This window comes from Silene latifolia, unplaced genomic scaffold (assembly GCF_048544455.1).
Source record: "Silene latifolia isolate original U9 population unplaced genomic scaffold, ASM4854445v1 scaffold_119, whole genome shotgun sequence".
NCBI classification, from domain to species: domain Eukaryota; kingdom Viridiplantae; phylum Streptophyta; class Magnoliopsida; order Caryophyllales; family Caryophyllaceae; genus Silene; species Silene latifolia.
In genome coordinates, this window is record NW_027413127.1 from 7,154 (window position 1) to 68,101 (window position 60,948).

The 60,948-nt window shown below is 37.3% G+C and overlaps 7 protein-coding genes and 1 pseudogene across 9 annotated transcripts in view; 3 read left to right on the forward strand and 5 right to left on the reverse strand.

Moving 5' to 3' along the window:
- Window positions 1-3,095, forward strand: part of LOC141637571 (uncharacterized) — a 4,091-nt gene extending 996 nt beyond the window's left edge. Inside the window, exons 2-6 of the mRNA XM_074447075.1 lie at window positions 486-598; window positions 706-814; window positions 1,415-1,564; window positions 2,057-2,120; window positions 2,232-3,095. Coding sequence (XP_074303176.1) covers window positions 486-598; window positions 706-814; window positions 1,415-1,564; window positions 2,057-2,120; window positions 2,232-2,914 — 1,119 coding nt within the window. The 3' untranslated portion in view covers window positions 2,915-3,095. The remainder of the gene's footprint in view (window positions 1-485; window positions 599-705; window positions 815-1,414; window positions 1,565-2,056; window positions 2,121-2,231) is intronic.
- Window positions 3,096-3,580: 485 nt separating this feature from the next.
- LOC141637530 (calmodulin-binding receptor-like cytoplasmic kinase 1) lies at window positions 3,581-8,283 on the reverse strand. 3 transcript variants are annotated; one of them, XM_074447014.1, is made up of 7 exons: window positions 7,953-8,283; window positions 6,925-6,975; window positions 6,731-6,820; window positions 6,447-6,615; window positions 5,794-5,883; window positions 5,310-5,608; window positions 3,581-4,049 (listed from the first exon to the last, which is right to left on the reverse strand). In XM_074447014.1, the coding sequence occupies exons 1-7, from the start codon at window positions 8,031-8,033 to the stop codon at window positions 3,738-3,740; spliced, it is 1,092 nt and encodes a 363-aa protein (XP_074303115.1). In that variant the 5' UTR covers window positions 8,034-8,283; the 3' UTR covers window positions 3,581-3,737. The 3 variants fall into 3 exon arrangements, with proteins under 3 accessions (XP_074303115.1, XP_074303116.1, XP_074303114.1); XM_074447015.1 differs by having other exon boundaries at window positions 6,925-6,960; window positions 7,953-8,035; XM_074447013.1 differs by having other exon boundaries at window positions 6,731-6,975; window positions 7,953-8,276.
- A 693-nt stretch (window positions 8,284-8,976) lies between these two features.
- Window positions 8,977-12,163, reverse strand: LOC141637532 (uncharacterized). The gene is made up of 3 exons (XM_074447017.1): window positions 11,918-12,163; window positions 10,683-10,823; window positions 8,977-9,957 (listed from the first exon to the last, which is right to left on the reverse strand). The coding sequence occupies exons 1-3, from the start codon at window positions 12,107-12,109 to the stop codon at window positions 9,814-9,816; spliced, it is 477 nt and encodes a 158-aa protein (XP_074303118.1). The 5' UTR covers window positions 12,110-12,163; the 3' UTR covers window positions 8,977-9,813.
- Window positions 12,164-13,906: 1,743 nt separating this feature from the next.
- Window positions 13,907-17,761, reverse strand: LOC141637531 (AT-rich interactive domain-containing protein 1-like). Its single transcript, XM_074447016.1, has 2 exons — window positions 17,403-17,761; window positions 13,907-15,175 (listed from the first exon to the last, which is right to left on the reverse strand). The coding sequence occupies exon 2, from the start codon at window positions 14,982-14,984 to the stop codon at window positions 14,277-14,279; it is 708 nt and encodes a 235-aa protein (XP_074303117.1). The 5' UTR covers window positions 14,985-15,175; window positions 17,403-17,761; the 3' UTR covers window positions 13,907-14,276.
- A 13,796-nt stretch (window positions 17,762-31,557) lies between these two features.
- On the forward strand, window positions 31,558-33,503 carry LOC141637578 (transcription factor DIVARICATA-like). The gene is made up of 2 exons (XM_074447083.1): window positions 31,558-32,333; window positions 32,812-33,503. The coding sequence occupies exons 1-2, from the start codon at window positions 31,903-31,905 to the stop codon at window positions 33,269-33,271; spliced, it is 891 nt and encodes a 296-aa protein (XP_074303184.1). The 5' UTR covers window positions 31,558-31,902; the 3' UTR covers window positions 33,272-33,503.
- Window positions 32,308-45,146, reverse strand: LOC141637579 (uncharacterized; annotated as a pseudogene).
- Window positions 45,147-47,543: 2,397 nt separating this feature from the next.
- Window positions 47,544-51,935, reverse strand: LOC141637559 (uncharacterized). Its single transcript, XM_074447058.1, has 9 exons — window positions 51,703-51,935; window positions 50,935-51,139; window positions 50,763-50,853; window positions 49,933-50,078; window positions 49,576-49,819; window positions 49,104-49,208; window positions 48,842-49,024; window positions 48,445-48,646; window positions 47,544-48,128 (listed from the first exon to the last, which is right to left on the reverse strand). Exons 1-9 carry the CDS (start codon window positions 51,869-51,871, stop codon window positions 47,632-47,634), a joined length of 1,842 nt encoding a protein of 613 aa, XP_074303159.1. The 5' UTR covers window positions 51,872-51,935; the 3' UTR covers window positions 47,544-47,631.
- Window positions 51,936-53,895: 1,960 nt separating this feature from the next.
- Window positions 53,896-58,181, forward strand: LOC141637560 (superoxide dismutase [Fe] 3, chloroplastic-like). Its single transcript, XM_074447060.1, has 9 exons — window positions 53,896-54,079; window positions 55,626-55,706; window positions 56,120-56,311; window positions 56,921-57,092; window positions 57,219-57,292; window positions 57,389-57,415; window positions 57,515-57,538; window positions 57,645-57,780; window positions 57,876-58,181. The coding sequence occupies exons 1-8, from the start codon at window positions 54,002-54,004 to the stop codon at window positions 57,768-57,770; spliced, it is 774 nt and encodes a 257-aa protein (XP_074303161.1). The 5' UTR covers window positions 53,896-54,001; the 3' UTR covers window positions 57,771-57,780; window positions 57,876-58,181.
- The last annotated feature ends 2,767 nt before the right edge of the window (window positions 58,182-60,948 follow it).

The window sequence follows — 60,948 nt, forward strand, 5'->3', positions numbered from 1 at the left end:
GGAGTAGCATTCTGCCCTTGTCTTATCTACCCACTTGGGTATTACTTGACCTGTCTTCAGCTTCTGACGGATATGCCCGTTTTCAATGAGACTTGTTGATATAGGTATATATACTTGTCACTCGTGAGATATTTTCACAATGTTGTCTCGTGTACATGATAATACTCTCTCTTTTCGAGTCATTTACGTTTGTTCAAAATTACTCTCTTTATGTAATTTGAACAAATGTGTGGGAATGAGTTGAAAGGTGAGATAACTAGTCTATGACTCTATGTTGATTGACAATATGATCAATAACATAGCTTCGGATTTGAATAACGTCTTCTTTTGTGACCGAGTGATTTTTTAAAATTTATAGTGAGTTTGTAGTTTATGTAATGTGTAAAGTAACAAGAAGTTTAGAAGCGTAAACAACCTGTTGAGGAAGAGGGAGTAAAGTTTTGCTGATAATGCTTTTGACACTTCTGTTTGTACTGTAATTTCAGATGTATTCCAGTAGATCATATGAGTCCCGATCACCATCCTCAGACAGGCGTTACAGACGCTCAATCTCAAGGTCCATCTCAAGATCAAGATCTTCATCCAGGGGTAGTTCAAGGTGCGTTTCAGTAACGCAGTCATCTTTTGTTTAATCATTTCTATCTTTATCTTCGATAGATTAGCTGCTGCCATTTTCCTTCTAATGCATTTTTTTTTGTGTGGCAGGAGCCGTGAAAGTAGTGCGGAGAACCCTGGAAATAACCTGTATGTGACTGGGTTATCAACTCGTGTCACGAGGAAAGAGCTTGAGAAACATTTTTCAAGTGAGGGAAAGGTGATTGTCTATGCCTAGTCTTAATGCTTTTAACTGAACTGTGAAGTTAGATGCTTGCCTTTCCGCTACAAGAGCTTTTGGAGGCATTTGTTTTCTATAATACGTATCCATCCTTCCCTGTGGTCAGTGGCGTAGCCACATATATGGTATGGTTGTGGGGTCTTGAGACCCCACAGCTTTTCGACAATTGACGTTTTTTATCATTAAAATTTGTACGTTTTGAAAAGTTTGTCTTTAAGACCCCGTAATAAGAAATGATTAACTATTACATTAAAATAGACCCCACGGGTAAAAGATTATGGCTCCGCCACTCCCTGTGGTGGTCGTCTTCTAACTTTATCAATAAATTTTCTTCAGTCATGTTGATATGAATTCTAAAACTATGGTTGTTTTTATGGAAACCACTATTTTTGTGTTGCTGTTGTAGAGCATTTTAAAAAGTTTCATCAAATGTGGGAAAATTTCGGTTCAACATAATCAATGTCATTTGAGACAATGTAACTGAGATGAAGGCAGTAGAAGATACAAATGCTTAGTGAGTGAGTTTGGAGTTTCCGTTTTGACCAAGACTAACCCTGATCTATGTTGCGCAAATTTTAGGTGCTGGATGTTCACCTGGTGACTGACCCTTGGACAAAAGAATCCAGGGGATTTGGATTCATTACCATGTCATGTCTCGAGGATGCTGAACGATGTGTCAAGTATCTTAACCGTTCTGTGCTTGAAGGGCGTGTGATCACAGTGGAAAAGGTAATAACTGCCAGTTTTTCTTTCTGAAGTTTCTCATCTTAATTTTACTATTCGGTAATCCAAATGTTCAATAATAGAATTGAGTTTGGTATTTTTGTTTTTCTGTTGGCGCTTTCGAGGTTGAAACTTGAAACTGTTTTGCTTTTTGTCGTTTGAAGTTTTTTGTGGCAGCAGGTTAGCTGTGTGTAGCAGCTCTTCTCCAAACTACACAACTTTCAACCAAACCAAATCAATTCAAATCAAACTCTCAGAATTGTATGAAAGGGTTGTATGCCCTGTATTTCTCTCTTTAGTCTTTCCTGTTGAAATTAACCTTTGTATTACTATGCTTATTATCCGGCTTCTGAACTAAACAATATTACATCTGCAACTTCTTGTCCATGACTGTTCCCAAAAAATAAACTTAATCTCCGTTTAATTGCTTATACATCTAGTGTGATCGGATTCCCCATTTTCGTTTTTTCTAACTTAGTTTGCGAATGTTTGTCTCAGGCTCGCAGAGCTAGAGGTCGTACACCCACTCCAGGGAAGTACCTGGGACTGAAGGCAGCTCGTGGTAAGATAATAATACATGATGTCCTTTAGATTGATTGTAATACAGTCAAATTCGTCAAGGCCGAAGTACCATGTGCTGTCTTATGGATTCTTGATGAAATGAAATTTGCAGGTCGCCGTGGCTCAGCTACTTACTCCCCCATTAGTAGGAGGTCTGCTCGGTATTCCTCTGATCGTGAGAGATCGTATTCCCCGTACTCCAGACGAGATAGGTCGTATTCCCCGTACTATCGCCGTCGGAGTTATCGGTCACGTTCGAGGTCGTACTCTCCATACTATAGCAGGTCACCTGTCAGTAGACGCCGCTCACGCTACGATTATTCTCCTGATGAGCGGTATTATAGGAGAAGCTCACGTTATGAACGTTCTCCTGAAGACGTGTATTACAGGAGGAGCAGACGCCGGAGTTACTCCCGGAGCTATTCCCCTAGGAGTAGGAGCCGCTCAAGGAGTTACTCTCCTAGGCCAAGTAGACGATCAAGAAGGAGCTATTCACGGAGTTACTCTCCTAGGCCAAGTAGACGATCAAGAAGGAGCTATTCTCGGAGTTACTCCCCTAGGCCGAGGAGGAGCTCAAGGAGGAGCTATTCTCGGAGTTCCTCACCAAGGCCAAGGAGGCACTATTCTCCGAGTTTATCCAGAAGTCCCAAACGAAGTGTTTCTTATTCCCCCAAGAAGCGGGAAAAGTCGTATGATAGTTGTTCTTCGAGAAGCTACTCAAGGCGTAGTGCACCCTCGAGATCAAGGTCTCTCTCAAAATCTGCCAGTCCACGATCGGCTTCTCCGCCTGCCTGAAGTTTACTAGCTTATCTGTATTATGGTGCTTTGTAGTGATTAAAACTAAAGTTCTACAGACTGTCCTGTTCAGTATGGTAGTCTTAAGAGTTTTAAGTATAGAGCTTTTGTTGTTTCCTCGCTTTTCCGAGAATGCTATGCTGGCTTATGAACTTTTAAGTCCCTGTTCTTTTAGCTTGAAGCTGATCTGATTTGATTTGCACTGAACTGAACTTATAGGATCTGAACTGAACTGAACTGAATTTATAAGATCTGAACTGAACTTATAGGATCTGAACTGACTGAACTGAACGATCTAAACTGAACTTAAATTGAGTGACGTATAGGAAGGATCTGAACTTAAATTTGTCTGAACTGAATTTATAGGGTCGATCTGAACTGTACTTAATTTATAGGAACTGAACTGAACTGAACTTATAGGATCTGAAGTAGACTTAAATTAAGTCGACTTAAGTGCAAAAGAACAGGGCCTTACCTTACCATAACTATCGTTACTAGTAAGCAGAGCAGTTTTTGTGCATATTTGTTTGTTCAGTCTCTTCTCCATCGTTTTGGGGGTCGGGCTAGTCTTCTTCAGACTAGCTGTTGATCCCGCTAGTGCTGCTAACTACCGAATGAAGGGTTGGATCCTGCTTACGCTTTGTTTCAAGCTTAAAAACATAATCGTAAACTGAAAATTACAGGTGAAAATTTTCCGACACTATAACAGGATGTTTATACACAATCAATCATGTACAAACCAAAAATCGAGCCTGGTTAGATATTTCGAATGCTATAATAGGATGTTGATACACAAGAATTACAAGCTAACAGGCTATTTTGATTATGCGGACATAAATGAGTAGCTTTCCCCACCCATATATTGTTGGCGGACTTTTCTCGCGTCCTTCTCAAGCAGATCGACTGATCTATGGGAACTAAAATTACCCAACTGACCAGCCCCTTTGAATTCCTTTCGGATAGCCCATAATGTTTCTACACATTCCTTCATGGTCGGTCTAGACTGTCGAATAAGTCCTGTGCATTTTCGGGCAAGTTCTAGGATTTTTTCAACTGCCTTGATCGATGGTGGACTTCTTTGCAGCTTAGGATCCATTGCTAGTACCGGCATTCCTTCTTTTAGTTTGCTCAAGGCCTACAATCAGAACATCATTGATCATCTGTTTAGATCATAATTTACTCATACAATCAAACTATCTGTTTAAATATGAGAAAAGAATACAGCATGTCTGCATTTGAGCTCAGCACTTCAGCGGCAATAACAAATACGTTAACCCTGTGCTTAAAGGCTTACACCAATGGCTAGGAAAGACAGGTTCCAGTTCATCTATACAAACAAGCCTCTGTGCAAAAAACACTCCCAGAGTGTTACAAACGACCCAAAATGAAAATTATGATTATTTAGTGAGGCATTTTGCTTTACTCATGGTATCCAAAACCCGAGAATGGTCAAGTCTGTAATTAAACAACAACATTACCCCAGTGCCTCAATGGCTCCCGCAAATTGCGGGGTAAGGGGGGTTGGATGTACGCAGCCTTACCCTTGTGTTAGCAACACAAAGAGGCTGTTTCCGAATGACCCAAGATGAAAATTGCTTCGAGAACTGCATTGAAGGACCACTACTTCACAAGAGAAAGAAGTGCAGCCACTTTAGTGAGCCATTTTGCTTTAAACTTTTAACAAAAAATAAAATGGCGTAGCTCTTGGTACAACATTAAACACGTGAGCCCACGACTTGAATTTTTCGGAGGTCTTAAGAGTTTCATATGACAGTAGGGCAACACGGAACACACGGGGTCAGGAGCATGTGATAAGAACCATGTAATAACTGACACATAACTCTCATATCATCTGTGTTAGCTGAGGTTCTGGACTATTGTTATGTTGTACTCGGCACAAGAATTTTAAACAAAGATGAAATCAGAAGAGTCTTGTGACGCTTTTATAATAAAAATCATGTTTTTGGCCCTGGGATGGTCTTTATATATCATTTTTCTCGTATACAGGGAGCCACAAGGACAATTTTGATATCCACGGGTTCTAATCTAGGTCATGAGTCGTTTGGTTCAATAAACGTGGAATGGATCTAATCCAATCCGATCCGTTTCAAAACACTCAACCAAGCACCTCTTAATGTATTACCAATTAAGCTAGTTGACATCTGCTTCAAAACGAAAGTGCACAAACAAATCATGCACAATGATCATCAAACTCTACTTAGATGGCCGTCTTTCACATTATTCAACTAGTAGTTAACAACAGAGGTTAAACTAGGTTCACCCAAAAAGTTTAGATCAGGAAGATCAAGTACAAGGTCTGAACATTATCTAAATCATGAAAATTCTCACGGAATTTTTTTAATGAAGTAAAATTTTTACAAGTTAGGATGCTTACCCATCTTGGCGTCATCCTCTCTTTAGCCACTCTCTTTGGTTCAATAGGATGTCTTCCGGTCACTAGTTCCACGAGCAATACACCAAATGAGTAGACATCGCTCTTTTCAGTAAGCTGGTAACTCTTCATATACTCGGGATCCAAATATCCGACTGTCCCTTTAATCTGAGTTGAAATGTGAGTCACATCTGCGCCATCCGGGACAAGTCGAGCAAGCCCAAAGTCTGTCACTTTAGCCCGAAGTCTCTCTGTGATGAGAACGTTTGATGATTTTATATCTCTGTGGATAATTGGCGGATCTGTCCATTGCAGAAGCAGTGTAAGAAATGTGTACACTCAATCAATGATCTCTACTGCAGAAATGTATTAATTCGGGAAGCTTCCAAGTTCACATGACAAATACAGATTTCGTTCTTTCAATCGTGTACTCTACTCTCTCTGCAAAAATATTACAAGTTGCCGTGAAAAAATCACTCTGACATACCATTATAAGTATGTAAATAAGTGACTGCGTGAGCTACATCAATTGCAATGTCCAATCTTTCAGCAAGCTCAAGCCCAAATCCTCGACTACCTGCATTTTATGTTGAATTCAGTAAATGTTCATGAACCTGAAAACCTTGTCATCAGTTATCTTTTCTAGCCAAATTGTTAGACAGACCATTTAGAGTTGCTGGATCGTGACTCGGATCTATCAGTCACTTCACTTGTCATGTCATACTCAAAATACACGACTTTTACACATTTAAGGTTCAGAGTTCAGACTGTTCAGTGTACCAGCTACTAGAGTTGTTCTTGTAATTCTCTAACTTGATAAGCACAAACAGTTAAATTGACACGGTCTTACATGTGACACGAATCAATTTACCATATTATGAGATAGCCTCACATGGCGATACCATTTGAATATTTGATACAAGGCTCATTGCTTGAAGAACAACCAAACCTTTTTAACTGGCTCAAAATGCTCAAGACCGCCGCTAAACCATAAAATAAATGAGGAACAACAATTATTTGGTTTAGTCTCAAATGTGAAGCCGTCTCATACAGTGCTACAAATCTCACACTCTCACTGCCCATGATGATCAAAGCCTTTGCGTGGATTAAAATACCCGATAATGCAGGGAAGAGACTTACCATGTAAATGGTCAAAGAGTGTGCCATTGCTAACATACTCGACGACAATAATCTTCTCATCTGGGTGCTCTAGATATCCATAGAACTTCACTAAATTTAGGTGCTCTATCTTTGAGAAGGCCAGTACTTCACTCCTGAATTCATCTACAGTACGTTTACTTGTCATGTCCTGCCACATAACTAGCCCGTTAACGTGCTAATCCTCACTCAGACAAAAGTTCAGAGCTTTCCACATAATCAACAAATGTAAAATCCGGGCCATGTTTTTTTATTTTCTGTTTTACCTTTCGGGCACGTTTTACAGCAACCTGAGTTCCATCCTGCAACTGTCCTTTAAACACTGTCCCAAACCCGCCTTCTCCTATCAGGTTATCCTGAGAGAAGTTTTTGGTGACCTTTTGGATGTCGTCAAGAGTGAAATTCAACGACCCTAAAAACTCCCCAGTTCTGAGTTTTGAAGATTCACTTGATCGCGTACCGTTATAATATGGTGATGATCCTGTATTCTTGCTTCCTGAAGAAAACCCAGCTGAAATTCAAGACATACATAATTAAAAACAAGTTGCTTTCAACACACCCTATAGAGTATACTAAACAGTTGAGTTAAGCTCTTCATTCACCGCAATGACGATACATTAACACCCTTAAAAATCTTTAAAATGGATCATCGTTAGTTCAGGGTAAAACTGTGTGCATCCAACGCCCGCACCCCCACCAAAGGCTGCAGCTTTTTGGGGAAATCTATAACATACTCCTACCATAGTGATTCAATGTAGTACCCAATTCAGAAAGTTTAATATAACTTCAGGAATCCTTGCAATTTCCAAAATGGGTCATTGAAAAACAATCATTTATATTTACAGTTCACGGGTAAGGCTGCGTACATCTAACACCCGTACCCCACTAAAGGCTGCAGCTTTTTGGGGAAATCTATGGCATACCATAGGTGAACATTTACTAATCATTGCGATTTTCAAAATAGATAACTGAAAAACAACCATTTATATTTCAAGTTCAGGGTAAAGCTGCGTACATCCAAACCCAGCACCACAACAAAGGCTAAGGCTGCAGCTGTTTGGGGAAATCTATGGCATACCATAATAAAGTATTCAATGTAATACCCAATTAAGAAAGTTGAACATAACTTTACAAATCATTGCCATTTTCAAAATTGGTCATCGAAAAACAATTTATTTATATTTCTAATTCAGGGTAAAACTGCGTACATCCAAACCTCGTACCCACCCACCAAAGGCTGAAGCTTTTCTGGGAAATTTATCATTACACCCAAATAACAACTCAATGTAACACCCATTAAGAAAATGATCAACTAATTCTAATTTCTAATTAAAACAAGACAGCACCAAAATCATCAAAAAAGATGACAAGAACAGGAAAATTATCTGCACCAATCATTTCTATACATTTGATTAAAATACGCCTCACATAGAATAAAAACAAAACGTAAACAAATGATTGAGACGGAACGAGAACAAGAAAACATACAAGATGAGTTCCTATCAGCATGACTTGATCTCCTACCACCACCACCAACACCATAACTCTCACCCCCTTCTGAAAAAACATCACCTTTTGATTTACTAGACCCAAAAGCTGTAAAAACAACAACAATTTTTCTAACAGCAGCTTTAAAACTGATTAAAAAAGACTTGTTTTTTTGTTGGTTTAAAGCTTTAGTACTTCTAGCAGAAGCATGATCATGTTTTGGGGTTGAACTCATGTTATCCCTTCAAATAGTTGTACAATATCTGAAGGGGTGTCTTCAGTTTCTGGGATCTGGCACATGAGATAATTAAATTGGGTTCTGTTGCAGTCCATTTAATTCTTTTTTTGATTTAAATAAGGTGACTTGTTCAATGATGCAACTACCTTAATTGCAAAATGCAAACAGGTCCTCTCAACTCTCAAGTTAATATCCTTTGTCCTAATTGGTGTCCCGTCTCGAGCGAAAGCGACTAAGACAATAGGGTAATGTTATTGCTATATTAATTTTGTTGTTTTAGTGTAATGGAGCCATGAGGGTCACAAGGGTAATTTTATAATGCTGGTTAGACTCGAGTCCAAGTCATGAATACCGAATCATGATTTTACTAGCTAAACTAGCTGACATGGAGCTCCTTTACCTTTGTAATACAAAATAATTAATCAAAATGACCCATTGAACTATCAATTGTTCAACTTAATACTTTGCTGTAACTTTTGATAGATTAACCATCTCAACCAAACCTTAAGGTGATGGTTGAGGTCCAATTATTATAATTATTCCTATTACGCTCCCTCTAAGGTTTTGGTTGAGATAATTTATCTATCATGGTATCAGAGCCATTTTGACCTTTGGTCATGGGTTCGAATCCTGGTAACCTCAAAACTCCTCAAAAACTCTTGAAGTAGAATTCCAACACACAGTACGGGGGAGCCGGTGCACAGCTAACCACTCTTCAAACCCAATGTACATTTGAGTGAGGAAGCGTAATAGGAATAATTATAATAGTTGAGCTTCAACCAAAACCTTATTATGAATCATCCAAAAACAATCTAATTCCTCCGCCCAATTATTTGTTAACTTACATTAAAATGCTCCTCACAAAAGAAAAAAAGAAAAAAAAGTAAATAAATAATTGAGACGGAGGAATCATGCAGACTCGAACTTGGCCAACCTTGGAGGGCATTTATTAAGTGATTGGGTAAGGATGATATAAAGACCTAATCAACCACAAAATTAATGTCCATTTCATCATGCAACAACTAGAGCCAACTAGAACAGTTGTATACTTGTATTCTCAAATCAAAAAAGCTTTTGAGAGTTGGCAAATTGACAAACACATTATTAATTACCCATTTCATTTTGTGGGTAACCATGTCTTCAGAATTGAGAGGTGGCTTATAAAACACCATAAAGACGAAGCCGACGCTTTCAGGGTCTCGTACTTTTTTCCGCTTCACAAATACCCGCTTTGTCCTAATCATCTGCCTTTATTGATTAAAATACCGCTCATAAAGAGTAAGAAAGGTAAAAAAAAATGATTTGAACGATGGGAGTAGTTGTCGAGTTAATAAATTTTACCTTTAAACAAGATCATCAGATGCATTTATGGACAATACACAGGATGAGGATAAAACAAGGTCGAAAAAAAATAGGATTATTAACGAATGTAACGCTAATCCCGAGACTTCAGCATTTTCAGACATGTTGAATAAACCTTTGTCTTCTCCTTGGCTAACGCCACGGCCATACATACAACAATAAGTCTTGACTGAGACGGTTGAGAGAGTGAGACCGGGCCAAATGGAAAAGAAATCGGCTATTCTGATAGGCGTGCAATAAGAGGGATACAGTTTCATCTAATCAAATTTTGCTAGCATGTTTATTGAATAGGGTATGCCGGCCTTCAGCAATAATCTCCCCGGTGGCTTTATTCTTGAGCAACACAACGGTTCCAAGCAAGAATCCCTTCTTCCCCAATAGCCTTGAGCTCACCTCCAGCTCGTCCTACCAAGTAAGCCATTTTTGTTACTTAAGCAGAAGAAATCGCTTTTACATCAGTAAATTTGCATGTCAAGATCCTTAATTTATGGGGGAAAAAAAAAAGTTCTCAGAGAAACCGTTAAAAGGGAATAGACATGAAATTTCATTATCGGGTTATACAGATTCCAGAAATAATCTCTACATCATCATACAGATACAAGCTGCATCAGTTAAACTTTAAGCTCGATCATTAAGTATCGGATAGATGGATACATGCGTGTTCAAGTATTAGACTTGGCTATTTTTCGAGAAACTATCATGTTTGAAAAACAGTGACGACTGATGCCTGATGGTAATATTCTAAGGTTATTGCAAGAAAAGCAGCCAAATGAAGCGGCTGTGTCAAAAAAAAAAAAAAACAGCCGCCTGAGTCCTGAAACTCCGGATGAAGATACCCAAGAACAATAAACAATGTGGATGATTTCTTACAGCTTGTACAGCATACGAATTTTATATCAGCCAATCCAGTTTAGTCGAGATTCTAATTGGTAGGGCCACAAGAGCAGTTAAACTCTCCCTCCGAAGTTTTAAAATTGTTCCCAAAGAAACAAAATTGAGAACTCGGGTTAGATCAACTCCTTACTAGTTGATACAAGTGCTCAGGCACTTCTCTCGACATCCATTTCAGCAAAATTTTAGGAAAAAGTCGTAAAATTACCAACGAAAACTGGAGCTGTAAGAAAACTTACATCAACTTTGGCAGTTGAAAGATAGGAAATGGACATGGTGGTTGATGAACTCATAGGAAGGCCCTTTCTGTGAATCACAGCTGCACCAACCTCATCAACAAGGTTCGCAATCGCGCCTGCTGACAAATTCCCATTTCTATCCTGCAGTTCCAAGCAAGATACTGGCCACATTTAGCGAGTTAAAACCATAGCCTCAGATAGTCAGATACCCATGTGAGTCGACCGAAAACGAGATACTATATTACTATTACCCTTTTCTGCCTTTCACCATTCTCAATTAAAAAACACCACCCAATTTAAAAAACTGAAACTTGGGAATCAAGGATGATCATCCAATTAAAAATAATTCTCTCCGACTCAATCATTTGTTTATCTTTCATTAAAATACCCCTCAGAAGGAATAAACAAAGGTAAACAAGTGAATGAGATGGCAGGACAATTAACCTACTGTCCTACTCCCTACATCGAGATCATTTGTTTCTTTCTTATTCTTAACGAGGGCATTTTAATTACCGATAAACAAATGATTAGGACAGACTGAAAAAACCAATTAAAAATGAATTGCAAAATTCCCAATTGTGGATACCTAGGATGATCAACAACAACAACAACAACAACAACAACATCAGAGCCTTAATCCCAAAATGATTTGGGGTCGGCTGACATGAATCATCCTTTAGACCGTCCCTGGGTGAACGCACACCTCAAAATGCGAATAGAAAAAGGGAAAAATGAAAAACAAAAGGGAGAGCGAAAATGTAATACAAAGTAAAGGTAAACTTACCGATTTTAAAATCGAATTCCGGATTTCTTTTATAAAAACTTAAAATTTAAATCGACAAAAATTATACCTAGGATGATCATCCATTAAAAATTATAATCTTTCAACAAAAGATCAACATACCCACATGGACAAATGGACAATTAACCTAGTAACCAAATTTATTTTAATCACAGATAAACAAATGATCGGGACGGACAGAATAAACCCATTACAAATGAATTTCAAAATTCCCAATTGTGTAAATTCAATAACATATCCACATGCACAAACCACAATTAACTTGTACTCCTCGCTCCCGATCATTTGTTTACTTTTTTATTCTTTACGAGCGCATTTTAATCACAGGCAAACAAATGATCGAGACAAACGGAATAAACCCATTAAAAATTAACTGCAAACTACCCAATTATGCAAATTCAACAACAAAAAATTGAGAAAATTGAAGACATACAATAAGTCTAGGAGGAACTTTGAAAGAACAGACAATAAGAGCGGGTTCAACTCGTGTAACTCGGATACCACGAACTGAAAAATCTTCATAGAAACTCATCTCAACATGTGGTTGATGAGAATTAACGGAAAGATTTGATATTTGGTTTGATTCATCATTGTTTAATTCCAGTATTGCTTTTGCTTTCTCCATTTTTCTTTATTTTGGTGATTACTTTCAGCTTACCGAGTGTCTGATAAAGACGGTTGCATGGTATGGTGTACATCATCATCGTTATGTAATGATTCATTTACTGTCGTCACTAAATGAAGTGTCTTAATAGTCCGGGTAAACGAGTTAATCGAGTCGGGTCAATTTCGTTTTTTAAGAGTTTGATCTAAGTCTCTGTTTGGTAAAACTAACTGAAAAGATAGCACAAAACCTAAAAAGATAGCTCAAAACTGAAAAGGTAACTGAAATCTGAAAAGGTAACTGATAAGGTAGCTGGAAATTAAGAACTGATAAGGTAGCTGATTATATAAAAAAGTGTTTGGCAAACTAACTGAAAAGCTAACTGATTTTGATGAAATGACTTAAAAGGATATGATAATTACTTAATAGTATAAATTTAAGGGGTAAAAACGGAAAATCAAAACAAATCAGGTACCTGAAATCTCAAATGCTACTCTAGGTAGAAGATTTCATTCGCGACCTTATTTGGTTAAATAAGTTACTTGCCAAACGCGTACAAAAAAATAAGGTACCTGAAATTTTGGTCAAATAAGCTACTTTGACCAAATCAGATACCTGAAATGTCTTGCCAAACGGAGCCTAAAATTTGGCCGTGTCGGGTCATTTTAGATTTAAATTATTTTCCAATCAACTATTGTCAAGTTGATTATACAATCAACATTCGAGTTGAGTTAGAGGATTTAGGTCAAGCTCAAGTTTTGAGTTCAAATGTTGAGTCGGACTGTGTCAATTTTGTCATGTCTAGGTGTATATTAGATGTTAACAAGCTTAATTAGTAAAGTCACGAGAGATAACAATTATGACCAGAATTCGAATCTCGACAGCATTAAAATCGTCCTTATTTACACCAAAAAAAAAAAACTAAATGAGGTGTATAATAGTTTTTGAATTTACCTTCGCATACAACAATCTTAGAGGATAACTATTGCTTATCGCATTTCGTAGTTTTACAATTTATGTTAGCTTTGTCGTCTCTTTTAGTTTCCTACGAAACCGTCTCATCATACTAGAACTAGATCTAAGGCCAATTCTTTTATGTTACCTTGAGTGTCCTTGATTGGTAAATGAGCAGATCTAAGGCCAATTCTATTATACACCGTCTTATAAGAGCTTCTGAAAACTACGATTGCCGGTGAATCAGCTCATTCTGAACTCTTTGTAGGTAGACCATAGATGCTCTCGGTTGTCAAACTTCCGTTTAAAGCTAGCCGCAATTGTATTGCAAGATTTATCATCAATGAATGAGTAAATTTCCCGTAAGGAGCGGTAAAAAAAAAAACAAAAAAAAAACAGGACAGAACCAATACGAAACATGGACCAAAGAGTTTTTTGCCTAATGGTTAAGGTGAAGGTATTGTGACAATAGGTCACGGGTTCGACTCCCCCTTCCCCCATATATTGTAATGATCTTGTGCCTCATCTGAGACAAAATAAAAAACCAATACGAAACATGAAGCAACTAATCACAACATTGAATTTACCGCTGCATTAATGTGCACGATCAATGCTACGATTTAATCCAATAGCAGCGAAACATAATCAGAATTGGGGTATAGCATGGGAAGACATACACATTTATACAGTGCCAAGTCCGCCCATAAATACAACTTGACGCGGATGGTTTTTACACCCAAGTCATGAGTACCACCAATAATTTTCGAGCTAAAATAACTGATATCTGCACGAAACAAATCATATTAAACTAAAGGACACAAAAAAAAACGCCAACAATTTCCAGGTGCAATTTTGCATCACATCTCTTGTGCACCGAAAAACAGTTACCAGAGCACCAGTATGTAAATTTGGCAGGTAATATTCATCCATACATACATATGTCCAACTCTATATCTCAGATTTAACAACAAAATATCGTTTCCGCACAATTGACGCTGAACGAACAAGAATTAACAAAATTTCAGCATAATGATCTACTAATCCCTAATTACATGCCATCTCTCGACTTTCTAACAACGCTGTCACAACAAAATCCCCACCGCAATGTATAACTCCAAAATTTTACTATTCCTAGTATTAATTTTTTTTTTTTGCATGGTAGGGAACATAAAGGGAAACGGTCTGAACTACCCAAATCTATCTGTTAACAGCATTTGAACGGGTTTGCCACACATCATCTTCTCCCAGTCAAGTAATGTGACTTGACAAGTTCTGTAATATCGACATGATTAGGTCGAACTCTTTTCAAAGAATTCGAATTCTTGGTAGTAGTAGTAGAGGTCTCCTGAATCTCGTCATCATCACTATCCAACGTTTTGCAACCTGATCTAGTTAACATGCTAATACGCTTAGGAACGTATACATTGAGATAGTAACTCACAATACCTTTCCTGGTTTTATACGGGAACGCTTCCTCAGCCGGCTTCAGAAAACTCTTACCCTCAGACAATGGATTCGTCTTGACAAGCTTGTCAAATTTCAATTTATCCTTTGATGTCCACAATTTGCCAGCGTCTTCACCTATCTCATCGAATTTCCACGTCTTCCACGCAGGTCCCAACTCGGATTGCAATTTCTTCCTTGCTTCAGATATGTGAAGTTTAACGCATTGTTCAGACCCGGGAGAAGAACAGGTACAAGAATCAGGTCTTCCATTTCCGATTTTGCGCTCCTCCATTGGTCCATTGTTGTATCGACGTGGCCAAATTATGGTACCTAACCGCCTTGCAGTATCTGAATCATAAGATGGGCCTTTACATTCTGGGATATCAACTTGAAATCTCGAGCCAATAGGTATTACTAGTGCAGGCAGGGAATCATTGAGATACTCTAACCAGTCCACCTTCTTTTTTGGTGAAGTTCTCTTTTTTGGCTTCTGCATGTCGAGACTCTCGTAAAAAAACTGCCGCCTAGCTTATGTAAGTAGTAGAACCCAGATGATCATTACACAGCAAATTGGAGTAATTTGATGGTCCCCGTATTGAAAACACACGAAATGTTCTTGGAAGCGTACTTCAGTTAACAACCTTGGATGACTTGTCGAAAATTAGTAGACAAGATTCTGTTGAAAACCTGTTCATCAATAAGATTTAAGAACACCAAAACAATTCACCGCAGGCAGCGGTAAAGTAAAGTCAGCTAACTTAACAAGTAAACTCATTAAGAGGTAATACTCATGTACTAAGTTCCAAACCCGTCAACATAAAAAAATTTAAAAAAATTGCCGTATAGCTCCCCTCTACACATAAATTATTACAGGCAGGCACAAGGACATTATAAAAAAAGGGCAGCTCGGTGCATGATGGCGTCCCTGCTTGGCGAGGGTCCAGGGAAGGGTCCCACCACAAGGGTGTAACTGGGCAAGCGTTCCCTTGCCATTTTTGGCAGGCACAAGGACATTATAAAAGTGAAAAACTAAATGCCAATAAAGAGTCATAATCCAACTAGGATCTCGTCTAAGCGAGCATTGCAAACACATCTTATCCCTAGCTACAGCAAAAAGGTTGTCTCTATTAGACTCATAATAGGTGATTTCTTTTACAGCACTAAACAAATTGCACATGAAGTTGTCTGCTCTTTGTTTTATTTTGAAATAGCAGCCATTTAATAACTAGAATTCCCGAAGCATTGGGGTAACGTCGTCGTTGAACTCAATACATGATATTCAGTGGCTCCCATTTTATACTGGCAGTTTGTAATAATCTTTCTTTTCAGCTTAGTAAGGGACTCGAAAGTTAAATACAAAATGAGTCGGGTTTGATGGACTTTATATTTCGACCAAAAATGTTAAGTTTATTAGTATTACTCCTATATACTGGCAGTTTGTAAATGACAATTACGAAATTCTCTCTTCAATAACATCCAGACACCATCGGGAACATAGTTCAAACCTCTCAATAACAATACCAGGTCTATCCAGCAAAGAAAAATTTCCAATGATTAAAGTAAGAGAATAAAGAAACCCGACCCAGATACCTCAAAGAAAGTAACTAAATATGAACATACAAATTGAAAAAGAAAGGCATTGAAGAACCACTTCAAAGTAGTACTCCACCAAACAAGAGAAAAGCAATGAAACTCAAAAAGGTAAACTATTCTCAGATATTCCAGGTACCTATCAAACATGTAGTGAATATCATTCTATCAAATTTTCATCATTATCATACTTCGTTCTATATTGGGAAGTCGGGACATCCTTATTTGTCTCCCAGCCTAAATAAAATTCCCTCAAACATCATCTAGTATAAAACTATAAATCAATAAACTATTTTTAATTAGGCCCCGGATTGGTGGGCATACATTGGAAACCAAGTTCCCGACTCCCGTGCCTTAATCCTCCTCTAACTCTGGAATATACCCAGGTTGCCTAACTCATAATACACCCCAATACGAATACGCAACACAGATCAACAATTACCTGATACAAAGAATTTAATTAAACCCCAGAAACAAATATACAATTATGGGTATGCAATGGGAATTGGCCTGCGATCCGAGGGCATCAAACTAATTTGGTAAGCCTGCAGGATACTATTCTAAACACTGATTAATGTTACTATCATACAGGTCCAAATACAACATAAACAAATGGGGAAACCAAGATTAAATGAGTATATATAAATCTATTAGAATACTAACAAAGACGACAAGTAGTCTTGTGTAAGGCGATTTTACACAAAGATCCTGTTAGACGGATACAAATCACAAGAAAATCATGCCTATAATAGGGTGTAAGTAGTTATGAAATACCCCGTTTTACAATATACTTGTGTAACACCGCCTTACACATGTATTTGCGCAAATTCGATTCGCATCGGTACACAAACATTGTCAAAGTTGGACCCCTCTGAAGATCTCTTTATTTCTTTCTCACTAACAACGAAGAACAATAATACTTTCCAAACTTTAACAACAAAAATAAATAAATATATAATTTCCACATTTTAGCAAAAATGTCGGAAAATCATAGTCCACTAAAATCTACAGAAAAACAGTAAAATTAGTAAGAAACCCAAAATCCCATATAAAAATTTACAAATCTAATAAATTTAGTAAACCCTAATTTCAATAAACATGATATCTTTCAGCATTATACACACAATTACATGAAACAAAAAAAATACCCAAATCAGATTTCATACAACTTAAACTATTTCCGGGTCGAATTAAAACATACAATTAAATAAACTAATTAATTAATCAAGCTGAAAACAATGAAAATTACAAAATCAAGAAATTAACATGAACAAAAATATTAAAATAAAATAAAATAAAATAATAAAGACCCATTATAACAAACCTTATGAAAGCGCTCCTTGCAATCTAAGAAGTAAAAACTATGCCCTAAAAATTGATTTTTAATTTTTTTTTGAAAAAAAAATGTAAAAATTTTGGGGGTTTTTTTGGGTTTGAAGTAAAGTGAAAAATGAAAAGGAGGAATGTAAAAAAAAAAGAGGTGGTGATTGGTGGAAACTGATAAAAGGGTCCTAAAGATGGTTGTAAAAAGGGTGAAAAGTTGCAGGGAAGAGGGAAAGAGGAGAAGTTCCTAACATTTCTTTTTTTTTTTTTAATTTTTTTAATTTATTTTCCGGGTTGATTTATTATTGATTTATCGGTGTTTAGATTTTCTAGAGTTTATTTTCGGTAGAGTTGGTAGAGTTTATCATAAATGGAAAAGAAGTTATACTTGATTATTTGTATAGTTGAAGACTCGTAATACTCCGTATATGATAAAATAGAACGGAAATTTGAGATTCTGAAAATTTATCTTTACTTTTGACGCAAAAATCAATAGAAAAAAATGGTTTATTTTGGACCATATAACCCCACTTGTGCCTACTTGCACATGGAAGATGAACCTAGCAATTTAAATTCTCTCCTTTTCCTTTTAACAATTCGGATTTATTTTGAATGATTTAATGGACAAAAAATGAAGAGAAAGAGATGGACATGATCCTTTTCAAAATGCTACAGAAATTGAAATAAGTAACTATTGATAATACACTCCAAAATGTATATGAATAATTTCTGAGTTGGGGCGAGTAGGTGGGGGAATATTAGTTAAAAAGGTTGATTATTTTCTCACATGGTATTAGTACCCATGACTGATAGACTGTAATATCCCGGTTTAACGTGGATCGGGAGCGGTTACTCATGATAATTTGTCAGGCTATGTACTTGGCCCACGGATTAACACGAGTCATTTTTAGCATATTTTGTTCTCACTCATACGCATTCCGGGAACCTTCCCAGAAAGTCACCTATCCTAAGACTATTCTCAGTCAAACACGCTTAACTGTAAGTTCTTTTGTATGGATTGTAACACCCTCATTAATCGGGAGACTTCTCTCTCGGGTCATCCTAGTTAATGTGTGCTACACAACTTGGTTACCAAGGTTGTAGTGCGAACAATCGAAAAAGAAGCATTTAAGATAAATAAGTATATAGTTAAATGAAGTTATTACATATTCGGGGATTCAAATAACAATCCCTATATACAAACCCAAGTTAAATAAAATGGAGTCTAATTAAATGTCAAAAAGCTAAGACAAGAAAAGTGACGACACGCTAAAGTGAGGACGGCTCCAAGCCTCAAACTAACCCATATGCACATGCCACATGTCAAGTCACTGCTCCCCATATGATCAGAAATATCATATAGTGCACCACATATATTTGAAAATATTTACGGTAAGTCTCAATAATATGAGTGCTACTATATGACAAGTGTATGCAATATAAAATGTAAACATGATATGCATAAATGAAGTATGATAACACAAGTATCTTTCAATCACCACACCTCTAATAAACTCGGTGACGGCATCACAATACAGCCACTAACAGCCCGACCACAGTCCGTAACAAGACACTAGGGACACACCCACAGTGTCGAGACTGGACGGTAACCAGACCCCTGCAAGATGTCGTGACACCATACGAGTCCCTCCATATATATACTCAAGTCATGAACGTGCACGTCCCTCTTGGAGTGGGAAGCTCCAAGAGGCGACCCAAACATAAGACGTTTTCCAACCCGTTTTAAGTCTCCTCAACAACCTAACCACAAATAAGATTATACCTCCAGTGATACAATAGTATCATACAACCAAGTTATATCTTATCGAGCATATGTGTAATTTTTTTGAGCTTTCTTAAAGTAAATTTTTTTTATGTTTAAATGAGTAAGTTCAAAAATTTTATGGTATAGCTCGACTTCTTTAAAACAAAACTCGAAAACTTTATTATATAGCTCGGATTCTAGAGCATACAACTGGGTACAACTAGTTGTAGGATCTATTAACTGCAACCTAACACAATACACCAATACTCCACCAACAATCTCCTCCAACATCCACAAGTAGCCAATGCATACGACAAATGCCAATTATACTTTTCCATATTATCATGAATCATAATACAACATGAATGCACATGTTCATCATTAAACCAACTTACTAATCAACAATCCCCCATTTTTCATGTTATAATGCAACCCCAAATGACAATATGAAATTAATACCCTTTAGTCCTTTACTCACTGATATAACATGATAAACCCCCAATATTATTATGCAACCAACATAAATTCCCAAACTAATAATATTATAATGCAATTGTGACATGTATTATGAAATTCATGTCAATTAACACAAATGTAAACAAGCATATTACTAAGACTAGGGTGGGCATAATCCGCTCCGAACCGGTCGGAAAAATGGACCGGTCCGGACCGGAATCTAATGGACCGGAACCGAAATTAAAAATCCCGGTCTGATCTTCGGTCCACCACTTTCTAATATTCTGGTTTTCGGCCTAGTCCGAGACCGGTATTTTTCGATCCGGACCGGTTTGGACCGAAATTCCCAAAATTATAGATATTTGCAATTTTTTTCTGAAAATTATATTTTTAATTCCGTCCAACTGGTCCAATGGATCGGAATTTTTGGACCGGAATTTGTAAAAGTGGGCATGTAATGACAAATTCCGGTCCGGTCTGGTCATGGACCAGAATTTTTCAGGTCCGGTCCCGGACCGGAATTTTTATAATTCGGTCCAGTCCCGATCCATGATTTTTGTCGATTCCGATTCCGGACCGGTCCGATTTTGGACCGGTGCCCAGCCCTGACTAAGACTGAATAGGGAAATCCTACCTCTTGCAAATTTTCAATCAGCCAAAGCAAGGACAATAGAAGGGCTCCTCTAGGAAGTCTCCTTCTACAACAATTAATGTAAGAATTACCACAAACCCTAATTAAATTCGCATAAGACAATTCTCCCAAAATTTAGGGTTTACTAACAAAATAAATAAAGAAAAAAGGATAATTAATGACTTACAAATGTAAACAAATAAAAAGGTGAAGGGTTGAACACCAAATCTTCAAGATAAGATAAGATTTCCAAAGGATAAGGTTGTTGGGATATTTTGAGAGGGTTTTGAAAGGTACAACTAGTTTTGGGACCCGTGAGAATCACGTGTTTTTTTTGTTTTAAGTTTCTTTGTTGGGTTTCCTTCCGTAAGCCTTTGTTTCGATTTTTCATTTCTCCCGTTTTTGTACATTTTGGAGGCCCAATTGGTTTTATTTTTTTGTCGTTATTTTCTCCTTTTCTACTTTTAGGTCGGTTATGACTTATGAGAACTAACCGGTTTTGAATTTCCGCTTTCATTTAAAAATTTGGTTGTATCTCTGTCGGGGAAACCAACACAAAACAACAAATCGTTCTTCATTTTTGCTCTCTCTATTGCTAGTCCGTTTTTTTGCGATTTGTAGATCTCGCCAAGGTTAAATTGTCGTCATTCAGATCCTTTGGTCAACCGTTTTATGCTCTTCCCCGCCATCCCCAGTTTAGATCATGGTATTTGTTGAGATGCATGAATAATTAATTAAAAGGTGAATACATTGATAATTTTGTATGCAATTATGTCAAAATTTATGAACACCAATTTATAACTACCAATAATTCATGAGACTTCTATATTATAAAATTGGTTTTAATAGTGCTATTTAATTTGCTCCAAAGTTTAAATTGTAATAAACAAAGAGAAATGTAGTAAAATACGCATTTGTAACTCATCTAACTTGGCAGAGTCCATTTTTGAAATAATGGTCAAAAATAAAATATTTGTCGTTTTGAGTCGGTTTTGAAAATATTTGTCAAAATGGTGTCCACGTAGGCTCGGGATTTCTAGACCTGAAACACGCCACTACTAATGACGTGTTTTGTGAAGGAAACACGCCATTAGTAGTGGCGTGTCTTTACAACAATTTTTTTCCTCAACTGACTGAACTTCAAAAAAAAAAAAAAAAATTACATAAGACACGCCATAGGGGGTGGCGTGTTTCCCCTCCGAAACCCGCCATTCCCAATGGCGTGTTTGTTTTAGTCCATTTTTTAATGAAGTTTCTTTCCCTACTCATTATAAACACGCCATTGGTAGTGGCGTATTTTAGGTCCAGAAATTCCGAGCCTACGTGGACACCATTTTGACAAATATTTTCAAAACCGACCCAAAACGACAAATATTTTATTTTTGACCATTATTTCAAAAATGGATTCAACTTGGCAACAAAACTATTTTTTTTTTTGTATATTCATGGAAATTATTTTCTCTTATTTTTTCTACTTACAACCAACAATCTTAATATCGATGATTTACAACAATTGTGATTTGAGAATTTAAGTTGGGATAATAGAGAAAAATTAATCGTGAGAGGGTTAAAATTTTCAAAATTCATAAGGTACGAAAGTGGCCTAATTTAGTGCTCATATGCATTACAAATATTTGTCCATTGATAGAATATGAAAAGCTAATAGAAACAAACAACAATAAGTACTAATATCCACCATATTTATAGAGTAAGAGTCACTTATATATATATATATATATATATATATATATATATATATATATATATATATATATATATGAATGATAAACATATAAATATCAATGAATATCACAAAGTCAAGTTTACAACAAATCTCACCTTGATGAAAATTTAATCACCGATTTATGTTTCAAAACTTCATTAAAAAAACAAACACTTTGACTTAAATGGCAAGACCTTGTTTATAAAATTGAATATTTTACATGAAATATATTAGAAAATTAAAAACCAAGTGAAAAGAATAGGAAACCATAAAGCTATAATAAACCAAATGTGTTAGACTGGAAGTCGTGAATAAGGGAATGAAAGTTACAAGAGTATAAACCATCACCTAAATTAATTACTCACATATATAATAAGAAAATACCCTTAGTTGATGTAGTTATTTGTTATCATAATTTGAGATTTGTTACACTTTCGCATTGTTAAAGTGGAATTTTAAGTAGAACCTCAACATGAATGTATACACATGTTTCTGCTTAAACGAAACTCACAAAATTTAGCATTTGTTAGTGGCAATCAAATTAATCCAACCAAAAATATTAACCTAAATGAGGGCCAAATGGATCAAATGCTTAGTTGTAAGTGTCGAAACTCTTGACGCAAGTAAACCTGAAAATCCAAACACTTTTATTAGTAACTTAAAATCTCATATCTACAATACACTAATTAAAAAAAACTAATTAATACAAAAAAATTATATATTGAACTGTAAAATAATACTATATTGGATATTAAAACATTTTAAATGATAAATATAACTTCGCCAATCTGAAAGCATATGGAAATATAAACATATTAAATAAAAAAACTAATAAAGAAAATATTGGCAAAGAGAATATGATATTGAAATAAAGAGGGAGAAAACTTGTATATTTATACATTTTTTAAGACATTAAAGATTTGGGTACGCCTCTTCCTCTTTCCCAATATTAAAACATAAAAATGAGTAAATTAACTATATGAATTTATGAGATTAAAATTTGTCAAATTAATATAAAGATTCTTTAACTATGTGATTAATGAGTTCTTAATTAGTTTTCCATTCTCTTGAACTTCTACTAATGTAAATACATAATTAAACCATAGGTAAAGATGGAAGATGGAAGTTTATGTAGAAATAAGTAAAAGGAGTTTAGTGCTAGCATGAGATGATGTCACATGTCCTTTAATAGATGCTCTACATACTTTTTTTATATTATTGTATGTATAGATGAGTGAATTAAATTAATGTTGTGTCACAATAAATTATTTCCATGTCACATTGTGGCTGAATAGAATGCTATACTAATGGCTGCGTCGAGGGGACTCTCCGAACTGGCCATCTTCGGCAACTGTGTGAAGGTCAAATTGGGGGAAGATGATATTTTGGAGGTTGTGTAGGTAGTAAATTCATGTGGGTTGGCTAAAAGAAGCTAGATTAGGGGGGATTAAGAAGGTAAGAAAGGGGATGTTAAGAAATGACGGGCAAACATGGTATATGTCGATTGTGGGTAGACAACGATAGCTAGGTCCACGGTTTGTGAAGGTGGTGACGTGAGATTTTTGTAATGCATGGTGACATTTAGTCCATGTCTACGTGGCTTTTAAGGTGGTGACGTGGGATTTTCGTAATCCAATGTGGCATTTAGTCCAGGTCTACGTGGCCTTTAATGGTTACCTTTTTAATAATATTTATAGAAGTAAGTTTGAAAATGTATAGGATTGTATATATAATGAAGGAAAAATCTCAAAAAGAGGGTATGTATTTATATCAAGACCCACTCTTGAAGCCCAACACGTAAAAACCGCAGTTGCACCCGTACACTCGGTCGAGTGCACCAGCCACTCGGCCGAGTGGACACAATCAGGAGCTGGTCCAAACTGCCCAGAGGCACTCGGTCGAGTAGAGTGCCACTCGGTCGAGTATCCTGCTGTACTCGGATTTTTTTTAGACAAACGTGTACTATTTTATAGAAACATAAGGTTCTATTACATACACACCAACTAAAGCGCAAACCGAGGGGCATTAGATGCCCCTAAACTAGAAGAAACCCAACTAACATAACTAGTAATACAAACAAACTCGGTAGAAATACAAAGACGACTCCTCTTACGCGGTGAATGGTAAAAGGCATCGAACTGGATTGGACAATCTTCTTTTCTTTTAGAGCTGACAACCATTTTCGGAGTCGTAAATCTGGAGTAGACAGTAAAACCTCCAACCATTACCATCGATTTATTCTTGAATTTAGCGCGATCACGACCCATTAAACGTCGGCTACAAATCTTGCTTGAGTGTGTCTTCACGGCTGAAAAGATAAACGAACTTTGACTTGACAAATGGTCAGAACTGTCCATTCCAAACTGCTCCAAATGTGTATTTTTGACCATTGAAACCTCTCTAACCTCAATGATGGGATCGAAAATCCTCTCAGTCGATAAGCATGGTCTCTTGACTTCAAGAGGCTGATCCTCTTCATCAGTGAAGTTGTTCTACATCCTAGTGAAATGTCCATGGCTGTACAAAGATTCACGGGCAAAGGAGACGAAAAGGGAACCGCGGCTTCACATGAAGAACTTTCATAGAGAGTTCTCGTCGAGGTAGAAGTTTTAGAGAATAGGGGGCGAACTATTAACTAGACCATTATGGATCAGTTGAATATAGTTGTGTTTGCTCCTCTTTATCCGGCGAACTTGTGATCTATGTATGAGCCTGCCCCACCCTCATTCGTTAGAAGTATCACAAATTCTCATTGAAAAGGGATATTATCCGTCACAAGCTGAAGACGAATAGTTATATGAGGATACTTATGTAACATTTCTTTATGAGTTAAAGTCATTTTCACACTCGTTGGTTGCACTAGTATTTAGTTCATCGAACCTAAGTCAAACAACCATGAGATCTTATATCATATTACACACATGTGTAGGCTAGGCTCACATCCGTTAGATGGATAGAGATTTCACCTTACAAGATCAAAGAGATTTCATTCTAAAATCAATTGATAGTATAAAGTGTAATTCTCATCTTAATTGATGTGGGACACTAGATGTCTACCTGTGATATCTCTTTATGAGTTAGAGTATAACTACTGAATTGAATGGTCAACTGACAAATTAATGTTACATTTGTTTCGGTCAATAATTTACAATTGTTTTCTACACAATTATTAAGGTAATGAGAGAAGAATGATTTTATAATTATTAAGAAAATCAAAAATAACTTGAAATGAGGAGGAAATATAATAGTCCTCACCCATATGGGCTGGTTTATTTATTAGAAAAAAAAAGTGTAAACTTTTGACTGATACCTTTTAAATAGGAAAAGTGTAAACTATTGACTGGTACCTTTTAAATAGGAAAAGTGTAAACTATTTTTCCCTACAAAGGGAGAAACATTCTCTAAATATAAAGATAAATTAAGTAGGGGCCTAAATATGAATGCACAAATGTACTATACTTCAAAATTTAGATGAATTCTATCAATAACGCATGTAAATTTAATGACCAAACTGAAGGCTCGGTTCCCACGTTCTTGGTTGAAATGGGTTTGGACACACAAGATTATAATAAAGAAGGTTTGGATAAAAGTGTTGACGATCATGAAATAAAATATGGATCGGGTTTATGTCGACTGAATAGGCCCACATGTTTGACCCAATTGAGTCTGCATGCGTGACCTATTCTAATCCACATGCCTATACATTATTTTATTCACGATCATCTTTCCTTACACCACGTTTGTCTTGATTTATAACTAACAAACATAAATTCTCATTTGTGATAGACAATATTTGTTATAATTTTATGACGAATCAAATAAAACTCATTTGAATAGATAAAGATAAGTCATTTGTAATTTTCTAGACATTTTAATTTCTGTCTTATCATTTTATGTGGGTGATACTTGACTTATCACAAAGGAGATTTATTATAGATAACCTAAAACATTTGGTTTTCGGCAAACTAATCAATTGCATAAATAACTACGATCGGACTTACGCCTAAGAACACGATTAAGCATGCTTGCTGAATTATATTCTTGTGTGTCCAAGCCTATTTCAACCAAAAGTTTCAATATATAGCGAAAAATTAAGGTTAAAGTTTACAAAAATGACATGTGGGATTAATACACAGTTAGACCAGCTATTGTAAACGACTATTTTACCGCCCAGTAGTGGAGCTAAGATTTACGATTAAGGGGGCGAACAAGTAATGTCACAAGGCAAAACTTGAAAATTTTCCGAAAATTTAAACTAAAACTTTTGCATTTTTATTTTTCAGCAGGGGCAAGCGGCAACGCCTCTAAATCCGCCACTGTTTTACCGCTACTCCAAGGAAAAAATATGATGTTATATGTATACAATATAATAGCATATCGTACCAAAGTTGGCTGGTGTGAGTGGTAAGGGCTCTCATCTCTTAAACAAGAGGTCAGGGGTTCGATTTCTGACTCTTGCGAATGAAAAAGCCAAACTTGAGAGGGGTCAAACAAAAAAAAAATATAATAGCATATCGTACTTTAACGCTCTTTTTAACTCTTCAAGATTTCACTTCACTAGCAACCTTCTTCAAAAGTTCATTCACCGAAAAGAAAAACAAACAAACAGTGAATATTGCAGAGAATTATAGAGGATTGTATAAGCTCAACACAAATTCTCGTATCAAATGGCCTATTGTGACCATTTTTTTGGTCAGATATGTGCGACCTACCAAAGCTCAAGGGACTTATCTTGCATGGAGTACTTGACACATTTACGAGAGAATACACACAATCAATGGTGCAAGACATAGATGTGGGCCACACAAGACTTAATATTGCCTATAGGTCTGCGATGAGATGACGTAATCACGTAACCAAATGATTCACGTGGTTCATCCAAATATGGAAATTAGAATACCGAACACTCCAACAGGCATTTCCAAATTAAGTAATATAATCCGTTTAAATTATACTATACTCCGTCGTTGGAATGTTACATATTTGGACTAGGGATTATCGGCTGAGTAATCCTTGGGTACGTAGGGGGTACCACATTATTACATACCCCTCTAACCAATATAAAGATATTAGAATTGATTACATAACTTTGAGGAGTACCAAAATCTTGTACACCGGTGTACTTTTGAATTATTTTTACGGTTTTTTCCCATGGTACCCTCGAACTTTGGCAGATTACACATGGTACCCCTTAAATTAACTTTTTACATATGGTACCCATCAATTTGACTTTTTTCTTCCCAAAATGCCATTACTACATTTGTCGTCATAACGCCGTCAGTAATACACTTATTTAGCTCTTATGATGCCTTTTTTTATTATTTTTTTGTTATCTAATCTCACTCATCCCCCTAATCTTACTCATCCCCCACTGCCACCACACCATCACCACCAGACTCCGACGATCCTCACTCGTCGCCGACACCGGAGCTCCGGCATGATAGAATTATGAACGGTTGAATATTATTGAATTGCATTGCATAGTTTACGATTCATGAATACAACTTATATACTAGAGTACATGGCTACGATTCTAGGGTTACATAATTACAAAATAAGGAATACGAGATATACATAAGATACGGAGAACATACAAAGCTAGATATAGGAAATATATACTATAACTAAATATATTACAAAGACGAGAATTAGGCAGGTGATATATTCTCAATACGGCACAGGTCGTGCGCGCGTCCCTGTATTCCGCGCAACACCATATGAGCCACCATCATCCAAATAACTAGTCTAATCCTAATCTTTCCCCCAATTCATTCAAAGTTCCAAACATACTAACTCTAAATAAATCAGTCAATTGATTATTGATCCCATGATTTTAACTTGAACCACTTCCTCACCCTCAAACATACTGATTCTCCTCGCAAGCAGTCCAGTACGACACCACCATTCGCAGCAAATCAAGCCATCATCTGACCTAAAATCAAACACCAGGCAACCACGACGGCAGCCTACCCTCTCATCACCTTCGTCTCACAAGAAGCAGCACCGACGTGGTGCCGAACCCGGTACCAGCGAGCACCACAAGATGGCTTCTTCATCTTGATGTGACTTCTTCTTCTTCTTTATAACATTATTACTTATTTACTGTTTAATTTTCTATTTTATTTTGCATCAATCTAGCTGAATCTTTTGTTATATTTTTTTGTGGGTATTTACCCTAATTATTTATTTTGAATTGGGTATTTGTGATTTTGTTGAAATGCTCCCAAGAATTATAATTTTGGAATTCATTTCTTTTGGTAGTGTGTGAAACTTGTTTTATTAATTACGGAGTAGTATGTTTTTTGCAACGATTTCAGTTTGTGTTGTGTTGTGTTGTGTTGTGAGGTGAAGTTGTTTTGCAATTGGGGAAAATGGGGTCTCGAAACAATATGTGTGATTGAGATTGAATTGGTGATGGTGGGATTGGATGGTGTCGTTGGCCGTGGTGGCCGTGGGGTCGCGCGTGGTGGTGTGGTGGTGGTAGAGGGGATGAGTGAGATTAGGCTTGAAGATGAGTGAGATTAGAAGTTGTGTTATGGGTAAAAGCAAGAGGTATAGTGTTTAGGAGATGTAAACTAACGGTGTTATAACGGAAAGTCTGATAAGGGTATTTTGGGAAAGAAAAAGGTTAACACAGGGGTACCATATGTAGAAACTTGAAATGAGGGGTACCATGTGTAATCTGCCAAAGTTCGAGGGTACCATGGGAAATTTCCGTTATTTTTATATGCCTAGGTGTATCAGCATTTCAACTATAAAATATTACTTCTTTCGTTTTGATAAGTTGTTAATCCGTTTTTTTTTAGAAGGGGAAAAACGACATTATTAATGATTTAAATCCACCAATCGTTGGTTGGCGCAGCGGTAGCATGAGGCTGCGCTTGGTAGGGAGGTCTGCGGATCGATCCCCCACAACTGCAATTGGGAGGGGTTTAAATACCGTAATCCTTGGACACGCCCCAAAATCCGGATTAGTCGGCTCAATGTGGTTCGGATTACCGGATGGTTTAGACAAAAAAAAAATGATTTAAATCCAAATCCATCAAATTGATAATTTCTTCTCCAGCCATTACACACAACTCTACCCATATGGATTCTCTCCATTTGGTCCAGATTCTCTCAATTACCCTTCTCTCCATTATCTATTCATTACTTATCAATGGACCGAATTGCTTCTGAGGACAAAATAAAGAGCCCGAATTAATTTTGGACACTACAATCTCCACCTCAATTTTTATACAATCTTGATAATAAATTTAAATCGTTATTTTTTCTTCAAATCATATCCTACCCATTAATAGGTAATGGAGAGAAGGAGGTAATGGATCACCAAAATTAATTTGAAGAAAAAAATTGACGATTTAAATTTATCAAAATTGAGGTGGAGATTGAAGTTCTCAAACTCTACTACTATCATTGAAGGAATACAAGTTGCTTGTTCACATACTAAGTTGTTACAGAGAGTTTGTTAATAGCATCTATATATACTCTGTAACTCAAACTATGATTTTCCCATCTCTGATAAATCCAATGCGACAAATAAAAAAAACTAGACCATTTTACGATAAAAAATAGTGACTACTATTTTCTCGGTATAAAATGACTACTTGTATTGAGATAGTTACGCAGTATTTTTTAGGGTTTTTTGTTAAAAACTACTTTATATTTATGGGTATTTGTAAAAAGACTACCTTATGTTATTTTTCTTGCTTTAGACTACCTTTGTTTTCTCGTCTTTGGTCAAAAACTACCAATGCTGAAAATATGTTGAGATTTGGCCGATTTAGCGACATTAACCTATCTCACATGACTTTGTTAACATCAAACAACAATGATCAACTGCGTCCAGCCCACAATTTAACTTCACATAAGCAAAATTTATGTTTTCACATTTCAATAATAACTACGAAGATTTAGTAAAGTTAACCGTAAGCACATTACGACTTACCAAAGTCGAGCCTAAGCAAGATTAAAACATAAAAGGGTCAAGGGAGATAGGTTTAAGCCGACAAACTGACCAAATTTGTCTAGATTCTTAGCGTAAGTAGTTATTGACCAAGAATAAAGAAAACAAAGGTAGTAGAAAACAAAAAAAAATAATGTAAGGTAGTCTTTTTACAATTACCTCTAAATATAAGATAGTATGAATAAGAATAAATCACTATTTATAAAATCGATTAGCAGTAATAACGGTCCTCGGGAATCAGACTAAGCTGCGCAGTATGAATGAGGATGATGAGTGGCTCCACCATTTCGGGAGTAAGATCTACCAGTGCCACTGTAGCAGTATCTGACCCAATAGATCTCTGCCATGTGTCCCTCTAGTACTCCAAAGGGTACACCCTACACAATCTCGGTTCTCCTATCTCTCCATGCCACGTGTCCTTGTATGCCCCAGTATCCTTTATCAAAGAAGTTGGCGCCTCTTTTCTTTACTGTTGAATACCACAGTCTACATGCAGGAACCATTCATGAATCTGTCGACTAGTTTTTCCTTGAGACGGTCTTTACATAAGACGAGAAAATGTCTTAATATTTTTTTCGTATAATAAAAGTGAACATATACTTAATGATTCTTGAAATATTTATTTCAAATAGAAAAGATCTGTCTAAAATAACAATTTGTTGAACCAGTAAGCACTAACAAATTCTTATTTTCATCTTAAATTTAAAACGTGCCAAACAATATAAATGAGACAAAAGAAACAAAATATTTAAGGATTAACAAAATTTTTTGTCTCATCTATTTAATTGAGGTGTTATTAGACCCGTTTTAATCTCAAAACATACATATCTGTTTTAAGAGAGACCAAATACATAAAAACGTACAACAAAGGCGTCTCTCAATAATTTAATGAAAGACCGTCTCTTCAGAATATTTGTGATAATCATTAAATGAGGTGGTAAATTATCATGGGGGGTTGTATTTCTTCTGCCCATATACCATTCTTCTAACATTATACAGAAGTTTAGTCATCATCAAAAGAAGCTAAAGTCTCAGTTGTTACTTTGATACATGATTAAGGTAATTAATCAGGTGTTGACACTTGACACATTGATTACAGAGCTTCTAATTGTCTGGTCTTGAACATGTGGAATTGCTATCATCTATCATCAAATGTCATCATATGATACATTTATATAAAACAAGACGATCTTACAATGAGACGATCTTTTTGTATAAAAAATCATTCATTTATTGCTTAACAGTAACTCTGACTATCATTTTCAGCTACTCCTATCTATTCTTTTAGTTTCTTCCCCGGCGGCCGGCACCTTCTCAATCTTCCTTAACTTGTTTTGTTTTTTTATTTTTTTAATACTTTTCCCTAATTCTTTTATTCCCGAACCATCCTTTCTGTGTGCTAAAACAAGGGTAAGGACGCGTAAATGCAACCCCTTACTCCGCAACTTGCATGAGCCTTAAAGACAATGGTGCAATGTTATTTTATTGCATTATACATTCTAAATTAATAATACATGTCTTAGCCTAATGGTTAAAGCAGAGATTGCAACGACCTTGTACCTCATTTGACAAAAAAAAAATCACTATTTTTTAAGATATGAAAGATTTTGGGTAGCTTTTTATAGATGGGTCTTTTCTAAGATTCCTCAAGAGAGGAGGAATAGGCAATAAGGCCTATGCAAGGGTCAAGGGAGAAAAAGTAGAGTTATCAGGAGTATCTTGATTCCTTACAAAATGCTCTTGCTTCTCTCTTTATTCCTCTCATTTTGGTGGCATTGTAAAGTCTCCACCTCTTGCATTTGCTTGCTTTCTAAGTTCTTACCATCTTTCTCTTAAAAACCCCAAAACCTCTTAATTTCATTGATCACACCAATTAAAAACCTACAACTATCGGAAACCACCACTCTGCTTAGGGTAAGACTACGTACATCTGAACCTTCGTTCGATAAATATTACTTTAATGAAGTGGGAGATGGAAGTATTATCGAACTTATCATCATACCTGTCGAATGCAAGCTGGTTGATAGATGAGAGTAGAGTTGCAACATGGACTCCAGCTGAAAACAAAGTATTTGAAAATGCTTTAGCAGTGTATGATAAGGACACCCCGGATCGTTGGCAAAAGGTTGCAGCAATGCTTCCTGAGAAAACTGTGAGTGATGTGATGAAACAATATAAGGAATTAGAAGATGATGTTAGTAACATTGAAGCTGGGTTAGTCCCGATTCCTTGGTACGATACTACTTCTGGTTTTACCTTAGAGTGGGTTAACCATAATGGCTATGATGGGTGTAAGCACACTTATGGTCCTGGTGGCAAAAGGGGACCCGGAACTCGGTCTGCCGATCAGGAGAGGAAGAAGGGTGTTCCATGGACTGAAGAAGAGCACAAGTAAGCGCTTTTCTTAACTGCTACTCCGCCCTATTTGTTTGTTTACTTTTGTTTAAAACAACCTGAAAAGGAACAAATAAACATTGACCAAGACAGAGGGAGTATAATTTACGAGTATGTTTTACTTGAGAAAAATGATTACGCATCTGAGGTAGTACCTCAGACCTTGTAGTTTTTGAGCATATACACATTTTTTCAGAGCATATTACCATTTATAAATATAGTTTTTGAGTAATATTATATTTTTTTAGTGTAATGTTTTAGTAAATGTGCTCAAAAACTTTAATACTAAAGCAGAACTCAAAAACTTTAAAATAAAACTCAGAAAATAAACAATAAGAGGTACTACCTCAGAGTATAGTTTATAAACTGTGTTTTATTTCGTAATTGTTATTTGCGGGTATGATTTAATCACAGTAATTATCGAGTAATCCCATGGTAAAAGTTGACATGTGTGTCACAAATGTGGCTTTGGCAGGTTGTTCTTACTGGGGTTAAAAAAATATGGTAAAGGAGACTGGAGGAACATTTCAAGGAACTTTGTGGTAACAAGGACAGCAACCCAAGTAGCAAGTCATGCTCAGAAATACTTCATAAGACAGGTATCAGGTGGGAAAGACAAGAGGAGAGCCAGCATACACGATATTACCACAGTCAATATCGAGAATGAACATCTTTCAGCAGATAAAAACAGCAACTGTAAAATGTCAAATTCACCAGATCACTCAGTAATTTCTAGGTTAACTCAACCTCAGGCTTCTTCAGTTTCAATGCCTAAAACACATTTCCAATGGGGTGTACCGAACAATGGCGCTGCCATTGATTTTGAGTCGAAGCAAGGGAACATGATCATCTCACAGTATGGGTTCCATATGCAGGGACAAAATTTGCTAGATAACCATCTTGGAATGCAAGGGATGGGATATACTCAAGGATGATATTACTTATATGTTCTTAACTAGATGTGGTCTTAATTTTAGTACTTTGTAACTTTGTATTGTGTTCTTGCCACACTTTGATCAGTTTGATGTACTGTCTGTGAATATTATAATTAGTCCATGATATCCTAAAATGTAAGACAAGCATGAGACTATGATTTGGATTAAATGACGCGAATGTTCATATTTTATAGCAGTAATTTAAAAAAATGCAAGAAAAAACTACTCCCTCCCTCCCTCCGTCTAGTCATTTATTTACCTTTTACTTTATATTCTTTTATACTTCTTTTAAGACCGTAAACTACAACCCTACAAGTGCTCTTCATATGTAAACAAAGTCGAACAAGAAAACTATAACCTGATCATCTAAGCACTAAGCCCCATGTCACGAGATGACTCTTTCGAGAAGCTAACTGTGACAACCGCCAATGGCAGTCCATTACCGGAAGTGGTTAGCCTACACCTCTTTGGTACTATCTTTGGTACACTGTCCTCTAAATATCCAAATATGACCAAATTTACTAACTTGACCTATACCATGGTCATTGCAGATTCTACATTCCACTAAATAAAGTTTATATGCCCAGCATATATCAATCAAGATCTTTTCCTAGGATATTCTTTGGTGAAAAAAGGGGAGGGGTTACTTTCACTAATAAAGATGGAGATTACTATTAACCTAATCAGATACGACATATCGAACAAAAATGATCCATTAAGATAAGTGATTAACATTCCAGTGTCCGGGGACCAGGGGTATATTTCAAGAGCCATTAAACTAGCACGCCGCCACCACCTTTTCTCCCTAGATTGTGAAATCACTTCATGATTACTGGTAATATACTGTACAACATCCACTTAATTAATTAGCAATTTGGTGCTCGAAAGTGGTCCTAGTCATTAATCAAGTCTTAATCTCGTTCTAGGAAGCAAAAGCTATGAAGAGCTTTTCATTAGATGGAAAGGAATTATTGCCTTTTCCCTAGAAATTAAAGCAACTAACTTTGTTCTCTCATAATTCATTGATACCCTTAATCTCTCTTTACAGGATCCTTAAATACCAAGAATCTACTGTTGTACTATTATATCAAAGTAGTCGCATCAAATACAGGAACTCTCTTGGTTCCTAATCCCTATGAGGCTCAAAAGATAGCGTAACAAAGGCCTAACTATTATAAATATTCCTATTACGCTCCCTCACTCAAATGCCCGTTGGGCTTGAAGAGTGGTTAGTTGTGCACCGGCTCCCCCGTACCATGTGCTGGGTTTCCACTTCGAGTTTTTGAGGAGTTTTGAGGTTGTCAGGATTTGAACCCGTGACCTTCGGTCACTCTGGCTCTGATACCATGATAGATGAACCATCTCAACCTAAACCTTAAGGTGATGGTGATGGTTGAGGCCTAACTATTATAAATATTCCTATTAATACCTACGTCTTAACCACTAACCAAGTCTTCCTTTGTAGCACGAATATTTTCTAGATCAAGACGGGTCTTTCCAAAGTATGCACCAACCAAGTCTTCATTTGTAACATGAGTATTTTGCTATCGATCTTTCCAAATTCCAAATGAGGATTTATAACCTTCAGTCGGCGGACATCTAAATGCCAAGTTCCATAAGGCTTAAAAACAGGTTTGGCAAACATTCTAAATCCTCAAGAAAACCCTTCCACTAAGTCTCAAATAATTGACAATTCCACTGGTTATAAACATTCCTGGCCTCAACAGTAATATTCCCTTTTATAGACTGATAAAAATGGTTGACATAGTTGTATATACTAATACACAGACAAGGACAAGGACATAAGGGCAACTCGCAACATTTTGACCTAAGGCTTCAATTATTTCTCTAAATAATGAAGCAGACAAGGACATAAGGGCAACTGCCAACAAATCCCTTACAGTTTCAGTGTATCTGGACTTGTTGGAACATAATAATAGTTCTTCAACTTAAAAATAGTATAAATCTCTATAGCCATTTCAAATAATTGAAGTTTTTGTCTAACTTTATCTGCATTCCGGTTTTGATATTGTTGTATTGCTGTTTTTTTTTTCCATGCCAACTAGCCTGAGTACGCGAGGGTATATGACTATACGGTCTGGTGTCTGCAACTTCGATTTTCATTTGTATTAAAGCTCCTATTTTATAAAATCCATCCTATATATAGTCTAATAAACAAACCTCTCTTAATAAGGAGTCTCCGGAATTTTTGCTACTTGGGATTCAAATCCTAACTTCGTCATTGAAAATATACTTTTCTAGTTAAGTTCAAATGATAAGGAGTCTACTGACATGAAGCATCATTTGAAACCGTCTAGGGCATCCAATTGGGACAAGAAAGGTGAAGAATCAGTCACCCTTGTTGTTCAAAAAATATAACAAGCAATGTGAAACGCATGAACTACAGAAATATCATAGGAGAGGTATCTGTTAAGAAAGGTAATAAAAAAGAGAGATGGGACGTACCATTGCTCAAAAGTGTAAGGGATCCATTAGAGAGACAAATGCCTTGAGTGCGCTGAAAGCTTTTAGTTTGACATGAAATTACACAAAATAAAGCTGGATTAGTCACTCTTGTTGTTCCTATAGAAAAATGTCACACCATATAACCCAAGAGTTGGAATAATCAAGGTATAGGTTACACAATTTTGCAAAACTCACACAAAAAGACAATCAGCAGTAGCCAGTAGGATAAGTACTTACTCCGATTTATCTGATTTTTTACGTTTTTATTATTTTTGGAGTAGTATAATCAAACATAAAGAATAAGATGAATATATGTGAGGAATATTTTAATCATACGTATGGAAATGAAATGAATAGAGGGAGTACTACTAAAGAATGCAGCCGGATTAGAAAATATATGGATGTCATTGTCCCAGTTTGGTGTCTGGTGTTCAGTGACTGTCATCCACAGTCTGGGAACTAGTCAATATAAAAGTCCAGCAAGAACACTAAGTTCTGCACTTCTGCTTATTAAAATACACTTTGTAATAATAAGAAAGATGCTTGCACGAACGCAAGTGGATACCTTTTAAAGTTGTTCCATTTATTCTATGAACTTTCAGGACCTGCTTAGTGTGACGGTCCTCACGATCCGACCAAAGTGCTGGACCGTGACACTTAGCAAGGCTCGGTATATTTATAGAATAGAAGAAATTTACCTTTAGCAGCCTTACTGTACTTGTGATGAGTATTCTCCTAGCTTTCTCCAATCGCCGCCTGCAGAACTTCATCAATTGATGTATGATCTTGAAGCATTGTACTTCAAAAAATTCAGATGAATCTGTGATCACTGTATCATATTAAATCATGGACGCAAACTCACATCAACATAAGAAACTGCAATCACAATATGATACAGGTATCCATAAAAACCCACCCTCACTACAAGAGTACAGAAATAATATGCACTTGACCCATAACAAGCAACTAACAAAATAAAAATCATCCATCAATCTCTTTCTTTATTTCAATTTCAGTGAAAAATTATACTATTAGAATACGGAGTAAATTAAAAACACAGTTGAGGATTAATCTATGTGGTTGATGCGTAATCCATGTCCAAAGGGGAACAATGGGTCATAAGAGGAGTCCCCAACATTCATAGGAAGTTGATCCACGGTTTTGAACCATGTGACAGGGAGTGAACCCTGAAAATCAAAGTCCCCAAAAAGAACATCAGTGATCCCAGCTCCTTCAGTTCCAGGCAAGAATGCAGCAACAAAGGCATCCATCTTCTCCAACAGCTGTGGCTCCACAACTAACGGTCGGCCAGATATCATGATTACAATTGTCGGAATGCTATCACTAACTGCATTAATCAGCTCAGTGCCCTTGAATGGTATTGTGAGAGTCTTGTTGTCACCACCACATTCTGCATATGGACCTTCACCCACAACGACAACAGCGTAACTGAAGTCGTCTATAGCTAAGGTTTCCGATGATGGAAATTCTTCATACATCACTTCCGTGTTCTCTCCGACAGCTCCTTTGATAGCTTCTAATATAGTTGTACCTAAGATTGAAAAAAAAATCGGCTTAGCTTGGATAGAGTCCAGTTTACTACAATAGTTCCATATGATTGTTTACAATTGCTTTTCCATTTGATCGTTTTCCCATTACTTTGTGCCTTAGGTTTCGATAATTCCACTTTGGTGACCAAAGGCTTAAGTTATTTCTCACTTTGGTGTTACAATTTTCATCCAAGTAATCTTTTTGCATATTTATGTAAAATTTCACCTTTTAAAATTTTATTTAATGCTCATTTTGAGATTGTATCTTGTTGAAAAACATCACTAAGTTAGATGAAGATCAATAAAGTGAGATAATTTTCAAATCCCAAGTTACCAATGTGGAAAATAACTCAAAACTCAGGTCACCAGAGTGGATTTAGCAAATCTCAGGGAACCAAAATAGAATTAGCTAAACCTCGAGGCACCAAAGTGTAAACTAAAATAGTAATCTACTAGCTCAACACCTCCCGAACCCCAACCGCATGTAACTCTCTAAAGCCCCGTTTGAAAACAAAAGTAAACAATTAACTAGAACATGTAGAAGACCAACATTATCAATCATATACACACCTATTGTAATTCTGCCACTGAGTCCTCGTTTTGTGACAGTCCACCCTCCACATTGATATCCAAGATTATCAGCATGAGAACCAGCAACAAGGATTTTCCGAGCATTTCTGTTTAATGGAAGTATCGGTTTCTGGGGATCCTTTCCATTCTTTAACAGGACCAAAGATTTGCGGACGGCTTCACGTGCTAATTCACGGTGCAGCTGATAGAACGATGCAAAAGTAAGCACGAAAGTTAGTACAGTTACGGTACAAGGGCGTTCAACAAGCAGAAACTACTATTAACAGTTGAAATAAAAACATTTCAATGCAATATAGTCATTTAACCGATTCTTCCATTAAACAGAAACGCTCGGAAAATGTTAACTGCATTCAGAATTGCTTCTAGTCATTCCCCTTCCCATACCCATATAATGGGAGGGTAAATGGAAGATATTGATGAAGAAAAAGAAGAATTAAAACTTTAAAAGGAATTAGGATCAACCTTGCAACCAACAGTGTCTATCAAAGACCTGTCACTGAAGGGATACTCAAAAAGGCCAGCAGCAAACTTAACTCTCAAGATCCTTACTACTGCATCATCAACCCTTGACATAGGAATCTTCTCTGATTCGACAAGAAATGTCAAATCCTCTAGGAACTTTTCAAATATTATAGGTACCATAACCTGAAAGTACACTAAGTGAGAAACACACCAGGAAAACTGGTAAAGAAGTTTGACTAAGTGGCAGAGCCAAAATTCAAAGTTAAGGCTAAATGATGATCAGAAATTTTGGGGGGAGGAACGAATTTGTAAAGCAAATAGAGGAAGTTACAAAAATGGTGAATTAACAAAAATGTTTTATACTCCCTCTATTTCAGTCAATGAGCTCCATTGTTCAAAATCATCCTTACAGAATAGACAAACGGGCTTTATTGATTCAAATGGAGACAATATTTATCATTGTTCTAGGGAGATGCCAGATTTTATTATTACCATGTCAATCCCAGCATTGATGGCCGTTGAGATGCAGAAACGATAGTCTGATGCCCACGGTTCACAAAGCATGTCAATACCTTCCCAGTCTGAAATTATAACACCCTGTAGCAAATTTCAGCACAGCCGACCATAAGCAGTCATATATTCATATAGCATGTCTGGTTGCATGACTTGCAAGTTGCAACTAGAGATTTGAGAGTCTCATGGTGAACTAGCTACCGCATGCAAGCAATAAAACCAGTTAGGTTACAGTCGTTGCAAGTACCCTTTTTTTTTGGGTGTAAGGCAGTTTTAATGCTGACTGACTTTGAACCTCAAAACATCAGTATTACCTCTTAATGACTTTACCAACAAAGATAGGTGACATAGTGTCACGGTCCGCTACTTTTGCCGGACCGTGGCGCGCACCTTTGCCCCTTCTCTAGGCAAGATGCAAGCGACAAGGCTCTTCGTACTAGTGAGGGATCGCCCACTAGCACGATACTCGGGTCTCGGGGGTGTGTGTCGGGAATCCTAGTCACGATTATCAAGTCCGACACACGAAAGCAATAAAAGTAAGCAATACGATTATTGAAAGCAAGCAACAAGCAACAACAAGCTTTTGGATGAGAAGCGGTTTTTCATTGACTAGCACCTCTCAAAGAGGGAAATTTGATTATTTGGTCCTGGTAGCAGGATACATTGAATTTACAAGTTTAGTTCAGAATAGCGATATACCTATTTATGGAAACCTATTCTAAAACTACTAAGAAAATACTTACTACAAATGTACAAGGAAAATGAAATTACATAAGCATAAAATAAATCTAAGGGCTCAAGTGTGCGGATCGTCACACTCTCCCCACCTAATCATTGCCGCCCTCGGCAACACAAAAATCTTGAACGGTGCTTCAGTGAGACATCCTCGGTGAGCTCGACGGCCCATGCAAAGTGTTGGGGATTGGCTTGTACAACTCGGCTTGAATGTGCGCTTCGTCCCAAACAATGATTGGCCTCTTCGTCCCCCTCAAGGATAGGTGGAGTTCCTTGACATAGAAGCCGCCGAACATCATGTTCTCCAAGTTCACCACGTGCTCCTTGTCTCTCGGGAACGCCCACTTTGCCGCGGCTTGAAAAGTGCTCTCTCGGGCTTTCTCCAATCATCGGCCCCAACGGACCTTCGTCTTGTCTCTCGTCACTTCAAGACTGCATTCAAGGGAATGTGAGATCTCCGGGACGCCGAATCGCATTTCGGCGCGCCCCCGATGGTACGAGGCCTTCTCTCTTGGGTCGACCGACCGCAAACCAGGACGTCGATTCAACACATCGACGCGGCCCCCTGATGGTACGAGGCCTTATCTCTTGGGTCGACCGACCCGCAAACCAGGACGTCGATTCAAGACATCGACGCGGCCCCCGATGGTACGAGGCCTACTTCTTTGGGCATCTCGCCCTCATTGTCTACTCCTCGGTGAGGGGGTAGACTCTTCTTTCGTCCCCCAGGCCACTTAGCATCGTAGTTAGCCTGGGTCTTGTTCGCCCTCGGCTCCACCGAACCTTTAGGCATTCCCCAAGGTCGCATCCCTTGTTTCGGCATCGGTATCACCCTCATAGCCGAAATTCGATGCTGCCCCTTGTCTTCGTCGCCATCTACCGTATTCACTACGATAGACCCCATTAGTAGCATCGATCCGTCACTCGGTTTCAATACCACCAATGCTTTCAAAGAACCGCATCCCGAGTACTAACTTGAAGTCATCCGGGAACGGTGGTGAAGTCGAGCTCCCCGCCCACTCACCCACTTGGACCGCGACCTTCTTAGCCACTCCTTGGACGCGCCTCATTTTCCCATTGGGCCGTGCAAATTGTTAGCATCCCGCAGAACTAGCCCCAACCGATCGCCTTCCTCTTTCGTAACAAAGTTGTGGGAGGCGCCCGAGTCGATCAAGGCTCGTGTTTGCTTCCCATTCACCATCAAGTCCACGTACATGAGCCCGTTGGATTTCTTGGCGGAGGAATCTTCGTATTTCCCCATCGCGCTGATCCGTTGAAGTGAGCCCATCCGTGGTTGGTCTTCACCATCACTCGAGTCTTCGTTACACTCTTGGTGATAGTTGGCCAACGCCCCATCAAGATGTTCCTGAGCCCCTTTCGGCATCTTCTTGAACATGGCATTGAACTCCGCTTGGTTCGGACAATCGGCCATCTTGTGAGGACCCTTGCACACAAAACACGCGAACGGTCTCTTCGTTGTGGAAGCAGTAGAGTTTCCCACCTTAGAAGACGAGCTTGAGGGCGAGTTTGTAGTGCTCGCCGATTGGGCTTGACTTCCTTGTGAGCGGAACCGACTGTTCCCAACTGAAATGGCGCTGCTTTGTGGCCTTTGTCCATTGTACCCACTTTGTGATGCACCCATATTCCCCGTCGGTGCCACAACTCTTGGTGCCTCTCGCTCTCCGTGAAAGTCGAGTAGGCGCTCTGCAGCCGATATGGCCGAAGACAGAGTTTTGGGATTCTGCCTCATGACCTCTTGTTGTGCCCACCTCTTCAACCCGTCAATGAATTCGAATGTCCTATCCGTCTCGGACATTTCGGTAATCTCGAGCATGCACGCTGAGAATTCCCTCACATATTCTCGGATTGATTTGGTGTGCTTGATTTCCTTCAACTTCTTCCGAGCAACAAACTCCGTGTTCTCGGGGTAGAAGTGATCCTTCAAGATCTTCTTGAAGTCGGCCCACGATGTCACCGTAATCGTGCCCGCATCGATTTCCTTGTACCTAGCCCTCCACCACATCTTGGCATCGTCGACTAGATACATGCTTGCCGTGACAACTTCTGCGTCTTCGTCGAGCCCACTTACTCGGAAGTATTGCTCCATATCGAAGATAAAGTTATCGACCGCTTTCGAATCCCTCGCCCCATCGTAGGCACGAGGTGGAGGTGCCTTCACCTTATGGCTCCCCACAGATTTCCCGTCATTGGCCACCGCTTTCACGAGCGTGGCGCAAGTGTTCTCTAGCATCTCGATCTTTCGATGCAGATGATTGATCTCTTCCTCCCGATCGTCGGGATCGCACCACACCGATCACTTGGATGCGGGTGTCCATCCCGTCCACCTTCGTCTCAAGGTCACAAACCGTCTTTTGCAACTCCTCGAGGCTCGCAGCCATCCGCATAACGATTTCCTCGAGTTTGGGAAGCTTGACGTCGATTGCGTCCTCTAAGGCATCCACTCGGTCCTCGATTGTTCCGCCCATTTTCTCGATCTCGATGAACAAATGCGGCGTGCAGAAACCCGTCCGAAGACCGGGCTCTGATACCAAATGTCACGGTCCGCTACTTTTGCCGGACCGTGGCGCGCACCTTTGCCCCTTCTCTAGGCAAGATGCAAGCGACAAGGCTCTTCGTACTAGTGAGGGATCGCCCACTAGCACGATACTCGGGTCTCGGGGGTGTGTGTCGGGAATCCTAGTCACGATTATCAAGTCCGACACACGAAAGCAATAAAAGTAAGCAATACGATTATTGAAAGCAAGCAACAAGCAACAACAAGCTTTTGGATGAGAAGCGGTTTTTCATTGACTAGCACCTCTCAAAGAGGGAAATTTGATTATTTGGTCCTGGTAGCAGGATACATTGAATTTACAAGTTTAGTTCAGAATAGCGATATACCTATTTATGGAAACCTATTCTAAAACTACTAAGAAAATACTTACTACAAATGTACAAGGAAAATGAAATTACATAAGCATAAAATAAATCTAAGGGCTCAAGTGTGCGGATCGTCACACATAGCATAATTGCAAGTATGTTACTGACCTTAAAACCCAACTTGTTTTTCAATACTTCTGTAAGGAGAAAATGATCACCGTGTAGCCTACTGCCATTCCAGCTGGAATAAGAGGCCATCACAGTACAAACACCCTGATCAATGCAGTCAATATAGGGTGCTAAATGGATCCTCTCTAACTCTGCGTAAGACAGCATTGTATGCCCCTCGTTTACACCATTTTCTGTCCCTCCGTCACCAACATAATGTTTAGCACATGCAGCCACGTTGTTTCTGTAATCAAATCTACTAAAGTTAATGTTCTTCGACAATTAAAGTCAAATGGGAACAATATAAATGAGATAGGAGCAGCAGTCAAGCGAGGATATACAATATTAATTCACACCTTGGAATGATAAAAGCACCTCTGTATTAGGCTTGGGGGAAGGATGTGAACACCCAGCCCCCTTATCTCGCCATGGCAATGAGATAATATTTGTGGGTTTGTAAACACTAAGAAGGTCGCCTTTACTTTACCTTCCCTTCACAAAAGGATAACCTTTTGGATGATCTTCTGGTGGTTCCCCCTGCATTCCTGATATAACAGAGGTCATTTTCCTCACTACTTCTGGATCTTCACTATAACTCTCATAGCACCTTCCCCATCTGGGATCTCTTCCAACCTATATAAAGAATATGTCGACAATCATGTTTTTAAGTATAGTACATCACTTATACTCTGTAGCATACTAGAAATAAGCGAAATATTTGTTCAAGTAAAGAAAGTAACAGATAAATTTCTGCATACTTAAAGAACACTTTCTCTGAGACACCCGGCAGATAAAGCAATAACAGCACATAAATGGTCAGATAAATGGAGTTGCAATCTAGCCAACTAAATTTAACATTTTCAGATCAGCACAAGTCAAAAATGTGCAAACTGCAACTGATCCATGCATATCATAACATATTTAACCTTCCTTCGACCGAAAGTAAGAATTACAGTCTGTAATACAAGAGGCTAAAATATTACTTACAGCAATACAAGGAGCTAAGTTATAGTGGATTCCTGTAGCCCTTAGTTCCAAAGCAGTTGCAGCCCCAATTCGTCGAGCCATATCTTCATCTCTGTAGAAAAATCCAATGCATAGGGAATTAACTTACTTAGCAGGCAGCAACACTTGCATTATTGAACGAGACTGGACGCTAGAGAGTAGTTCTAGCATGAGACTTCCACGCCCTCCAAGACCACTTTAATGATGACCACACAACAGAAGGTCAAGGTTTCAACCCTGGACCTTGTGGAAACCTTGACCTTCTGTTTGAAATATTCATTTCTTAAATTATTGAAGCAAGGGGAGCAAACTGATAGTTTATATGCTGAAATGTATATGATTAAAAAAAACCAGCAAGAGCGAAGGTGCAGAGCCCCGTCACATCAATGTAATAATACTCCACTTAGGAATGAAATCCCTGCCCTCATTTTTTTATTTCAATTTCTGTCTCCTGACAACCTACCCCAGCCTCAAAACCTTCACATCTAAGCATCCTGTCGTCACCAAACCTAACGCTGATCACCATCCTCCCCCAGCCCGACCCACTATCAGACTTGGCTTCCTCCAGGATCCCACCTCAAACCCGCCCGTTCAACCACCATCCTCCCCCACTGACCACACGTTTATGCGATTTTTTTTAGGGTAGGAGAGGATATGGTTTGGAGGGTGAGAGGAAGGTATTACAGTAATGTTTTCGTGGTTTATAGTTTATTGCATACATGATCCGATGAATCTGTCAAGGCTGGTGAATTGAGTATAACTGATGCCAACTCGTAAACTATTAAAAGTGTGTTTTAAATTTGTGTGAAGATCAAATCTGATATAAAACGTGGCTCTAGTGTATTATCAAACTGGTCTAAGGAACTAATTCATGATTGTGTCACCTAAACTAGGCTTAAGCTAGATCAAGCTAGCATTAAGCCCTTTGCTTTCAAACTCACACAGTCACACCACCTCACCATTAGACCATCTCACTACAACCTGCTAAGCTATTAAAAAAAGGCTGCCTTACGCCCTTAACGGCATAAAGGTATTCAAGTACTGAGTGACAAATACCAACCTAGCAGCACCTATATTGACATTATGAGGGAAAATAGTAGCTCCATAAACACTGTTATGACCATGAACAGCATCAATGCCATATATTATTGGAATCCCCAACCGCGATTCCATTGCCGACTTCTGAAGATTATCAACCATCTCTGCCCATTCTGTCACAGTTGCACTCTCAGATGGCGCTTTTCCGGCCTCACTGTATACACTTCCTGAACAATTCATCACTTTCTTCTCAGCAAAAGCAAAATTTAAAACAAATAAGTATGAAAAATAGTGAAACTAATATTACCTATGCCCAAGTCTTTAAGAGAGGAAGGAGTAGCGACAGTTTGCAGTATCTGAGTCATTTGACCAAGCTTTTCTTTCACTGTCATTCTAGAGAGAAGATCTTTCACTCTTTCTTCAATCGGAAAGCTAGAATCTTTGTATATAAAAGTGTTGCCAGCCATTTTTGCTGATGTTTTGAGCTTGAATATAATTCAGTTTCACAGAAGATGAGTGCAGTAAGCTTTTGAGCAACGTGAGGGAATATATAGATTTAAGAATTAAACAAAAACGTTCAGTAAAGCAATATTAAAATGCCAAGACTCTGCTGATAACGATACGTACGCACATATTGACAAATATTACCGACCTTCTCTACAAATCAATAAATAGAGCTCCGGTGTACATATATTTTGCCTCCTTCAATTGACACCAAACAACAATACCAACAATACCCAAAATACCTTAAGGGAAACTGTTAATAGCGAGGTTAGGGGATTAGATGTACATAGCCTTGCCCTTTTATTAACCAGGGAGAAGACAGTTTCTAAGCAACATTTAAAAAAAATTGGATCCCTGTGAGAGAAATAAGTACAGGTGACATTTCTCACTTTGGTAATTGCATTTTACTATTAATAAAAACCATGCTTTGTACTGTATGAAAAATTAGAGTATCATAAACTATTAAACTAACATTCATACTAGTAGTAGACAGTAGTGTTACTTCTATTAAGAAGAATGTTTTGTCCTAATGACAAGTTACTGGCTCAGCTTTTGATTAAGCAATGAGCACTATGATATGATAATAAACTACTCCGTAATTATTAACATAATAAAATTGGAGTCTATTAGTAATTAAATAAGTCACTAGTACCTGGTGGCATAACTAGTACTTTCGGCTTGGAGGGACCAACATACAGCTCCTTTTCTTTTGCTTTCTTTATTTGTATATATATATATACCTTAAAACTAAAGATAGTTTCCCGAGTGAACTTCAATCACAGACCCAATACCAACATACAAACAATTATGAATTGTAGACGATTATGAATCGTTTTTGGGTTCTTAACTTGACTCGTTCTAATTTACAAAAAGTATTCCCATACATTTTATATTCTCCAGCATCACTCGGATGATGCTCCCTCCGTTCGGTTGAATTCCATACATTTGTTCAATATATGTGAGGTATATTTTAATCAAATGTACAGAATTCAACCAAACGGAGGGAGTAATACCTAATCTAAAGTATTCCCACTTCCTGCCTACAACACATGATCATCTATTTTATCAGTTTAATAACATGCAAGTGCCACAGAAAAATTAAGATCGCCATTGGGGTAAATATATTCTACTCCTGACTGACTTATCACAATTTAATTCCACCAGCTAATAGTACTCGACTTTCGCATTGTTTATTCATCAGGTAAGAACGTGATCTTTATATACGGGTAGTTAAAACTTAAAAGGTGTGCTTGCATTTGAAATTTGAAGCTCAAAATCTGACCAAGTTCAAGGAGACAGAGCAAAATTAATTTTGCTTTACATAGACAATGTTCTTTATATATTTATCAGGCATTCACCAACAATGTCATCAACAATATACACCAGTAAGGTGGTTTTAGGTATTCAGACAAGTGGGCTAACCAACTGTGATGTTACTTGACCCGTATCGTACATCTTACAAGGGTTGAAGATCTACTAACCTTCCCTATGAATAATTCTCATCATTGATTACCATCCTCTCGACTTATGTTTACTTATAGATCAAGCTACAATGAGACTATCTTCTAGGTTGTGTTTGGATACTAAAAGTGGAGGGAAAGGGAGGGGAGGAGGATGGAGGGAACGGAAGGGGAGGAGAAGGGAGTTTTCCCTCCAAATCTTTTCTCTGTTGATGGGATTTTAATTTGCGCTGTAGGAGGGAAATGGAGGATTCTGTCTTCCTCCCTCTCCCTCCAAATACCGCCATCCAAACAAAGTGTTAGGGATACTCGAATTTTAACTTTTACCAATCTGCATAAATGTACTCCTTGATACATTACAAGCAAATTCTTGTTCAATGACAAAGCAAATTAACAACTCATTTCAAACTACCTAAATTTTCCACTGTCTTGTTCATAGAAAGAGCGGATAATTTGAGTTATCTTTATAAAGAAGCCCCCCTTCAGAACTTGCACAAAAAGTTAAATGGGTTAAAACATAGAGAGCCTTTCAGATTACGCAGGTAGTGAGACTGCCGATTTCAGACTCTGACCATAAAATTCCTGAAATATGATACAATTACTAACATAGGTCATCAAGTGAAACAGGAGATTACCATAGTACATACCTGGCCAATGGAACCTCAGTAGAAGCATCAGGCGCTAAAAAGCTAAGAGGTGGAAGACTTGCCAAATCTAATAAGATTATCCCTGTTGTGATGACGAACCAAGAGAGAACAAACTCTGTCTGACCTCGAGAGTTGTTGGATCAAGTTACTTGCTACTATGATCATCCGTAATTGTCTCTGATTATTGGCGTTTGCACACTTCAAATCCGTGCAAACAAGATGTAGCCAATAGCAAAAAGCCAAGAATAGAATATGGCAAAACAAAAGGCTGATGTTCATTAATAGTAAAAATTGTCTTCGATCCATAATATACAACAGATACCCGGTCTTGGTATTCAAATTCACTGATTTACAATATTTGTTTTCTTAGTTTTCAATCCAAATCCTAATGGAAACAAAGGATCATATGAATTTTTTCCCGCATCTAATGGCAGTTGGTTCACATTTTTAAACCAAGTCACTGGGAGCAGACCCTCAAATTCACAATCACCAAATAGAAGATCGGTTACTCCATTTCCTTCACTTCCAGGCAAGAAAGCAGCAATTAATCCATCCATCTTGTCTAGAAGCCATGGCTCTAAAACTAAAGGCCTCCCAGAAATCAAAATTACAAGGGTAGGAATCCTATCTGCAACTGCACTAATCAAGTCAGCACCATTAAATGGGATACTGAGCACTGAGTTGTCACCCCTGAACTCAGCATATGGAGCTTCACCCACAACTACGACAGCATAGCTGAAATCTTCTTTTTTTAAGGTGTCAGGTGATGGGAACTCGTCATAAACAACTTGAGTCCCATCCCCAACAGCACCTTTAATTGCATCCAAGATGGTAGTTCCTGCAATACAAACAGTGTTATCAGCATGCAATCATGTTTACATGCTATTGTCAATCATGAACAAGAGAAAAAATCAAACAGACATGTCGAGTAGCGGAGTAGGGTATATATACCTACAGGTTCGATTTCAACCAAAATCCAACACGAAGTTCCCCACTATTAAACACTTGTTTTTGGTCCAAGACTGACTCAGCCTCACCCCAATTAGGAAGGAGGTTTCCAATATTACCCCCACCCCCGCTAGATCCCTCTGGCATCTTTCCTTCACCCACAAAATTACTAGTTTGACAGAATAATTATTCCAAGAAAAACATACCAGTGGTTAATCTGCCACTACCTCCGTCCCAAGTTATAGTCCAGCCACCACACTGATATCCAAGATTATCAGCATGTGTTCCTGCAACAAGAACTTTTTTGGCATTTTTATCCAATGGAAGGAAAGGATTTTTTGGATCTTTTCCATTCTTCAAAAGTACCAAAGACCTGCGGACTGCTTCTCGTGCTAGGTCACGGTGCAACTGTCGCAGAACCAAGCAGTTAGGCAGTAAGCAAAAAATTTAAATAAATGCTAACTGGCGTGAATACCAGACAACATCAACCACTAACACTGGTGGATCTCTAGTCTAGTCTATGATGATATGATAGGTCCAACACTTCAAGTTTATAACTGATTCAACATCGCAAAAAGAAAGTAAACAAAATTTCAAACCTACCTTGCAACCAACAACATCTAGCAAAGACCTGTCGCTATATGGATGCTCAAAAAGCCCTGCAACAAACTTCACTCTCAAAATTCGTTCAACTGCATCATCAATCCTAGACAACGGTATCTCTTTCGATTCTACAAGATAGGTCAACTCCTGGAGATACTTTTCGTATTCAAAAGGAACCATTACCTGCATGCTTACTCTGTCAAGGATGGACCATAAACAAAAGAAAAGTTTAAGCCATACAAGTACAATTATTGTTCCTTACCATGTCTATTCCTGCATTAATAGCAGATGAAACGCAGAAACGATAGTCTGCACCTTTGGGTTTACAAATTCTGTCAATGCCCTCCCAATCTGAAATTATAAAGCCCTGATGCAAAATTTAAAATTGAATCTGTAGTTTCACAGTGGCTATATGATCAAAAAATTACAGTAAAAGAGGATAGATGATAAAGTGATAAACTGATCTCGCATTAACCAAAAATAATGCAAAACTGAGCAGGTAATGTTTGTAACACTGTACCCTCATTTCTAAACAATTTATATACACAGTATATATCATTAATGAAGGCAGTGAAGTATAGAAGTTATGTACTGCCATGTTAACGCGGCTTTAGCGGTTACTCTATAAGTTGTCATAACAGCTTATGTGTAGTGAGGCATAGAAGCTGTATACTGCTATGTTAAATGTCACTCAATAAGTCGTGTCATTACAAACGCTAATCCAGGAAATATACCTTAAACCCCAGCTTCTCTTTTAGAATCTCGGTGAGAAGAAAACGTTCTGCATGAAGATTTATTCCATTCCAACTAGAATAGGAGGCCATAACAGTACAAACTCCCTGAGCGATACAGTCCAGATAAGGTGCCATATGGATCCTCTCTAAATCTTCAAATGAAGTTATCGTATTCCCCTCATTTATACCTTTATGAGTTCCCCCATCACCAACGAAGTGTTTGGCACAAGCAATGACATTCTTTCTGGAACATTTAATAATGAATCCAATAAGTTGAAAGCATGATGTAACTTACTACAACAGGCTAGTTGAAGGGGAAGAAAAACAAATTTGTTGAAAATGGAATTTGTCCTTCACCTTCCAGCAACATAAGGATAACCGTTTGGGTGTCCTATTGGAGGGTTCCCCTGCAACCCTGATACAATAGAAGTCATCTTCCTCACAATTTCGGTGTCTTCACTGTAACTCTCATAACATCTTCCCCACCTCGGATCTTTGCAAACCTGTAAGGAGACACAATTTGTCTGTCCATCAATAAAGACAAAAGGTCCGAGCCATCAATCAGTGGCCTAAATACTCTTGATGTTGTGGGGTCATACCAACCCACTAGTTTGGACAATAGGACACATTGATACAAGTTACATTCCTACACACCAACACTTACAAATTTCAAATTCGTATTCATAGCATCCCAATAAGTCATACTCCCTCCTTCCTTCTATGTTCTTCCCATGTGATTTTGCGTAGTCACCAACGCCATACTTTGACTATCTATTTCTCCATTTATGTACTACATTTTTTGTCGAAAATATTGCTGAAAGATTTTTAAACATGAATGTTCTAGCTTCATTTATTAAACTTTTATAATTTTCAACGTAAAACTGGTCAAAGTTCCAAAATATGAAATGGGAAGTAGAAGGAAGGAGGGAGTATTAAACAACATAAGCAATCCACTATTAACTCTCTTCCAAGTACTCTATGAATTGAAAATGTCTCATCTAAACAACTGTCTCACTTACGCCTTGTTCTTTTGGACTAAACCTGTTCGAATTGAATTGAAATACTTAACAAAACTGTACTGTCGTGAACTAAAATAACACCCAAAAAAAAAGGCCTAAAACAACTACGAATAGTGTATGCATAACTTCAGCCAGACACTAACAACGACTAAAACGAAAATTACTCACAGCAACGCAAGGAGCAAACGCATAATGAACTCCACTTGCCCTAACCTCCAACGCAGTCGCGACACCAATTCTATAAGCCAAGTCCGCATCCCTACATCAAAATACCCAATAATTCACCCCTAACCACACTCCTAAAAACTGATTTTGCGAAAGCAATAAAAAGAAAACAAACCTAGTAGCACCAAGATTGACATTATGAGGAAAAATAGTAGCACCAAACACATTATTATTGCCATGGACCGCATCTGTACCATAAATAATCGGAATACCTAGCCTCGATTCCATCGCTAATTTCTGAAAACCGTCAATCATATCAGCCCAATCAGATGATAATGCACGCTCAAACGGAGTACTTCCTCCAGAATTCAGTACACTTCCTGAAAATTCGCCAACCAATTGAAATTCATCATTCGTAAATAGTACTCCCTCCAATCCTAAAATACCTCCATATTTAATACTCCCTCCGTCCCGGTCATTTGTTTACCTATTCCATTTTTGGGCGTCTTAGTCAATTGTTTACCTTTCTATTTTAGGAATGTCTTTGATGAGCATTTTGATCCTCCACGCTCAATTTGGTCCACTTGTCATCTAATAATTAGCCCCCTCCTGATCTTTGTGCCAAAACCAAAGGTAAACAAATGATCGGAACAGAGGGAGTACTTCATTATAGTTTACAAAAATAATGATACTCCTATTTTTGTTGAATTTATATCAAAAAATGATCACAGTATAATACATTCCATATTTGAGACTTCAATTATCTAAAACTCGTATTAATAATTAATAATACGGTTAAAGTGTCGTCTTGAAGACCGTGAAAAGTCAATTAAGAAGTTCATAAATCAATTGCGAGAGTATATTTCTAATCTACGACTTAAATCTCGTATAATTACGAAAGTAATAAGGTATTTCCGAGACGAAGGGAGTAAAAAGGAAGTACCGATGGCGAGGTTTTTGAGAGGGTGAGAAGAGGCGACGGTGCGTTCAATCTGAGTCATCTGAGCGAGTTTCTCTTGAAGAGTCATCCGAGATAAGAGATCCTTGACTCGGTCTTCGATCGGCGATTTAGGGTTTCTGTAGATACAAGGTTGATCATCAATGGCGTCCATGGCGGAGATATTTAGAGGAGAGAAGTGTAAAGTGTTGAAAGGTTGAAAAAATGGCGGGAGAAGGAATGTATGTTTGGTGGGAGTTTATTTATAGGTGGTAAGAGTATAGTGGTGGTAGTTACACTTGTGGTGGGTTGGTTAGTTGTTTGAGGCTCTAAGATGATAAGATTTTAAAAAGAAATAAAAAATTGTAATTTTGCACTACCAAATCCAGTTTTGTGTAATTGAGTAGTTATACTTGTGCCTACTCTCTTTTGAATTTTTTTTTTTTATTTGATAAGGAAAATAGGTTGATCCTCTAGGGTAGGACCAATTTATGTCATCCTTTTGAATGAGGGAGGTAAGTTGAAATCACCGGCTATCAAACCACATCGAACGAGTTGGACATGAATGTCCAATAGAAACCATGAAGTCAGCAACCTTGTTGGCTTCACGAAAGCAATGTTTAAATATCACTTCATCGGAAAAATGAAGGTATACTCTCTTTTGAATTGGAACTTTTTTTATGGTTATCATTCGAAAATGTATAAATTCTCATTTTAATTGGGTGATATTCCTCGTAAGTAAGACGGGAATAAAATGTGATAATTTTAATTATAAATTTTAATATAAAATTATCATTTTTTATTACTTTTTTTGTCATTGCTTGGGACGGACAGTATAAAATGGTGACATTATTCTCGTTTTAAGTTTTCTGTTTCTCTTTTTAAAAGAGTGTACTATGTTGCTGGTAATAATTGAACTCCAACCTCACGCTTGAAATAAGAGAGCTCTTGTAAGACAATTTAAAGGAAAACTAGTTGTTCAAAATGTGGAGTTGGTTACGTCATGGGTTTTGGTTATAGATATTAAAATTGTCTAAATTAATATCAAATCCAAGTTTATAAACATGTTTGGAGATCATGTGCAATTCAACTTTAAATTTCAATATCTCAAATATTTTGTAGATTCATGGTATTGAAATCGGAATCGGGCAGGTGGATTTAAGTCGGGTTGGAATATTTAAAGAGAGTTTTCATCAAATTCTCACACAAGCAAAAACCATTAAAACTTCATTCTTTTAGACTAAAACTCTTTCATTGAGTTGAACTTGGTAGAAATAATCTCACATATAAAGAGTAAATGTAAACAAAGCAAAACCAATATAATATACGAGGAAAATTTAAAAAGAATTAAATTAAATTAAACTAAACTAAAGTCAAGATACCACTCCCAGAAGAACCGTAGTTAATGTATTATACAACCGGTTGTATATACAACTTATTTAGTGTTGTGGAGCTTTGTTACAAAATTATCGAGTTATCATACAAAATTGTTGAGCTTAGCAGAATAATTATTAAGCTCAATAACTTCGTAAAATAACTCAATAACTTATAAAATAACTCAACAGCTTTGTGTGAAAGCTCGATAACTTTGACGCGGTTGTACATATATATTATACAACTAGTTGTAGGTAGAGTTGGCCATCAGCACGGGCTGACCCGGCCCCGGCCCGCCTTAGCCCGTTATTTTATGCAGCCTGGCCTAACCCGGCCCGACCCGACATTAGCCCGCTGTTAACCCTGGCCTGGCCCGGGTCCTGAAATTCCAGCCCGGCCCGGCCTTGGCCTGCCATTTTAGCAAAAATAAAAAATAAAAAATAAAATGGTAAGGCCCGCCAGCCCGGTCCGGCATTAGCCCGCCTTTGGTCCTGGCCCGGGTCAAGCATATCCCAGCCCGGCATGCCCAAACCCGTCCCTTCCACCTGGCTTGGCCCGGGTTTGACCAGGAGAGCCCGGCCCGAGTACAGGTCTAGTTGTAGGATAGTATTTGACTATTTGTAGAAGAACCGGACCGAAGTCTAAAGCATGAGGCTCGATTCATTTAGGCCTGGGCTTGATTCAAGCAGGCCTTGTAAACACAAATCAACCCGAAATCTGTACCCAGAAATTGAAGTCCACTTTTCCCAGTTAAACACTTCAGCTCTCACTCTCTTCTTCTGCTTCTTATCTATTGTTCTTCCCACTTTTAAATTCACTGCTGTCATAATACAACAATCATTCCCTAATGTTTACTGTTTGGAATTGTTAATTTTCTTATAAATTCAACTGGGTTGGATTATGTTTGCATGATTTAGGTAAAAATTATAACATGGGAAGTTTAACTACTACTACTCTCCATTGTAATGGTTTTTCTTCAACTTGTAAAAATCCAAGCTTTATTCCTCAGGTATATATACTCTTTGAACTTCCTGTAAATTTGTATTTTTGTTTAATCTTCAGAGTTGTATTAATAATGTTTGGATTTGGGCTTGTGGGGCGAACCTAGAAATTAAATTTTGGGGTAGCGAATTTTTCTCGCACTATTTTATATTTATGTTAAAGCCTGTAGTTAAGAATTTTATGGTAGCAAAAATCGATAATATTAACCATTATTTGGAGATTTGGGATAGCGAGTGCTACACTTTGCTACTAGCTAGGTTCCCAGGGTAATTTAGTAGAATTTACCTAGGACTCTAGAAGTAATGTTATGGTAAAAAAAATGACATTTGTACTGTCTGGTGTTATCTAGTACTCCCTTTGTCCTGGTCATTTGTTGTCATTTTCCATTTTTAGTGTCTTAGTCAATTGTTGTCCTTTCTATTTTAAGAATGAATTTGATGAGCAATTTGATCATTCACACTCAATTTGGTTCACTTGTCATTTAGTAATTAGCCGGTTGGCCCCCTCTTTCCTTGGTCTTTGTGCCAAAACCAAAGGTCAACAATTGAGTGGGACGGAGGGAGTATTAGTCGGAAGTTGGAACAAGGATTTGTAGTTAGGGGGCGAAATAGTGGAGTTAAACTCACTCCATTAAGTCTCTATTAGGACGGCAATATTTGTCTTAAAGATGAAAACAGGTCAAATATGCTCCCACTTGCATATATAGCCCAGGCATCCTTCTTGTCTCATCTACTATATTTGACCCCATTTTAAGTTTAAGACGGAAATTGCAAGCTTAAACAAGAATTTGTGAGTTGAATAAGCTGAACTGCTGAATCAAAATTTTCAAGTTTTCATTGATTAGAGGGAGGCAATCGCGTCTGCTAGCTCCTTAGTTCTGCCACTGGTTACAGACTTACAGCGATATATTATGCATGGTTGGTCTTGTGTAAGACGGTTGTATGGCATAGTAGTTATTATTACTCCCTCCCTCTCAATCATTTGTTTATCTTTGATTACAATACCCACTACAAAAAAAGGGTAAACAAATGATTGGGACGAAAGAAGTATCATTTATTGAAGGGTATAGCATAGGTTGTGGGCGTTATACGCTGTACGATTGTGTAATTTGGCTTCAGGTGCTTTTTAAATCTGTCAATATGTGTCCGTCTTTACTTGAAAGTAATAGGGACAACATCGTTCAGAATTGGTTATTATGCGCGTTTATGCACCTATTATGATATTAAAACCATGATTGAAGGTCAATGTACTCTATACTACGACAAATAGGAGGATGTTGCTAATGCCACCCTTCATATTTGATATTTGAGTACTTTATTTCCGACCAATGACTTATGAGAGTGTGAGACACTTGGCTAGTGTCAACGGAACAGAAAAGAAAACAGGACTGCTGGGTACAACTCTAACTGTTTCTATCGGTATCTTTAAAAGGGCTTGTCAGTGGCATAATCTAAGATAAACACGGTGTCTTCTAATTCGAGAAACAGCCTCTTTATAGTATTGCCTGCCATATAAATTTCTAATGTTACCTGAAAAACTGTTGTCCCCTGCAGAAGCGTATAGGATGTCTTGAACGGAGAAGAGGACCTAAAGTAGTTGCGTATTATGGGCTAAAAAAGCCTCCTTATAACCTAGTAAGTTACTTCAGGAAAGCTGATCGTCATGTGTAACTATTTACATTCTTTGCCTTCAATCTTGGTAACACTAATAAACTGAGAAATACTTTTAGAAGTTTTGCTGTGAGATAATCTTAATTACGGACTATCAATTTTGACTTGCTGGATAATTCGAAGCCTTATTCATTTGCGTAATTCCTTTGCCATTTTCTTCTCCCTCAGTCCCAAATTCCCAATGTCTGAAGTCCATTTTCTCGGCCATCTTTGCGTTTCTGTTTCCTTTACCCTCTTCTCCTTCTGAGCCAATAGTTTACGTTTATGTTTACGTTTTGTATGATGAGGAATTGTGAGAGTTCCGAGCACACGTGTATATGCTTACATAAACAATTGATCCAAAAGCAAGCGTAAATTCTATTCCCTGTTTATTGTAGGATGCATTGGAACCATATATGAGCAGAAAGGCACTCGAGTTACATTGGGGAGAGCATCATAAAGGCTACCTGGATGCTTTAAACAGACACCTAAGTAAGAGTGACATACTATATGGCTATACCATGGATGAGCTTGTTAAAGTGACATACAACTACGGAAACCCCTCACCCGAATTCAATGATGCTGCACAGGTTAGTTCTGATTTCTGAATACTCTCTGCAGCGAGACGTTGGTAACTAAAAAGTGCATAAGCTGCTCATTGTAGTTTAGATCTAGTTTCCCAATAGCCGACCTTTTAATAGTTGACACGATGCTGAGATTCCTACCATTGTTCGCACTGGCGGATCTATCTACAAGGACTCGGGGTCCCTGGACAGTAAACTTTTTTATTTAAGTTTAATCAAAGCTTGTGCTTAAAAAGTACAAGTAAAATTTATTTTGAATGGTAATAACTTACTATTTTTCTTTTCTATTTTATCGCATTTTGAGGTGTGCGTTCACCCTTGGACGGTTCTAAAGGATGATTCATGTCAGCCGACCCCAAATCATTCTGGGATTAAGGCTCTGATGTTGTTGTATAATAACTTACTATTTTTAACAGGACAACAGAAACAAAACTTTCTGGTCCGCCACTGTTTTTTTTTTTTTTTTTTTTTTTTTTTTTTTTTTGTGAAATTCTCCAATGAATCTCGGAACAAAGATAAGTAGTGGTGGTGGTACTGGAGATCAATACTAGATTACTAGTTTAGTCTCGCATAGAACACAGAAATGTTGAATTATTCGTGATATGTAATTTACAGGTTTGGAACCACGAATTTTTCTGGGACTCAATGCAACCAGGAGGCGGAGATTCACCAAAGCTTGGACTGCTTCTGCAGATTGAGAAAGATTTTGGTTCTTTCACAAATTTTAAAGAGAAGTTTACTGAGGCAGCCCTTACATTATTCGGTTCTGGCTGGGTTTGGCTTGTTTGTACGTCTTCTCACATTATTTTATCCGCTTTTTCTTTTTCGTGTCATTCACAATCAAGAACAAGCTTCAAAAATAAGTATACGCCAGTGATGATATTGTGATGCGATTTTGACTTTGGTTTTGTAGTGAAGAAGCACGAAAAGCGTCTACTGATAGTTAAAACATCAAATGCAATCACTCCCATTGTATGGGATGATATAGTAAGTCATTTTTCTGAAATATGTATACAATTGATTTACTGTAGTCAACTATCCTAGACTCGTAACTAACACCTGACTTGTATCTTTTCGGTGCAGCCCTTATTATGTTTAGATATGTGGGAGGTATGTTTTCAGTTTACTCTTTCCTCTTTTTTTCAGCAGGCTTAATTCATTAGATTGAATCGGCGTGATCTAAACTTGTCCGTGTCTTCAATCTTGCAGCATGCTTATTATTTGGATTACAAGGTACTAACATTCATTCTGCTCTCGTTTTTCCTCGCATAAAATTCACTGTTAATTCAATTAAAAAGCGTAAATGGTTCTTTTAACACTCGGGTATTTCTGTGAACAGAATGATAGAGCCAAGTATGTAAATGTATTCATGAACCACCTTGTATCATGGCATGCAGCCACTGCACGAATAGCTCGAGCTCAGTCGTTTGTTAACCTAGGCGAACCTAAAATTCCAGTTGCTTAAAAAGCTAATAGTAAGTGTCTTAATTTATTATTTATATTATATATCCGCCGTTTAAACCTTGTAAGGCATGTGTTTGATTTGCTTCTGTGCTATATTTATTTGCAGGGACACAGAAATGGCTTAAAAGGTTCATTTGACAAGAGTACGGGGTGGTTCGGCAAGTTAGACCTTTGCTCCTGCGAGTTCTCTCGGTTTTGCTCATTTGAGTAGCTCTGAGGTCGTTAAAGCCATGAAAATTGCTACGATTGACGTCTCGAGCCATGTCGTTCATGGAAAAGTAGAGGAATTATGGTTGTGATTTGTTTTGGTTTTAGAATAATGCACTTGAGTTATTAGCCATGGATTTCAATCATAAATCGATATACCGAGTTTTTTGGGTTCTTGACAATGCAGCAACTGTAACATAGAATAGAATCTATGTTAAAAAAAAAAAAAAAAAAAAAAAACATAGAATAGAATAGAATCTTACAGCACTCTCTAGCCGGTTTATTAGCCATGGATTTCAATCATAAACTGAAGCCCTTGGTAGCTCCTTCAATCTCTCCTTCAAATTAGACGTGTTATTATTACATCTATCAAGTGCCGAAACCCCAACATGACTAGCCGATAAACCGATGCCTTTCTCAGAATAAATTTGACTATATTTTACGAGTTATGCAACTTTAAAGTATTAATGATCGATAAACTAGTTTAGATCTGTGCGGTATTTATAAAGTTTTTATTTTTGTATTAGTTAAACATGCTAAATTAACACCCAAATAATTTTTCATATTCCACGTCATTATATTTTGAAATGAGAAAAAAAAATTGAACGATAAAATTATTCAAGAAAGTTGAATAAAATTGAACTGTAAAATAATAGTGATATCTCATTAATTATTCATTTTTTCTCTTTATTGTATTTTGTTTCGAGAAAAAAAATATTAAAATTTGAAATTAATTCAAGAGAATTGAGTAATGTGCTGAAATGTATTTTTTTTTTTAAAAAAAATGTATTTCTTAATACCACAAAGTTAATGATTGTAATTTATAAATTCTCTCAATTTTTTTTGTCCTGTAATCAAAACGATGTATAGTTTTGTTTATACATGGTATGAGTCAAATCATTCTCAAATAATGGTATCAATAAAAGATTTAATAGTATATAGTTTGTCTTTATTTATATTTTAATTAAAATATTAGTATAGTTTAGTTTTTATTGAAAATTATATAATTTGATGAAAAGATTAATTTTAATGAAAGTATTATATAGTGAAATACATTATATTTATTAATTTCCTTATTTAGCGAATACAATTAAATTATCAATAATTTCTTTATTTAAAAAGATGCTTTTTGGAGGGAAAATGTGTGAGTTTACCTATTCTTTTAGTATATAGGGGATTTATGAGTTATGCAAATTTAAAATTTCTAATTCTGAATAGAGGTAGCCCGAATGGAGCCGGACACCAATATTAGTATACATATATAACAATAAATATTGGTGTTGAAATGATGGACCATAATAATTAAGTAAATGTTCATATAACTCAGCAGTCGAGAAGAAACAACATACTCAAGCGGTCAAGCCTAAAGAATGAATCATAAATTAGTTGGCAAACTCATAAGCTCTGATATTCATGACACTGACTCAAACCCCGAAAAGTAAAGCTCACAAAATCTGAACCAACCCGGACCGTATGAAACCTAACCTTATAAAACTTGAGAATCGAGAGAGCCAAAACCGACCCAAGCTCAAACCGACAACCCAAATTACGTTATTTATCATCCCAACTCAAAACCAACCCCAACTGATCTGCGACTCGATTTTAATTCAACCCGAGTCTATTGACCCACCGCCTCTAAAGAGTACGAGGCCAATTAAAAAAGCGCATTTTCCTGTTTTAAATAAAAGCAAAATACCAACTTAACCTCATAATATACCATAACATTATCCCTGTTAAACTCCTGCAATAGCGGTGATACACACTATCATTTTTGTTCTTGATAGTGATTGTGTGAGTAAGGAAATGATTTTAATAGATAAATTCTACACCGATTTTATTGTTCCTAAATTGAGTGAATTTCAAAAGAAATTAATTGTGAGAGTAGGTTCAATTACAATTTACGCAGCAGATGTATCGGGTAATAACTACAGCCTCAGTGCCCGAGAAAGAAGGTATGGTAAAAATAAATTAAAGCCAACAATGGGGCGCGGGTGGAGGAATTCGTTGTTGAGAATGAGGTAGATGGAGATTGTTTGATTTTGTTGGTATGGCGAAATGATGGAAGCCTCACTCTCAAGGTTGTTGTCGATGGTCAACCGGAGAATTGTTGTGAACTACTCCGTACCCTTGATCTCTGTTTTCATGTTCCTCGTCGCCCGAGGACAACAAGAAAAAAAGTATAATATTTGATTATGGTTGTGGATTAATTATTTGATTATGGTTGAGGATTAAGATTGTGGTTAATTGTGGATTACTTTCTTAAAGTTTAATTTTTTGGGTTAAATATTTGATTATGATTGTGAATTAATTACTGGGTTGATTATTACATTATGATTGTGGATTAATTTATGGGTTAGTTATTTGATTACAATTATTTTCGTGGCGTTAGTCATAGTTGTCGTGGCAATATTTTCGTGGCGTTAGTCATAGTTATCGTGGCAATAGGTCAGCCTAATTTATGGGTTAATTAGTTGGTTATTATTGTGGGTTAATTATTTCATTATGATTGTGGCTTAATTTTCCGGGTTAATTATTTGATTGTGATTGTGAGTTAATTTTCTAGGTTAATTATTTGATTCTAATTGTGGGTAAATTCAGTGGGTTAAGATTGTGGGTTAATTTTTTTATTTTTGTGGTTTGTTTGATTGTGGGTCCTTCCTAAATATTTGATTTTTTTGGCCCCAGGACTCATCGAGTTCAACCTTTGAGAAGAATATATACTACTCTTTCTTCTTGGGCTTTATTTATTTTCGCAGGTTAAAATATTATTGTGAGTTATTTTCTTGGTTATAATATTGTGGGTTATCGTTGTTGTTGTTGTTGTTGTTGTTGTTGTTGTTGTTGTTGTTGTTGTTGTTGTTGTGGTGGTGGTAGCGGCGGCGGCGATAGTAGTAGTAGTGTTAGGTTCATATACCTATTATTAGACTCCTCTAATAGTTAACTAATTAACTTCTTAATTATTTGTTCTTTAG

Excerpts from the sequence above, each read along its gene's own strand:
- LOC141637530 (XM_074447013.1), bottom strand. The coding sequence starts at position 8,187 with ATGAGTTCAACCCCAAAACATGATCATGCTTCTGCTAGAAGTACTAAA. Across the intron at positions 6,976-7,952 it reads TGCTGATAGGAACTCATCTT|CTGGGTTTTCTTCAGGAAGC; the intron begins GTATGTTTTCTT and ends CTTGAATTTCAG. Across the intron at positions 4,050-5,309 it reads AGAGGATGACGCCAAGATGG|GCCTTGAGCAAACTAAAAGA; the intron begins GTAAGCATCCTA and ends TTCTGATTGTAG.
- LOC141637532 (XM_074447017.1), bottom strand. The coding sequence starts at position 12,109 with ATGGAGAAAGCAAAAGCAATACTGGAATTAAACAATGATGAATCAAAC. Across the intron at positions 10,824-11,917 it reads AAGTTCCTCCTAGACTTATT|GATAGAAATGGGAATTTGTC; the intron begins GTATGTCTTCAA and ends TTGGAACTGCAG. Across the intron at positions 9,958-10,682 it reads TTTCAACTGCCAAAGTTGAT|GACGAGCTGGAGGTGAGCTC; the intron begins GTAAGTTTTCTT and ends CTTACTTGGTAG.
- LOC141637531 (XM_074447016.1), bottom strand. The coding sequence starts at position 14,984 with ATGCAGAAGCCAAAAAAGAGAACTTCACCAAAAAAGAAGGTGGACTGG.
- LOC141637578 (XM_074447083.1), top strand. The coding sequence starts at position 31,903 with ATGAAGTGGGAGATGGAAGTATTATCGAACTTATCATCATACCTGTCG. Across the intron at positions 32,334-32,811 it reads TGGACTGAAGAAGAGCACAA|GTTGTTCTTACTGGGGTTAA; the intron begins GTAAGCGCTTTT and ends TGGCTTTGGCAG.
- LOC141637559 (XM_074447058.1), bottom strand. The coding sequence starts at position 51,871 with ATGGACGCCATTGATGATCAACCTTGTATCTACAGAAACCCTAAATCG. Across the intron at positions 50,079-50,762 it reads CGTTTGCTCCTTGCGTTGCT|GTTTGCAAAGATCCGAGGTG; the intron begins GTGAGTAATTTT and ends GTCTCCTTACAG. Across the intron at positions 48,129-48,444 it reads TAGTGGCAGATTAACCACTG|GAACTACCATCTTGGATGCA; the intron begins GTATGTTTTTCT and ends TTTGTATTGCAG.
- LOC141637560 (XM_074447060.1), top strand. The coding sequence starts at position 54,002 with ATGGGAAGTTTAACTACTACTACTCTCCATTGTAATGGTTTTTCTTCA. Across the intron at positions 54,080-55,625 it reads ATCCAAGCTTTATTCCTCAG|AAGCGTATAGGATGTCTTGA; the intron begins GTATATATACTC and ends TGTCCCCTGCAG. Across the intron at positions 56,312-56,920 it reads AATTCAATGATGCTGCACAG|GTTTGGAACCACGAATTTTT; the intron begins GTTAGTTCTGAT and ends TGTAATTTACAG.